General features: G+C 43.8%; 1 protein-coding gene, 1 long non-coding RNA gene and 1 pseudogene across 3 annotated transcripts; 1 reads left to right on the top strand and 2 right to left on the bottom strand.

The window, feature by feature from the left end:
- Positions 1-28,651: 28,651 nt before the first annotated feature.
- Positions 28,652-28,827, bottom strand: LOC127483589 (cytochrome c oxidase subunit 7C, mitochondrial pseudogene; annotated as a pseudogene).
- A 4,061-nt stretch (positions 28,828-32,888) lies between these two features.
- Positions 32,889-61,071, top strand: LOC103350891 (uncharacterized). Of its 2 annotated transcripts, none has more exons than XR_518733.4 (4): positions 32,889-33,024; positions 33,187-33,304; positions 57,355-57,460; positions 60,919-61,071. It is a non-coding gene; the product is annotated as an uncharacterized lncRNA (long non-coding RNA). The 2 variants fall into 2 exon arrangements; XR_011381581.1 differs by lacking the exon at positions 60,919-61,071 and adding an exon at positions 58,241-58,366.
- Positions 47,327-52,782, bottom strand: LOC138845010 (endogenous retrovirus group K member 25 Env polyprotein-like). Its single transcript, XM_070055770.1, has 2 exons — positions 51,850-52,782; positions 47,327-51,459 (listed from the first exon to the last, which is right to left on the bottom strand). The coding sequence occupies exon 2, from the start codon at positions 48,544-48,546 to the stop codon at positions 47,890-47,892; it is 657 nt and encodes a 218-aa protein (XP_069911871.1). The 5' UTR covers positions 48,547-51,459; positions 51,850-52,782; the 3' UTR covers positions 47,327-47,889.
- Positions 61,072-72,089: the final 11,018 nt, after the last annotated feature.

Raw genomic sequence — 72,089 nt, 5'->3', positions numbered from 1 at the left:
TTATTCTTGGGCCTTGAGTTGCCTTTGTACCAAGGACACAAATTGATCTCTAAGGCACAAAAACAACTAGACATCTTATTAATGTTTTATCCAACTGGGCTTCTCAAGAATGCACACACTTCTTCATGTTGAGCAACATTCCTCTTCACCTGCACTTGCTGGGGAAAGGGCATGGAGGGTACCCTGTTGTCCACCTAGCAGATCCATTCAGTGTAAAATCCTACCTTCTGCAACGCTATTATGAAGCTGTTGTGGAGTTACTGGGTCCAAGGTCTTGTCTCTGATGCAAGAAAGAATTCAAGGAAGAAATCAACAGAGAAGCAAAATTCACTTGCACACGAAAGTATATATTCAGGAAGGAACATAGGCATGCTCAATAGAGAGAGACTCTCAAGGAGGTTTAAGTCTATACTTTTCTACGATTGGAAGGCATACAAAGGCCAGCGCCGCGGCTCACTAGGCTAATCCTCCACCTTGCGGTGCCAGCACACCTGGTTCTAGTCCCAGTCGGGGCGCCGGATTCTGTCCCGGTTGCCCCTCTCCCAGGCCAGCTCTCTGCTGTGGCCAGGGAGTGCAGTGGAGGATGGCCCAAGTACTTGGGCCCTGCACCCCATGGGAGACCAGGAGAAGCACCTGGCTCCTGCCATCGGATCAGCGCGGTGCGCTGGCTGCAGCGCGCCGGCCGCGACGGCCATTGGAGGGTGAACCAACGGCAAAGGAAGACCTTTTTCTCTGTCTCTCTCTCTCTCCCTGTCCACTCTGCCTGTCAAAAAAAAAAAAAAAAAAAAAAAAAAAAAAAAAAAAAAAGGAAGGCATACAGGGAGGTATTGGGAGTGTAGCGAAACTGAATATGCATAACGGGTGGGTTTGCGTGGGGCTTGATTGCTGCCCCCCGCCCCTTTTTTTTTTAGAAATCTCAGAAGTGTCAAGCCATCAGGTGCATGACGTAAGCAGGAGTGCCCTCATGTTCATTTTATTATAATGACCTTATAATTAGACAAAGGCAATCACAGACACGCAGTTGACAGCCATGTCGGTCATTTTTGGCCAGCACTGATGCTAAGTGCAGGTTTCAAGGAGCTGCTCTTTGCCCCATACACAACAGAGGAGTTGGGTGCTGGGTGCCAGGCGGCTGCAGCACAGGCGGCGGGGAGGGGCTGGCAACCTCAACTCTTCCTTGCCAGCCACCACCCTACCTACATCAAAGTCTCCATCAGAGCCTCCTTTCCAGTGTGAGCTCAATGTGATTTCCTTCCTCACTTAACCTTGACCGCTGCAGACTTGTTCAGCAAAAGTGGTAAGTTTCAGTAAGTGGACGGAAAACCCTTGAAATTCCTGAACATGTAACCCAAATGGCCTGTGTGGCTTCCTGATCTTTAGTTTGAAGGAATTTCCTTTCCTGAAGCCCTTTAGTACATAAGAAAGTGAGACATATATGGATTTAAGACATGTCATTTCTCCAGGAACCAATTCCTACCCTGATAACTTGGGAAGAAATCTCACACACTGAAATAATTTTTACCATTGTCCCTTGAAGAGAAGGGTGTTCCAAAATGAGCTCAGGTCATTCAGATGGGCTGTCATTTATAATCACTTACTGTATTAACATAGTTGGTCTTTCCTGGGCTTTTTTCACCTGAATAATTCTTATCATTTACCCCATCTCTACATATTTTCTTTTTTTTAAAAAAGATTTATTTATTTATTTGAAAGTCAGAGTTACAGAGAGAGAGAGAGAGAGAGAGAGAGAGAGAATCTTCCATCTGCTGGTTCACTCCCCATAAGGCTGCAATGACCAGGCTGAGGCAGGCTGAAGCCAGGAGCGCATATTGGAATGCAGGTGTACAAAATGCTCATTCTCTGAATTTTAAGCAATTAGTGTGGTTGGGGCAGCAGCAATCTGGGTTGCAGCAACATAATTTTCAACACAATTCTACTTCCTAACTTTAGCACTTGCTGAAATGTGCAACTATATATTTTAACTGGTTGTCTACCTATTTTCTATACTTTGAGTATAATATGCCTGGGTGTAGACTTTTTTGGGGGAAGGGGAGTTGGCATTTGTCCCGTTTGGTGCTCTCTGAAGATCTGTGGTTTAATGCCCGACATCATTTTGGGGAAATTTTCTGTTATTGTTATTTCAAATGTTTCCTCCTTTTACATATTGTACTTTTGTAGTTGTCCAGAGTTTTTGGATACTCTGTTCTGTATATTTGCCATCTTTGTTCTCTGTTTTTCAGTTTTAGATGTTTCTATTGATATACCCTCAAGATCAAAGGCGGTCTTCATTCCTGTTCCAGTGCTCTTTTATTTCCATCTTTCTTTTTTGGAGTTTTCATCTTTCTGCTTACCATTGCCTGTCTCTTCCTGATGTCTACTCAGTCCACTACAGCCCTTAGCAAACATAATCACGGTTATTTTATACTCCTGCCCTGATAATTTAAACACCTGTGTCTCATCAAGATCTAATGCTTAGGGGCTGGCACTGTGGCACAGCAGGTTAAGCTGCCATCTGTAGAGCTAGCGTCCCAAATGGGGGCCGGTTCAATTCCTGGCTGTTCCACTTCTGATCCCGCTCCCTCCTAACGTGCCTGGGAAAGCAGTGGAAGATGGCCCAAGTGCTTGGGCCCCTGCACCCACGTGGGAGACCTGGAAGATGCTCCTGTTTTAAGCCTGGCTCAGACCTGGCCATTGCGGCCATTTGGGGAGTGGACAAGTGGATGGAATCTCTCTCTCTCTTTCTCTCCCTTTCTCTCTGTAATTCTGATTTATAAATAAATAAATCTTTAAAAAAAGGATGCTATTCCGTCTCTTTATATTACGGTTTCTTTTTTTTTTTTTTTTGACTTTTAGTATTAGTATGCCTGGTAATTTTTCTCGATACCTAGATACAATGTACTGGATAAAAGTAATTGCCGGCCGGCGCCATGGCTCAATAGGCTAATCCTCCACCTGCGGTTGCCGGCACACCGGGTTCTAGTCCTGGTCAGGGCGCCGGATTCTGTCCCGGTTGCCCCTCTTCCAGGCCAACTCTCTGCTGTGGCCAGGGAGTGCAGTGGAGGATGGCCCAAGTGCTTGGGCCCTGCACCTGCATGGGAGACCAGGAGAAGCACCTGGCTCCTGCCTTCAGATCAGCGCGGTGTGCCGGCTGCAGCGCGCCAGACATGGCAGCCATTGGAGGGTGAACCAACGGCAAAGGAAGACCTTTCTCTCTGTCTCTCTCTCTCACTATCCACTCTGCCTGTCAAAAAAATAATAATTGCCATAAATAGGCCTTTAGTACTGCACTGGTAAGGTGCCAGTGCAGGGGAAGCATTCTACAGTCCTATGATAAAGTGTCAAGCTTGGAGTGGACCTGTGACTCTGCATTGTGAGTTTCATAGCTGTTGTTCGGGGTTTCTTCCTCCCCCTGCGGTGGACAGGAGGGCTAGAGTGGTTCTGGAGTTTGTATTTCCACTCCCTAAATCAGTAGCTTCGGCTCTGAGTAACCAGCTTCTCCTGAGGGCAGGCCTGTAAGAGCAGAGTGCTCTCAAGTATTTCAAAATGTTCCTTCCTCCTGCCAGAAACCCAGGGGATTTTTCTGTCATATTATTGTGAGAATCTTTGAGCTCCTGGAGGTAAACCTGATATATGGGGGGAGGAGAGAGCTCCTGTGCTTGGGTCCTGCTGGGATTTTTAAGCTCAGAGCCTCCAGCAATTTGTCAATTACAGTTCATCTCTCCTGCCCAGGCACTGGCTCCCACAGGGGTTTTTGTTCATCAGTCTCTGCTCTGGTAAATTGTGACTGCCTGGATTTACCTGTCTGTCTCTCTAATTTTGGAGGCAGGAGCTTGCTCTGTGTCCTCTCCCTCTGTTACAAAAAAAGAAAAGTTGTCGCTCTTTCAGACTTTTCGGATACGGACTTGCTAGGACAGCGCGGTGACTTCGAACCAGAAACTGCAGTCCTTTATCCTTTTTGTTTGAAAATACTCTTCCAATTTTTATAAATTTGCATAGCTTGTATCATGTATCTATTTCATTATGAATTTCCCCCTGTTTTATATTCACCAAGCAATCTTGAAATCCATCTATATTATCACGATATCTGTATGTGTGTTACTGCATGGAGTGCAGCTGCCACATTTTTTCTAAGCACTCTTTCAATGACAACTACCCAGGTTCTTCAGTTTTGGTCAACACAAGCATCGTTCTGCAACAAATATATCCATATATGCCTCCTCTTTCATCTCTGTGTGAGAATTTATATATTATGCCCATGAATAGATTATGTGCGTATTTAATTTGAACAAATAATGCAAGACTTTCTCCAAAACAGCTACAAGAGTCTACCTCACACAAGAAAATCATGAGTTATTTATGTTCTTGTATCTCTACCAGCATTTGGCGTTAACCAATTCTGTGATTTTTGCCCAGCTAATACTCATAGATGAGACCTTATAATTTTATTTACACTTTGTGTATTTTCCTGTTGCCAATGATTTTGAGTATTGAATTGTGTTCTCATTAATTTTTTTTTAAAAAGATTTATTTATTTATTTAATTGAAAGTCAGAGTTACACAGAGAGAGGAGAGGCAAAGAGAGAGGTCTTCTGTCTGTTGGTTCAACTCCCCAATTGGCCACAACGGCCGGAGCTGCACCAATCCGAAGCCAGGAGCCAGGTGCTTCTTCCAGGTCTCCTGCATGGGTGCAGGGGCCCAAGGGCTTGGGCCATCCTCTACTGCTTTCCCAGGCCATAGCTGAGAGCTGGGATCATAAGAAGAGCATCTGGGACTAGAACCAGTACCCATATGGGATGCCAGCACTTCAGGCCAGGGCGTTAACCTGCTGCACCACAGCGCTGGCCCCCTCATTAGTTTTTGAATTTTCTTTTCTGCAAAACACCCATTCATCTTTCTTCCCATTTTCTTATTGAGTTGTAAAAAAAATTTAAATTTTTCTTAAGATTTTCTTTGACTATTCTAAATATAATCATTTTAATAATTTTTTTTTTTTAAATTTGAGAGGCAGAGGATGAGAGTGAGAGCAAGAGAGAGAGAAAACGAAAGACAAAAAGAGAGAGGACACTCCCATCTGCTTGCTCCCTTCTCAAGTTCCCACAATGGCTGGGCTGAACGTCTGAAGGAATCAAGCAATGGAGCCATCACTGCTGCCGCCCAGCGTCTGCGTTAGCAGGAAACTAGAGTCAGGAGTCAGAGCCAGGTATTAAACCCGGACGCGCTGATATGGGATGAAAGTGTCCTCTCACTTCTGCCAAATTCCCACCTCTGTAACCACTTTTAATTTTTGGAAATACGTATTCCATTCTGTCAAGGGGTCTGTTTGTCCATGATAACCTTTATTGAAAGTAAATCCTTAATTTGGGGATGATCAAGCTTATTAGACCTTTTGTCTTAAGATGTACTCTGATTTTCAAGAAGTCTTTCATCTTATGTCACAAAGATACTTTTCACATCTTCATCTACAGAATCTATATTTTATAAATCTTATTTTATATTTTAGTTATTTAATCTATCTAGAGTTTGAAGTTATTTATAATTTTACATAGTTAAGTGGCTATAGGAATGCCTCGCAGACTTCCAACTGCCAGGAGCCTATTTTTCTGATGCCTAATGAGTAGTCTGAGGACTGTCTATCAGCCTTGCCAAACTTTTCTTAGATTACAAAGCAGTCTAGGACGCCTCTACCCAACCTTCAGTGGGGTTCAGATTTGCCTTTAGTCTGGCAACTCTTCTTCACATGAATGGCACTGCAGCCTGGAACCCTCCAAGTCTGAACCAACCGTGTAATAATATCCGTGCACATTTCATCTCACTTTGGTATCTGCTTCTCAAAAGTCCCAAGAAAATACACTCTCTGTGTTTTCACTACACATTCATTAATTCAACAAATACTTAGTATATACTCAGTAAGTGTTATAAAGGTGAGCCAGTTCCCCAAAAGCGTCTAGTAATTAATCTACCCTTCCCTTTGTCATGATACCATTATTATTATTACTATGGTTTTGTGGTATACCTTTGTAACCAGTAGAGCAATTCTTCCTTTTTCCTCATCTATTTAAGACTGAGTTATCTGTTCTTGTACCCTTTAACAACCACATGTGTTTCTAAAATACTAGAATTTTGGATTGGATTTACAAATTTCACAATATTAAGTCATTTTATCTAAGATCAGGGAATGGATCCCCATTTGCTCAGACCATCTACATAGAAGTCTTATACATACTTGATTAACTTGATCAATGTGTATTTTGTATATTTGGGGCCACGGTGTGTATCTTGTTTTTATTTCATTTTCTAATAAGTTGTTGTTGGTTTACAGAGATGGACTTATACTGGCTGTGCTTGACCCTTCATCACTTCAAAGGTGTCTTTTTCAAACTGTTGAAAAATCTCAGGCCATTCTGCATCCCAGTTCTCCATATGTGACCAGTTCTTTCTCTCTAATCATCTTCGTTTCAATATTTTGAAATTTAACAGAGATAGACCCTGACAGCAGTCTATTTCCATCCAGTTTCTGGGCGTTGGGAGGGACTTTTGAATCGGTAGCGCCTCCCTCTTGGTTATATGGCTTTTTTTTCAGACTGTTTGTTGATTCCTTCTCTCTCTGTTCTCCCTTTCTGAAGACTCAGAATATTCAAATTAGGATTAATCATCTCATTTTAAATTGTTTTCTCTCCTTTTCTTTCACAACTCTGTCAATTTGTTCTATTTTCAGGGACGTTTTTCAACCCTTTACCAAATCTTTCAATGTCTGTCCAGTGCTTTCTAACTTCCAAAAGATGCTTTTCTGTTGTCAGTGTTGCTCCCTGCGAGCTCCTTTACTACATTCTGTTCTTTCCTGGGGAGCACGGGTGCCGTAGCTCATGTCTCTGAGAATACTAACTCCGGAGTTTTTTCTTATGAAGTTATTATTTCCTGGAATAGCCTCTGTTTCCTCTGTTTGTTTTTGACTCTGTTTTCCAATTCAGACAGTTCCTTCAGGTACCTAGTGACCCTTGGCTGTCTGCCCACAACTAACAGTTAACGATTAAAATGCTGACCAAAGCTCTGTACAGATGAGCAGGGCTTGTCAATTTGACCTTCACTTTAAGTTGATTTGGGTGGGCTAGCAGTTGGGGACTCCTTCATACTGGTGTTTTACAGTTTCCCTCAGTAATGATTGTCTACCCTCCTGTAGGGAGAGAGTGGGTTTGGTGCATAGCATTCTGGGAGCTCCCCATTATTAAGGGGTGGGGGTGTATTCAGCCACTGCATGCTAGCTTTGGTTACCCACACCATCAGTGATGCCTGCCATACACCAATACACTTGCTCTGCTTTACTCTTTCTCATATAGGACTCCCCAAGTCTTCTGGCTGGTTGATGAACAGCAGTTCCCCGGCCTTGTTGAGTGAACCCAGGGAACTCACTTCCCCAACAGCATTCACACTAGTCTACTTCATTTTGCCCTCTTTACCTGGCTTCCTGGGTACCTGCTGCCAGTTCCTGGGCCTTTTCACTGGTTTACCTAGAATTGGCTCTCCATAATTCTCAGTTGTCTTCAGATTCAACTTTCCTAGATCCACTGAGACAGTTTTCCAGTTCTTCACATGCTCTCCAGCATCTAAAACCTTTTGCTTTTGTCTTCACTTCAGTTTCCCTATCCATGTGGTTTTATATGTATTTTGTGTTTTAATTCTTTTATTCAGTTTGTTATCAGGGAGGAAAAACTAGCTGCTTGAGTTCAATCTGTTTTTTTTTTTAGTAGCTGTGTTTTAGATTTGTATATCTTTTTTTAAAGATTTATTTATTTTACTTAAAAGTCAGAATTACACAGAGAGAGGAGAGGCAGAGAGATAGAGAGAGAGAGAGAGAGAGAGAGAGAGAGAGAGGTCTTTCAACTGATGGTTCACTCCCCAGTTGGCCGCAATGGCCAGAGCTGTGCCAATCTGAAGCCAGGAGCCAGGAGCTTCCTCCAGGTCCCCCAAGTGGGTGCAGGGGCCCAAGGACTTGGGCCATCTTTCACTGCTTTCCCAGGCCATCAGCAGGGAGCTGGATCGGAATTGGAGCAGCCGGGACTCGAACTGGCGCCCATATGGGATGCCAGCACTGCAGGCAGCGGCCTTACCCACTACGCCATAGTACCAGCCCCGAGTTCAGTCTGTTTTAACCTGGAAATCTCCACCTATGCTTTTGATTCTCTTTGCTTCTTCCAGATCCTACTTCAACTATTTCCTCTCTGTTGTTTCTGATTTACTAATATGCTCAAGAGCTCTGTATCTTTTCCCTCTCAGTCTCTCCCATAACCCTCTTTGTTCTTCCTGACATTTATTTCCTATTCAACTAAGTCAACTGTAGAAACTAAAGTAAAAAGCCTGTAATTGGTCTATTTGCTTTTACTCTAGCACTTAATTAGCATCCCTATCTCTCCAAATCACCATTAGAAATTGTTCATCATTTGTCAATGGCAATTCTGTTTATAAGAAATAGACTGTCTATGCGAGTTGTGTGTTTTCACAATATCAATTATTAGTAATTAATCACACATTAATTTAGCTATGAGCTGTGTGGCTTCAATGAGTATGCAGTGACCTCAGGTTTTCTCGTTCCACTCAGTAGCAGATGGGCTGAATTGCTAAGGCACTCAGAGTCAGCAATCACTAAAGCATATCAGCTACATACATACTGGTAATTACGTATTACCGAGTATAGGTAACTTAACATAATATCACACAATAACAAGGAAGAAAATAAGGATAAGAAACTAGTGAGAGAAGGGGAGGAAAGTCCTCTTCATCTCGGAAGGAAGTCAGTGATGAGTTGGACAGAGCCTTGGTCACGGAAGCCTTGGTCTAGTGTTGTGACTTACCTGGAAGGTCAGTGGTTATGCCAGAATCGGTGTGTTGTTGTTTATGCTTCAGTTCCTAGGTTTCAAGTTTGCACCTTGGGATGTTATTATGTTATACCCTTGCAGATGTTGGTAAACATGATTTGAATTTTGTTTCTCTTGAAGACTTCCACGGTTTGTTTATGTCAGAGTTGGGTGTCTCTTAATACGGAGTCAGTCTTGCCCTGTACATGGTTGTCCCTCCTTTTGTTCTGCAGGAATTCCATACTCCTTAGCCTTTTCTTAACTGTACTTTATAATACCTATCACCTGCTTATCAGAATTTATCCCCTGCACACACGCTCTCCCCAGTTGTAATATTGGGACATAGATATTTGGTCTATATCCCTGTTTCCCAGCATACAACTCCTAAAATCCTTGCAATCTTCACAGTAGGAAGTGCCTTTTTTATGCTAATTGGTTAAGTGAGGGCTGGCAGCTCCTGGGCAGCTTCAAGATAGGAACTGGTTACTGGAAAGACTAGGACAGGGTTATTGGGTTGAGGGGACAGGGGCCAAAGGTTAACTTGATCACCGATGATTTAATCAATTCTGCCTATGTAATAAAGCCTTCATAAATCCCAAAAGGACAGGTTTCAGAGCCTCCTGATAGCAGAACATGTGCAGAATGCTTGAGGATGGTAGGAACTGAGTTTGCTCTTCCTGTAGTCTCAGAACAATAGACTATTTGCCACTCCTGGAGACTCATGCCAATGGCCTCTGCTAGTGCCAGTTTGTTCTCCAGTAACGTTCTCTCTTCCATCTATGTTTTTGATAATTCTTTCTATTCTTCATTTGGTTATCACTAAAATGATAACTCCTTCATGACATCTTCCAAGATTCTGTCTTGCCCTCTTTACTCCCATACATATCCCACTACCACTCCATCGCTCCCTCCACTGATATTTGCATCCCACTTACTGAATACTTATTATGAACACTCTCACATTAATTAACTAATTCTACACTTGCTTTATCATTCACACTGGCTAGGAAGATGCTAAAGGACAAGAACAGTCTCATTCATCTTGGCATACCCATTACCCCATAATATGCTTTGTAAGGTATTCATGCAAAGTTAAGGGAGAAGAACCATGATTTACATTCTATAGGCTAAACGAGGAAACGAAATCTTACACATAAAATCCCGAATGCAGCCAAAGTATTGCAGTGTTTTCTAGAGATGCATTTCAGTGTGTACAATTAACAGGCTCCTCTGAGCGTAATTAGCTCAGAGACCAGCTGGGGGATGTAGGAAAAATATCTGTGGATCCTACCTTCATAGCAACAGGTTGAAACTGCTGATTTATGACTCTTGGCAGAAGCAACTGGCCCCATGCCAGGGGATACCACAATGGCAGCCAAAGGGCCCACTGGTGATCCCACGGACCCACTCAACCCTCTCCTCTGTGACAGCAGTGCTCCAGGTCCCTCAGCTGCTCTGGATTCACTTAGAGGGAGAGAGTAAGAAACTCCAGAGAGTTAATATAAAGGTAAGGGTCGCCTCTTGGGAATGCCAGGCCGGCTCTGAGCTAAATCAACACTTCCAACGTTTTGCCTCTGAACCTTTGCTCCCCAGTCTCCTGCCCAGAGTAGCTTCCTGCCAAGTGTCTGGTACCTTCCTGCTGATCCCAGCTGTTTCTTCCTAGAGGCAGCCTGGCAACCATTCAACTCTCAAGTTCCTTTCTTTTAAAGACCACTGGGCCCCCTCTTTCCCATAAGGAAAGGGACTGGATACACATTCAGGCAGAAGGATTCCCATTCAGGAGTTTCTGGTTAAATGTATTCCTATACCAGGGACGTGTGCCATAAATCCTGGCTTCTGGGCACTGCCTTAATACAGAGAAATGAATCTTTAATGGGTATTTATTTTCTAGGAAGAATGGAGTGGAAGTAGGAGCTTTTAGCATCTTTTAAATTTTCATTAGGAGATAAACATTCTTTTATAGAGTATCGGGCCATTCTTGATAGCAAACTGAAATGTGTGCTGGGAGAAATGTAGAGGAACTCTTACAAAGCTAATGACCAGGACTGTGTGGACAGGAATAGGCTTGAGAGCAAACGGATCAGGCAAGGGAGAGAGGAGAGGTGTTTTAAAATGATACAAATAGTTACTGGCATAAGTCTTGTCCCAACTACTGGAGTATTCAAAAACTCTGTTTCTCTTCTAAAATCACACGTACTCTTAATGCTTTTAGGATAACTAATTTGAATAAGCATTTAAAAGTTTTAAAAATGCTTAATAGTGTTGAAAAGTTTCCTGTAGATTAAGTATATTCTTAAATTTCCATCAGCCACCTCTGCCAAGTAGAAAAATAATGAGTTTCAGGACAAACATATCCTTGTTTCTAGATAACCCTAATATTACTCACCATGATACAGTGGTCTGATTAAAAATAGTCTCCCATTAACATGGCTGATTACCTTTTGATAAGGTTTAATTTAGATTCATAAACCTGGAGCGTGTATTGTGCAGCAGATTAAGCTGCTGCTTGGTTCACCCACAGCCCAGTTTGAGTCCCAGCTACTGTGCTTCTGAGATAGCTTCCTGTAAAAGCACCTGTGAGGTAGCAGATAGTGACCTAAGTTTTTGTGTTCATGTAATCTACACAAGAGACCCAGGTAGAGCTCCAGCTTGGCTTAGTCCCAGCTCTTCCAGGCTCTTGGTAAAACAGCAGATGGCAGACCTCCCTCTGTCTCTCCCTCTCTCTGTGTGTCACTCTGCCTTTCAAATAGACCTTTAAAAACAAGAATCCTAAGCTATGTCTTTTTATATCTATCTATCTCATGGATGTGCCCTTACCATATGGATTTTTTCTTTATTAAAATGTATATATTGGTATCCAAGATGGCTGAATTAGGTATATCCACACTAACTTAAGCTGCTCTGGGAAGTGAAAAGAACAAAGGGAGGACTGCATTTCCAGCATTCTGATGGATGGAAATTCTTGGCAAAGCAGTGGGGGAAAAAAAAAGACTCTGTGGGACAAAAGGAGAGAAGACAGAGACGCCGCTGTAGCTTGCCACATGGTGCAGCCAGTTGCCAGCTGTGAGCCGCCATCTTACCCTGCCAAGGTGGGGAGAAATCACCATGCACCCCACTTCTCGTAGTTTCAGCTGTAAGGAAATTCCATAGTCATCCACTGACTTTTACTTCAGCCTAGAGAGCTGACTGGGGTCTGAGGAACTGCCGGGCTTGGAGCAGGGAAGCCGCCTTGCTTCTTTCCCTCTACCCCTCCTGCAGAGTGCCATACATGGTGGCAAAAAGTCACACAGCAACTTTCTGTTCTCCTACCAGCATCAGAGGCAGAGTCACGGCAACATGTGGGGCAGAGGACAGATCCCCTGAGATCCTGCAACTGGAGTATTAGCCTCAAAGCCATGCTTACACACTCTATGTGAGCAAGGGGGATTCGTTCTTAGCTTCTAGGGCTGACAGAAGCAGCCCAACAAAACATTGACTCCCACCCTGGGAGATCTGGGTAGTGACCCCACTATACCCTGCAACACCAGGACTGTAACAATTCCTTTTAAATTTCTTAGAGCCACTGGAATCTATGCAATGTACTAGGGCTGTTAGTATTACAAGCCACAGCACCGCTTGGACTCTCTTAGCAGGATCTGAATAAGGGTCCATTTGTATTACACAGTCCTAGAGCCATAGCAATTGGTCCTATAGCTCCACCATTACTCAGGTATGCCACTAGGACAAGGAAGAAGCTATCCTTGCCTCCCTCAGCACCAAGAACAAGGCCATGGCTATCACATTTGCAGGGAAACTAGCACTGAACTCTCTGTAGGCCAAAGATACACACCAAAGGAAACCTTATTCACCTCAAAGCCACACTGATATCTGTATGAACTGCAGCAGACTAGACACTGCATCACTTATAGACACTGCTGACATTGATTAAGACAAAAGAAATCACTCAGAGACTAGACTCCCGGGCTCACCCAGGACCAAAGCCAAAGCAACAAGCCAAGTGATACCCTGAGTACCACCTACACCATAAACTCTTCTACAATAAAACCTACTCCGAAAAGAAGGGATGAATAAACCAGATGGGCAGACGTCAACACAGGGACACAGAAGATGTGATGAAGCAAAGTAACATGACACCTCCAAAGGAACACAATACTCCTCCAGAATTAAATCCCTGACTGAAGGAAGTCTATGAAATGACAGATACAGAATTCAAAGTAATTATTGTAGGAAACTCAATGAGAAGCAAGATAATACAGATAGACAGATTTAAAACATGAGGAAATCAATGAGTGACATGAATGAAAATATTACTAAGGAGACAGAACTCATTAAGAAGAACCAAATAGAAATTCTGAAGATGAAATCTTCTATCAGTGAAATAAAACATACGATTAAGTGGTTTTTTTAAAGATTTATTTATTTATTTGAAAGTCAGAGTTGCACAGAGAGAGGAGAGACAGTGAGAGAGAGAGAGGTCTTCCATCTGATGGTTCACTCCCCAATTGGTCGCAACGGCTGGAGCTTCATCAATCCGAAGCCAGGAGCCAGGAGCTTCTTCAGGGTCTCCCACATGGGTTTAGAGGCCCAAGGACGTGGGCCATCTTCCACAGCTTTCCCAGGCTATAGCAGAGAGCTGGATTGGAAGTGAAGCTGCCGGGTCTCAAACCGGCGCCCATATGGAATGCCGGCGCTTCAGGCTAGGACATTAACCCACTGTGCCATAGTGCCAACCCCACGATTGAGTGTTTTAACAGCAGAATAGACTAAGTGGAAGAGAGTATTTCTGACCTCAAATGATAAGAATCTGACAAAGGACTATTATTCCAAATATACCAACAACTTTAAATATTCAACAACTAAAAAAATAACCAACCCAGTGGACTAATGGATAAAGGACTTCAATAAACAGTTCTCAGAAGAAGAAATACGAATGACCAACACATACATGATAAAATGCTCAACATTAGTAGCCATCAGGGAAATGCAAATCAAAACCACCATGAAATATTACCTCACCACCGTCAGAACGGCTAAAACACAAATCACAGAGAGTAACAAATGCTGGCAAGGATGTAGGCAAAGGGGAAAACTTATACACTGTTGGTGGGAATGTATATTAGTGCAGCCACCGTGGGAAATAGTGTACAGATTTCTAAAAAAATTAGAAATAGACTTGCCATATCATCTAGCAATCCCACAACTGGGTATATAACCGAAAGACTTGAACACAATGTATCAAAGAGATACCTGTACCATAATGTTTTATAGCAGCACTGTTCACAACAATCAAAATTTAGAATCGACCAATCAAATGAGTGGATACAGAAAATCTAGTATATATACACAATGGAGTATTATTCATCTATAAAAAATGAATGAAATTCTACCATTTGCAGCAAAATGAACACAACTGGGTGACATGTTGAGTGTCATAAGCTGGACCCAGAAAGACAAATATCACATGTTCTCCCTTATATGTGGGAGGTAAAATATTAAAAAGAGAAAGAGAGAGAGAGAGAGAAATGTCTGTGTGTATCAGTATTGCTGCAAATATAATTTTGTAAAACTTTGGTTTATACCTTTGTGAAACCAATGGTTAAGAATGTGATACCACAATATTTTTAATGATCTGTTATTACTTTAAAATTTACTGTATATGGGTGAAATGGCCACTTTCCATTTAATTATTATTTATAGTCATGTCTATACTGCCACTAAACTACGGTCTGTTTTTTACTTGTTATACTTCTTATCTGATGAAGTAGTAAGCTGTTTTACTGTAATGTGAATTTAAAATATGTTATCTCAAAAACCAAGAGGAAAGAAAGAAAGGGACAAGGAAGGAGAGTGGGAGGGAGAGAGGTAACGAAATAAAATAATTTTTAAAAGATGAAAAAAAAACCTTAAAATTAGAGACTGTCTTTTCTGACACTGGCTTTCCTTGGACCTCCCTGTGCTCCCTGACGGAACTGTTGGAGGCAACACACAGAAGTGCTGGGGAGAGAGCAGAGTGAGACGAGATGGGAAGTGGGGCTTCAGCTCTTGCCATAATCTCTCTCCTTACTCACCTTACATAAATGCAAAAAAAGTATATATTGTTTTATTACTTACATCATGCTGGTTTATTTCAGAAAACAGAGATAATAACCAGGAAAATGAAAGTCCTCCATAATTCCACCACCAGACTTCCCCCAGTATTTTTTATAATTATTTATGTATTTATTTAAATCAGCACTGCAATATATCTAGTATAAACTTTGTTTTTCATTTGGTGGAGTGTGAATATCATTTTATTTAATTTGAGAGAGAGACAGGGAGCTCCCGTTCACTAATTGACTACCAAATGCCTGCAACAGCCAAGAGCCCAAAGCCAGGAGCCAGAAACTCAATCCAAGTTCTGACATGGGTGGCAGGAATCCAACTACTTGAGCCATTACCTCTGCCTCTTAGGGTCCTCATTAGCAGGAAACTGGAGTCAAGAATTGAACCCAGATTCTCTAATGTGGGACATGAGATCTCAAGAATACCTCTTTATGTCATTAATTATTTCTCTATGTAATAGACCCCAAATTTGTCTCTGGAGACCCTACCTTTTCTCCTCCCCCATGGGTCCTGGAAGAGGAACTCTGTGATCGCAACTCAAGACCACTCTTCACTCACTCTGCCCCTCATGTCTGCCCTCCCACCCACCTAATTCAGCTGGGTCTGAATCTGACTCAAGCTGGGCCAATCGCATTCTCTTTCTTGGTAGTTTGAAATTGGGCTGTTGCCATGGAGTGGCACCTATTCCTTCAATGCGATGGTATTAGGAGTTGGGAGTCATTGGGAGGTGATAAGGTTGTGAGGGTGCTGCCTTCATGGTTAAGATTAGTCCCTCTTAAAAGAGGCTCCAGAGAGTTAATACACCCTTTCTAGTATGTGAAGACATGGTGAGAAGGTACAGCTTCCTGTAAGACACTAGATTAGCTGGTTTGTGTGTGGCCTTGCACTTTCTCCAGAATTGTGGGAAATATGTTTCTTTCATTAGCTGCCCATATATGGTGTTTTGTTACAGCAGCCAGAGCAGCCCAGTCACTCAGACAAAGATGGGGTGGGGAGCCTTTATAATGAGCAGTTGTTGTCTAGTCTGGCAGGGAAATTGACAAAATCTGAAGAATATGCCCCTTGCAAATGGAATTTGTGAGAAAGCAGAGGTATCAGAGGCGGCCAAGCGAGCTGATCTAAAACTAGGAGCAGGACAACAGGGAAGACCTGTAGAAAGAGGCAAGGACATGAGATCACAGGTCTGTGGTGATAAAGTAAATAGTCTTGGGACTCGATTCCCCTCCCAGCTCCCACGTGACCTGGTTGAACCTCAGGTCTTTAAGTGCTCTTGAGTTCACTTGCTTTGACCTTTCTTTTTTTTTTTTTATAGAAAGCTTTTATTTAATAAATATGAATTTCATAAGTACAACTTTTGGGTTATAACAGTTCTTCCCCCCATACCCACCCTCGCACCCCCAAATCATCCCATCTTCTACTCCCTCTCCCATCCCATTCTTCATTAAGATTCATTTTTAATTATCTTTATATACAAAGATCAACTCTATACTGAGTAAAGATTTCCACAGTTTGCACCCACACAGACACACAAAGTATAAAGTACTGTTTAAAGACTAGTTTTACTGTTAATTCACATAGTACAACACAGTAAGGACAGAGATCCTACATGGGGAACAGTACACAGTGACTCCTGTTGTTGATTTAACAATTGACACTCTTATTTATGATGTCAGTGATCACCCGAGGCTCTTGTTATGAGCTACCAAGGCTATGGAAGCCACTTGAGTCCACAAACTCTGACATTATTTAGACAAGGCCATAATCAAAGTGGAAGTTCTCTCCTCCCTTCAGAGAAAGGTACTTCCTTCTCTGATGGCCCGTTCTTTCTACCAGGATCTCCCTCACAGAGATCTTTCATGTAGGTCATTTTTTGCCACAGTGTCTTGGCTTTCCATGCTTGAAATACTCTCATGAGCTTTTTAGCCAGATCCAAATGCCTTAAGGGCTGATTCTAAGGCCAGAGTGCTGTTTAGGGCATTTGCTTTGACCTTTCAATAATGTGCCTTTGAACTCTTCTCATTTGAGAAGATTTCACCCGAAGAATATCAGCTAAGACAACCTATGATATCATTTTAAGCAGCCGCTAGTTTTCTGCTATTTATATATAACTCAATACATTAATACATTATTTGATTAGATATTGTTTTTATTTCTTAATGATTCTAAAAGAACACTAGAATAAATATCGTTGTAGCTAAATCTTTACAAATATTTCCTTAGGATGACCATTAAATGAGGAATTGTGAGTTTACAGAAATTAATATTACATATGCATTCGAATCCCAATAAGACATGTTGGAAAATTCCTGTTTTTCTACATCCTTACCAATATTGACAATTGAAAAAAGAAACAATTCTGCTAATTAATCTACCTAAAAATGTTGCCTCCCAGAATGTCTTTAATTCATGTAGTTGTACAACTTCCCTGTATTTATTGCTCAGTCCCTTTTCTTCCATTACAAAATGCTTGGTTCTGATTTTACTCATTTTCTTCTTAGTTTCTGTTCTCATTTGCATCTTCTTGATGGTGTGCTCTCCCTCTTTTTAAAATGAGGGCTGTTAAACTTTTGATTCCCAAATTTTAAAATGATCTTCTACATACCCATTTGCCAAGTAATTGTACTTGTAATTTTTAATACATCTGGGCAGTCCTGCCTAGAAATATTTTCCCTTATGATTTACTCTTTTGATGTCATAACTACAAAGGACTTCACCTACCTAAGACTGGATAACTGTATAGTTTCATTTTTTAAGTGAGCACTTTAAAAAACTGTGCAATTCTCAAGGCAATTAGAAATCAAAGACTTAAATGCCACAAAATGGAGACACAAAGCAATACATACTAAAACAAAGCCAAAATTCATCAGCAAACCCACTTGAAATTTTAGGCGTCTTCAAAGTTACCAATTATGAAGCCACTGGACCTACAGGAAGACAAAGCAGGAGTTTTGGAGCATATTTTAAACACCTTTTCATCCTGCCTCAGATTCGTATGATTTAAGCCATTAAGAATTACCAAGGGAAAGAAAAGCCAGGCAAATATTAAGTGATTGAGATAGCAGAGACTTTTAATTATTGTTCTCTTTCCTGAAGATAAAACCGCGCCGTGCAGTGATGAGAGAACAGTACTGCAGATGACCATGCTCTATTGTGTGGCGCAGACCAGCTGTCCTGTGGCTGTGAAACGCTGTCATCTAGTGGCTGGTGGCGCTCCCCCATTGACGTGGCTCCTGTGCAGAACGGTCCCTGGAGAGTCCGGAGTCCCAGGCTGTAGACCGCAGGCATCAGTGAATTCGTACCGGTTCTGCTTCCTCTTTTTTTTTTTTTTTTTTTTGCTTGTGACAGTGAGAGAAGCAAACACAATGCACTGAGGGTTGCAAGCATTGTTCAGCAATGAGATACAGTTCTTCAGAACACCCAGAATTAAAAAGATAAGTTTCTTTGGGGGCTTTGCACTTTCCCCTCCACCTCACAGTGCTTGCATGTAAATGCTCTGAGCAGCTCCAGCAGCTGACTTCTATTCAAATTCTTTGCGTGCTTTTCCTCCAAAATAAAAGCATTTCCAGGAGCACGAAGCATCTCTCTCTCTGTAGAACTCCTCTTGGTAGAGTGAACGCTGCTGATTAATAAATTACATGTAGCTGTGCAAAATAGATCAAGATCAGCAGATATGAGCCCACTTACTATGCCTCCCGTGTAACTGCCCTGAATTCTCAGCTCACAGCACACCTAGGCAGTTTTGGCCACTCTCTGATCCTAGCCTGTGTGCTGTCTTCCCCTTAGAAAAGAGGAAATGGGAGTCTTTGCTTTTGTAAATTACTGCATCCAAAGTGCAACTCGCTTCTTTTGTCTAATTTTCACTAATCCTTATTTGAAACAGGCCCATAGGCCTCCAAGGGAGTCCATTTTCATTGGGCAAGTGTTTCCCCTCTTTATTCTTTGCTTTTTTTTCCAACTGTGAGATGCAGACTGTTTCTGTTTGAGTAAGGTCTTTACAGAGCAAAAGGACATGCCTGTGACAATGGTCTTATCCTACATTCTGATTCTAGAATGCTGGAGAATGAATGTCACTCTCCCTAAGAGAGAGCTCCTAGAAAGGATTAATTCTTTGGCCTTGTGAACTAACTACTTCATGTGGATTCATTACTGGAAATACATACGTGTGTGTAAGTGTGTGTGTGTGTCCAGTGTGTTGAGTAGCGGTTTGGGATATTTGAATCATAACTAAAATACAACACACACACACACACACATACACAGGCACTCTCCTAGTGGTCATATTCTCTCTTTCAGTGAATGGAAGAAGAGAAAAGGGGAAGGGGAGGGAATTGGACTGGCACTGTGGCATAGAGGGCTAAGCTTCAGCCTATACGGGCGCTAGTATGAGTCCCAGCTGCTCCACTTCCCATCCAGCTCTCTGCTATGGGAAGTGAGGAGAATGAAGAGGCAGAGGGAAGGAGCAGGTGTCACGCAGCTCTGGTACCCAGAGCCCGTCTTGCAGCGCACATCCTCCTTCTTGCTGAGGTTCCATCCTTCTGGATTCCAGTCCATACTCTGAGACTTGGGGTGGTCAGTGGTGAGGGTCTGAGGGATGTGACCGCATTGTCTCATTTTGGGTGCCTTGAGGCGGAAAAGTGTAGTCCAAGGGCATTTCACTTTCACAATAAAATGTGAGAATTAGAAATGATCTCAACACAGATACAGATGAAGGGACTCCCTACCCCACCCCCTTCCCCCAGCCACTCTGCCATGGCTACCCCAACAGCTGACAAGTCCCAGAGCCAGGGTAAGAGAAGGCTGGTTTTGGATTCTAGTATTGTCCTTCCAACGCCATCCTGCTCAGTGACAGTGCACATCAGACACCCAGTCACACCTCAGCAGCTTCACCCTGGCTCTGGTGACACGCAGCACCCAAAGAGGAGAGCAACACCACCAGGTTTGCAGATACAACCAGTGTGGTTTACAAGCAGGAGTGAGTCTGACTACTGAAGGGATTTGTGGCGGTATCTAAAGATATTTTGATGGTCATAGTTCCGGCAAAGGAGTGTGCTACTGAAATCTAGCGGGTAGAGCCCGGGGAATGCTTGCTGCTCGCATCCTACAGTGAGCAGCAAAGCTCCCTGCAAAGATCTCCCCTAAGGTGGAGAAACTCTGCTCTTGAACATCCCAAGTGCTGACCCTGGCAGTAGCTTTAGCAGATTTGCAGGCTTGTAAGAATACCTGAGACTGCATGGCAGGGAGGCAGGAGAGAGAAGGGTTGTGGGTTGGAATCCTGGCTTTGCTTTTAACTAATCTATGTACTCAAGAAACCACTTCCGGTACTATCCTCACAGATCTCATTGGAGGATATTCACAGACTTGCATTTGTTCAGGTGCAGCCCATAGGAAATGTTTTGGCAAAATCTGAGCTAGGGTTGGCCAAGGGTGATCCTCCATGCTTGTCAGGTTGTTAGCTCTCCCTCCCCCGCGGCCAGAGCAAAGGCCCTGTGAGCAAAAACACCTGACCCTCCATCCACTCCTCAGCCACTCACTGTGCAACCCTGGCCCTGACTGGCAGAGATGCAGTCTGTGAGCTCCCCTTTACCCGCCCTTGGCTTTCCAATACTGCTCCTTGCTTCTGAACGTTTGCTTTATATTCATGGTTTTCTCAATCCCTCATCCGTCTTCATAATCCACATAAATAATGGGATGGGAGAGGGAGTGGGAGGTGGGACGGGAGTGAGGGTGGGAGGGCGGATATTGGGGGGGAAGAATCACTATATTCCTAAAACTGTACCTATGACGTTTGTATTCATTTAATAAAAGCTTTCTAAACACACACACACACACACGAACACTAAAGATTCATCCAAACCGCAGATTCTATGATAATAATTCCACAGGTCAATCTGTTCCACTACTTGAATTGTAGTAAATCCTCAAAACCATTATGGAAACATTCTGAGTGGCTCTGTCTCTAGAAGATGGCCCTGCTGTGTGCAGGATCACTGCTCCAGCTCAAGGCAGATCACTCCAGACACCTGAGCCACTTCATGTAGCTCATGCCTCATGTTTCCTTGACACACAGCTAAAAATAACTCTTCTTAGAAGACCCTTGAGTTTCTTTAAGAACTATAGTTCAAAACACTTATTAGCCATAATGAGTGTGTATAGTGTCTTATGCATAAAAGATCTGCTATCAGTATCTACTACCTCAATTTGCTCATCCTCAGGTCAGATTAATATCATGGCATCCTATTGCTTTAGGTTGTAATTGGTTCGTATAGCTCAATCGTGTAGCAGTGTTTTAATTTCCATTTCATTACTGCAGCAGAGAGAATTGTTCTTATTTTCTCTTAGCATTGCTAATTTCTCACCGTCTCCCCAGAAACCCACAGCAGAGACAAAAGAAGGAAGCACAACTCAGAAAGATAAAGAGATGAGATGGAACCCAATGAACCCTCAGCACTATTGTTGGCTCAAAATCTGAATTGTACAGAACATCTCTCTATTCCAAAGTCTTAAGTTAGTTTTTTCTTCACCGCTACGTATCCCTTGGGAACACTAAGTTAAAAATTACATAAAAAGGGAATTTGCTCGTCTTTTGCATAGTTTAAACTGTACCAACACAGATGCATTCTTTGGGAGTTTAAAGTCTTTTAATGCAAAGAATCAATTTCAGGATATTGCTGTAATTTGTGGCACGTTGTGAACAAGAGTCTGTTAAGTTGCAAAACCATACTTTTCCATCAGGTCTGCTCTTCCAACTGAACAATCCTCCTTAGCAGAAACCATGGCTATAAACTGTCACAAACAGAGAGCACCACTCTGTGAGCACTTGGTAGCTCAGAAGCTGTTATACCTCCGTTCTACAACGGCAGGTGCATTTACTCGCACTGTGCGTCAGTAAGATTTTCATGAATTGTGTGGGGCCCCAGGATGTGTTTTGGTTTTGCGAGCTGTTTTGCAGAGCCTGCCTTCCTGTTTTTCTGCCTCTGTGTGCTCTTACAGCACATACAGTTCAGAACACAAGTGGATGCGTTGTACGGTTCAAAACGGTTCAAAACCCGAAAAAAAGGAGAACGTTTTAAATTAGGTTGAAACTTGTATACGTAGCAACTCTCGGAAGATGTGGTCTTCTACTTCTTTTCTTTTGGAAGACTGCAATTTAAAAAAAAAACATTTACAAGAGAGTTCATTCCCACAAATCCCAAGGGGGAAGATATATAAACCCAATTATTTGGTAGTCAACTTTGCCCCTATGATAAATGAAACTGCAAAAGCTGTCTTTTACCAGATATCCAGGCACTGACAGAAAACTGCCCGACCACAGCTTCATATCCATTCCCTTGGGGGCACGATTTAAACCAGAAATCTCATGTCAGGCGGGAAGAGGAGACCAGCTCCAGGAATAACTGAAAAGTGATAGTGACGGGTTTTTGTCTCCCTTTCAACCCTGTAAAACTAAGTGAAACCGATTTCTGATTGATTATTAAACACTTTGCATTAAATGGCTGGGGGATATTCTGCTCATTAAATCTGCAATTTTTTAGGAGGGCTATTTCTGCCAGATTATATTGTTGGGTGCTGGGAGGGAGACACTGATAATGAGAAGGAAGTAGAAATGGCAAGTTGGCAAAACTCCTGAGGAAATGGAAAAGAAAAAAGTTTTGTCAGCAGCTTTGCCTGCTCAGGGCACGTGATTCTTTTAGAGACTAAGGAATCAGGAAAATACACACGAGCCATTTGCTATGGAATACAATTCCTCAACATGGTGAGTGCAAGAATGATGTGTATTGGAAGTCTTGTTTTCTATCTGCAAGGGGGTATTGCAGATAAGACAGAATTTCTCATTCATGTCACTAATTCTTTGCAGTATTAATGATAATAAAGGTTAACATATTTCTCTTTATGTCGGTTATGAATTATTAATTGTTTCTGGCATTGTTTATTTGTGCTTTGTAAATGATTTTGTATGCTGGTTCCTCACATCCTGGCACTTCACATAAATGCAGATTCCTTGGTCTTCACAGAGCAAGTCCTCAGTGGGACCGGGAGGTGTGAGAACAGGTGGTGTCATTGGGTCTCTATTAACTGGATGTGTTTTCTTTCCATTTTCATGGTTTTTATTTTTTCCCCCACTTCACTTGAAATAACATCGTCTTCTATCTATCTGGGGATAAAAGATGATTACTTTTTTGTTCAGAATGCACTAAACTAATACAGTTATTCTGTTTGTTGCTAAGCAACTGAGCTGGGTTACCCAGAAGCAGCGGACTCCGCTCTGTGTCCCTTGTTCCCTCTTTCATAATTGACTGAGGAGAGAGGGTTTGCCTGCTAGGGAGTAAGAGCTTGTAACCAAGACACTAGCAGAATAAAGAAACAAAAAAAACATTGTTACAAATTTTGTCCAAAACTTTTTTTCTCAAGGGCAAGCAATTTGCATAGTGGTTAAGATGCTATGTGGAATGCCTGTATCCCCTATCAAAGTGCCTGGTTTGAGTCCCTGTTCCTCCACTTTTCATCCAGCTCCCTACCAGTGCACACCATGAGAGGCAGCAGGTGACGGTGATTGGGCCCCTGCTACTCCTATGGGAGAACTGGATTACGTTCCCAGCTCCTGGTTTTGGCCTGGCCCAGTCAGAGGCATTGTGAGCATTTAGGGACTGAACCAGTGGATGGGAGATCTATATCTGTCTCTCTGTTTTTAAAATAAATTAAAAAATTAAAAAGGTTTTATCTTGGATAACCTCAGTCATGAAAGGAACAGCATACACTGTGGCACGGATGGCACTCAAATGTATTAGACAGCAGCCGGACATGAAAGAGTACATTCCACATATTTCATTTCATTTCTGTGAAACTCGTGGAAAAAAACGAGTCTGACCCGAAGCAGCGGAAAATGGGTGAGGATTGCCTGAGGCTGCTGAGTTGAGGTGGAGAGAACTTTGGGGCGATGGAAATGTCCAGTCGACTGTCAGGATTGTGATAGAGGTTGCACAGATGTCAATCACGTGCCATTTAAGTGGGCACATTTTGCTGTGTGTAAGTTACACCTCAGTACAGAAACCAAAATTTGGGGCTGGCGCTGTGACACAGCAGGTAAAAGCTGCCACCTGCAGTGCCGGCATCCCATGTGGACACTGATGCAAGTCCCAGTTGCTCCACTTCCGAACCAGCAGATGGAAGATCTCTGTCTCTCTCTGCCTCTGCCTCTCTGCAGCTCTGCCTTTCAAATGAATGAATAAATAAATAAATAAATCTTTAAAAGACACAAAACATTTTTAGAGTGCATCATAGTTTAGTTTTGACTTAATTCTGTTCCTTTTAGAGCTGGAGATATAATTTTCTGTTGTGAATCATCCTTTGATTTTTCATAAGGGAAGGAAATTCATGTCACATAAGTCAAACGCAACAACTTAGCAGTTTTAAAGCTTGTTTATTTTTAAGGGACATTTATTCGAGAAATAATGTGATATTTCTCACTTGGATGCTTCTTTCCTGTGATTCAAATTTTTATTAAAATTATACATGAAAATTGTTTAAACACTATCCTATTTCTTAGAAACAATTACTTAATCCCTTTTTAAATTTTTTTTTTAATTTTTTTGACAGGCAGAGTTCGTGAGAGAGAGAGAGAAAGGTCTTCCTTTTTCAGTTGGTTCACTCCCCAAGTGCCAGTGCGTTGCAGCCGGCACACTGTGCTGATCCGAAGCCAGGATCCAGGTGCTTCCTCCTGGTCTCCCATGCGGGTGCAGGGCCCAAGGACCTGGGCCATCCTCCACTGCACTCCTGGGCCACAGCAGAGAGCTGGACTGGAAGAGGGGTAACCGGGACAGAATCTGGCTCCCCAACCAGAACTAGAACCCTGTGTGCCGGCACCGCAGGTGGAGGATTAGCCTATTGAGCCACGGCACTGGCCCTTAATCCTCTTTTTAAAAAATGACTTATTTATTTATTTGAAAGGCTGTTACAGAGAGGCAGAGGCAAAGGCAGAGGCAGATGCAGATGCAGAGAGAGAGATGTCTTCCATCTGCTGGTTCACTCCCCAAATGGCCACAATGGCTGTAGCTGGGCTGATCCAAAGCCAGGAGCCAGGAGCAGAGAGTTGGATCAGAAGTGAAGCAGCTTGGACTTGAACCAGTGTCCATATGGGATGCTGACACTGCAGGCAGTGGCCTTACCCATTACGTCAAATTGATGGTCCCTTACTTAATCATTTTAGCACTTTATTTTGCAATTAGTTTCATCTTTCTGGGAAAATTTTTATGCTACTTTTTAAAAAGGATTTAAACAAATTTTCCTATTTATTTATTTATATTTGAAAGGCAGGGAGTGAGAGAGAGAAAGTGAGAGAGAGAGATATCTTCCATTTGCTGGTTCACTCCCCAAATGCCAGCATCAGCTGGGGCTGGACCAGGCCAAAGCCAGAAGAGGAGCACTCCATCTGGGTCTCCCACATGAGTGGCAGGGGCCCAAGTACATGAGCCATCACCTGTTACCTCCCAGGGTGAGCTCTTATCAGAAGTGAAACTGGTGTTTAGATATCCCAATATGGAATGTGGGCATCCCTAGGGACATATTAGCCTCTATGCCTAATAGTCATCCTCACTCCTTGATTTTTCAGAATTTGCTTTACTGTTTTCTTCCTCCAGAAACTTAATATGTAATTTCTCTTTCTCCCCCTAGCGCTCACTCTCTCTCTCTCTCCCTCTCTTTCTCTCTCACACACAAACACACACACACACACACACAAACTTACTAGTCTCCTGTCCTCTCAATAGAGTTGATAATAATTTTGTTGGATTTGGTGTTACCTTACTGCGACCAGGCAAATGCCATTCACTGCTATGACAAGTAATAAGCTCTGGTTGCTGTTCTTCCTCTCCATGCATTTTGCTTTCCCTGGAGTTCTGTAAGTGCTGGGGCTTGGTTTATTTCATGTTTGTTTGCATGCTTACGTTGCTCCCATCATGTCTTGATCTCTCCGATCCTACTGCGTGCCATCATCCTGGAAGCTCACTTTGTCTCATGCTGTGGATCCCTTCATCTCTCCCAGGACTCGTAGGCCTGTGTACAGATTCCCACGCTTAGTGTAACTGCCCTTACAGGGGTAAATGACAGATAAGCACACCCAGAAGCAGAGAGGGATGCTAAGAGCAGTAAGAAATCAGACAGAGATGATCATGAATTAAGAGGCTTGTGGGCTGATACTGCTGTTAAAATTGTGTCTTTGTTACAGAGCAGAGGAAAGAAACAGCAAAGAAATCTTTGGTGCAGTAGGCCTGAGCCACTAAACAGAAGCCCTGGCATTGCTGTGGGGTGACTGAATTAGGTTTTTGTCTCCAATGCAAGAAAGAATTCAAGGAGAAGATGTAGGTAAAAGATCAGCAGAGAAGCAGGATTTGTTTGCATGCAAAGTGGAAGCACACACTCAAGAGTGTGGTCAATCTCAAGAGAGAGCTTCACTCAATAAGGTTTGGGGCCTTCCTTTTATATGATCTGGAGGCATTGGGGGTAGTGTATGGATTGAGTTTAGTTGAATATTCATAATGGGTGGAGTTTGGGGCAGATTTGAGGTGCCACCCATTTCCTTACCCATTATTTTGGAAATCTCAGAAATGTTATGGTGCCAGGTGCATGATGGGAGTAGGAGTGTAAGCCATAATGATTTCATTATGATGACCCTACAATTAGTCAAAAGTCATCATGGGGATGCAGCCAGCAGCCATGTTGGTTATTTGGGGCTGACCGTGGTTCTAAGCAGGGGTTTTATGGAAGCTGCTGTTCTCTGCTGCATGGGAAGGAGCAGCTGTTTGGATTCTGTTGCATGTAAAGGAGTAGGTGTTTGGTCAGTGCAGGTGAGGCTGCAGCACTGGTGGGGCTGTGGGGAGGAACTAGTGACTTCATCTCCTCCTTTCTAGTTATCCCCTTGCCTACATCAGCACAAAGTTTCCACATTCCACAAAATGACTGAGCCTATGGCTTTCATGCAACTGGACTGTGCCCCGACATGTTTATCATTCCTGCTCCCCACATCTCTGCACATGCAGCCCAACGGGCCATGTTCTGTTGGCCACTGTAGAAGGTGAGATTCTGAGGGACCCAGAGCAGACAGGACATGGGAAAATCCTGGTACCTCTTGTGCATTGAAGAACCTCCTTGCTATCAGATAGTTTAGCCCAACACTACTTATAATAATGAACCACCAAGATCAATTAAGTGTCGAACAACGGAAGTGTGATTATTATTTTTTTGGCACCTCAGTTGCTTATTATCTGTCAAATCAGAACAAACATGCAAGGCAGTTATCTGCATTCCCCATTTAGAAATGAAGGAATTGGGGCTCAAAGCAGTGATACGATTTGCCCAAAGCCATTCAGTGAGGGAAGGATATAAATGTAATCTTAAAGCCAATACGTGTTCCCTTATATCATGCTAGAAGAAGGGCAAAGCATCCTCTTCAGACAACCTGTATTGAGAGTGCCTAAGACTCACTCAGCAGCCAGGGTTAAGTATTTCATTTTTGTTGTTGTTGCAATTCCAGAATCCAGAAATATGTTTCATGTGATTAAAATAATGCTTTATTTTTTAAAAGATTTATTGATTTTACTTGAAAGTTAAAGTTACACAGAGAGAGAAGGAGAGTCAGAGAGAGAGAGAGAGAGAGAGAGAGGTCTTCCATCCACTGGTTCACTCCCCAGTTGGCTGCAATGGCCAGAGCTGTGCCAATATGAAGCCAGGAGCCAGGAGCTTCCTCCAGGTCTCCCACGCATGTGCTGGGGCCCAAGGGCTTGGGCCATCTTCTACTGCCTTCCCAGGCCATAAAAGAGAGCTGGATTGGAACTGGAGCAGCCGGGACTCGAACTGGTACCCATATGGGATGCTAGCACTTCAGGCAGTGGCTTTACCTGTTATGCCACAGCGCCAGGCCCTAAAGTCATGCTTTAAAAATAATACAGTATCCTCTCACCAAAGTTCAGAGGTCAGATAGATTACCAGTGTGAAATCTGCTGTACGTTATTATTCTGCTCTATTCTAGTAGTGACCAGACTGTCAAAAATATTCGATTGCTAGTTACTTTCCCCTGCTTAAAACAAAACCCTAGGAACTAAACGTTTTTGAGTGGTAAGCAGAATTTCACTGTTTGTCACCTTTTAGTCCCTTCCTACTGTAGTCAAAGATGCAGAGTAAGTTTGGACTACTTTATTTTTTATTAAATCTAAAGAAGACTAATACTGGTCAGCAGTGCAATAATCAAGTCAAAAATGTCAGTTTCATGCCATAGGCCTAGAAAAAAGTGAAGCTTTTAAATACTTGACTGAAATGTATCTTTTCTCCCCCTTTAAATTCAAAAGAAATTATAAGACAACAGCTAACTTTGCCTTTGTCCTTTATATCCTGAATTTCCAACAATGTCTTAATCCAAAAAAAGGAAAAATTAAATAAAATCTCAAAATTGAAAATCATATAACAAGCTAAATCATACACATCTTGACTAAGGAATTAATACTGGAATATTATCCAAATAATAAAGTAGGCATATGCTCATATTATCACATTCCCTGCATCAGAAAAGAGGCATTATGCATCCATGTCTTAAGTTTATTTAGAAACATATCTAGTATGCTGTGAGTTCAAGAGTTTGATCCATTTTTCAGACAGATGGCACTTCTTGAAATGCTCTTTGTTATCTGTTAAGAGGATGACCTTAAACATCCTTATTTCTTAAGGAGTTGGTGCTGTACTATGGAGAAAGGTGCAGCAAATCCAGATCCAAAATACAAAGTCATCATAACTAGCAGCCTCCACTAATTCTTCCCTGGGCCCTCCTCATGGTGGCTCCTATGGGTTCACATCCTATGGTTGTGAACCTCTGGATGCTCTCTCCCAGCATAGCGATGTTGGAAGCTCTGTGTGAGGCACAGAGACAGACGGCGGAAGAAATGGTGGCACTACACCCAGCCTCGCTCCTTTCACGACCTTGTGTACAAGGTCCTTGTGTACAAGGACTGAATGAGCAGGACTAAGCATTTCAAATAGGCTAAGAGACAGATAAGGGGTAGAGGCAGAGGAAGAGGAAGAAAAGAGGAGAGAGAAGGAGAGAGGAGGGGAGAGAAGGGGAGGGGAGGGAAAGGAAGGGAAGGGCAGGGCAGGGCAGGGCAGGGCAGGGAAGGGAAGGGCAGGGAAGGGAAGGGAAGGGAAGAGAAGGGAAATGACAAGTGGAGAGGAGCAGAGAGGAGACGAGAGAAAACCAACAATGCCTGATGAACTGGTGACACCATCAAAGCTTCCATGGCTGTGAGTTAAAAAGGCAAACAACACAAATCTGTTGCAAACTGCCAAGGTCTTGTCTGACTGTGTGTCCTTGAACAATGGAAACCCTGAAAAATACCCCTTTAAGTATCTCTACTTTGAAAGTTGAGAGGACCACAGAAAAATTCAGATGGCTCTTTCCCAGGAGAATTTTCAAGACATCAAAGAAAATAATAGCAAGAGCTTAAATGTTGGGATTTTCCATTAAGAAGTACAGTAAGTAGGGGCTGGCATTATGGCACAGTGGTTTAAGCTGTGACCTGCAGTGTCACCATCTCATATGAGCACCATTTCAAGTGCCAGCTGCTCTACTTCCAATCCAGCTTCCTGCTAATGTGCCTAGGAAAGCCATGAACCTGGAAAGAGTTCCAGGCTCCTGGTTTTGTCCTGGACTACCCCTGGCCATTGCAGCCATTTGAGGAGTGAGCCAGTAGAAGGAAAAATCTCTCTCTTTGTCTCTCCCTCTCTCTCTGTCTCTCCCTCTCTCTGTGTAACTCTGCCTTTCAAATAAACAAAATAAATATTTTAAAGAAAAAAGCACAAGGGCTGGCATTGTGTGTAGCAGGTTAAGTCATCACCACCACTCCCATATGGGAGCCAGTTCGTGTCCTGGTTTGTGTCTTAACTATTACAGTTCTGATCCAGCTCCCTGCTAATGACTTGGGAAAAGCAGTGGAAGGTGGCCCAAGTGCTTGGCCCTGCACCAACATGGCAGACCCAGAAGAAGTTCAAGGCTCTTGGCTTTAGCCTGGACCAATGCTGGTCATCACAGCCATCTAGGGAGTGAACCAGAGATTTCTGTCTTTCCCTCTCTCTCTGTAATAACTCTTTCAAAAATCAATCTATCAAACAAGCTTTTTTTCTTAAAGTATAGCAAGTAGCAAATTGTTACACTTTAAAAAGTTTGTACTTTGGCTGCCAGTGCCATAATCTTGCTTACCAACTGAGCTCAGTGGAAGAGAATCATCTTCAAAGGTTGAATTGGAAATCAGTACACAGGAACCAAGACTACAGTCAGAGAAGATGTTGAGGACCTGTTGGTACTTACAGTTCACCATTTCCAAAGCAATTAGATTGGGAGGTGCTAGGCAAACCATCAAAGCATTGGTTAGAAGGAGCATCCACACTTTGTGAAAGATTAAAACAAACACACATGAAATAAGTAACTCTACTGCCTGCTCTTTGCAAATCTACCCACCTTACCAGTGGTAGGCTAACTGAAAGTCCTATGGCTTTACTTTTCATGATTCAAAAGTAATTCACACTAAAGTGGAAACTACTAAAAATGCTTTCACCTGTTGCCTGTCTTATGGACACATCTGGTGAAAATGGGAAAGAAATCCAGAAACCTGAAGCAAAGACATAACATTCTCACTGCATTTTACATAAATGCATAGGATGAGACCACAGCAGGCAAGAGAGGCCCTGAGAAATTGGCCGCTCCAGGTGCCTCACCTTGGGCCAGGTATAAGGAACTTGCTGGTGTTCCAACCTGGATGTGCAGGCTCATCAGTCCGGTTGTTTCTCATTGGCTGGATCATTGTTTTTTCTTGGGAAGAAGACTTGTGTTGGGACAGAGTGGTCTCTGGCACCATAGGACTGAGATGCATGGCCCCACATCTGCATAGACTATGCCCTAAAATTACCTGGGACATTGTAGGGCATGCTAGCTTCTGGCAGCACTCAGAGAAAGAGAGAGAGGGAGATAACAAATTTTTCCAAAGATGGCTGTATTCTATGCAGTACTACACAATGGTAGATGGGAGAGGCCAATCTAAAGTCATAGTTTGGCCTGAAAGACCTGTATGCGTGGGACATAAGAAAGCCACTTTGTGTGGGCTTAGTACTCTTAGTCATTTTGTTTCTAACAATAACAGAAAATAAACTCAAAGGATTAGTATAGAGATCATGTGAAGTGTAATTAAGTTCTCTAAGTTTAAAAACAGTTGGATGTGTCCAATTTCTTTTTTTTTTAATATTTTATTTATTTATTTGAAAATGAGAGTTTCAGAGAGGCAGCAAGAGAGAGAGCTTCACTGATCTGAAGCCAGGAACCAGGAGCTTCCTCCAGGTCTCCCATTTGAGTACAGGGGCCCAAGGACTTGGGCCACCCTCTACTGCTTTCCCAGACCATAACAGAGAGCTGGATCAGAAGTATAGTAGCTGGGATTCAAACCAGCACCTATATGGGATGGTGGCGCTGTAGGAGGTGGCTTTACCTGCTATGCCACAGTGCAGGCCCCATGTCCATTTTCTTCTTGGAAAAATTCAACCTACAGACCTGTTGGCAAAAATCTGAAGCTAATTCTATGCAGATAACCCCAATTATTGCCTGTCTTTTCCCTCCTTTTTTGTCTTTCTTTTTCTTTTATATTCCTTTTTCTTGTTCAGATAGATTCTATTAGTGTCTTGAATAACCAGCACCTATCAAATAATTATTGTGGTGGAGGATTCAGAATTTTTTGAAAAAGCAGCCAAAATAATTCATTTATTGCAGGAAGACATAATTTGAAATGTTATGGGGGAAAAAGTGTCAGCAATCTTATGTTGCCTGAAGCTTGAGTGGTTTAAAGCAGGGAAATGTTGTCATGGCAGCATTCAAGTAGGACTGGGTTTCTCCTTCTAACAACCAGACTGGATTCCAGAGAAAGAAGGAGTGGAAAGGTCTTGGCTTATAAACTCTGCTTGGGCACCATATGAGATACCCTTGCTTTGTGCTAAGGGGGCGTCCCCAATCTCTCACCCATGCATTTCTTTTTTTTTTTATCTTTTATTTAATGAATATAAATTTCCAAAGTACGACTCATGTCACCCATGCATTTCTTCATGTCCTAACCACAAGAAAGCAGAGCTCTGCTCAGCAGTGTTCCCCTACTCCTCCCACTAAGCAGCCAGCCCTCCCAGTGGTGAAAGAGAAGGCAGTACAGGGAGACCTCCAGGAAGATAAAGACTATCTTTTCTATTTGCAGTCTTGGCATGGACTCTGGTTAGCTGCCCATGTACCAATGCTGCCATTAAAATATTAAGACAATATTAAGCAGCTGAAATGTTCAGTCAACACCAATTCTGTTCTATCTATCTCTGCTTCTAAGAAGAAAGAGTGAGGAAGAGGAAAAGAGCAAGGTAGATGTTCACAAAACTTCCTGGGAGCCAGTGCTGTGGCATAGTAGGCTAAGCCTCTACCTCTGGCCCCAACAACCCACATGGACCCTGATTTCATGTCCTGGCTGCTCCTCTTCTGATCCAGCTCTCTGCTAGTTGCCTGGGAAAGCAGCAGAGGAGGGCCCAAGTGCCTGGGTTCCAGCACCCTCATGGGAGGCCTGGCAGAAGCTCCTGGCTCCTGGCTTCTAATTGGCACAATCCTTCCTGACATCCTTTGTCTTGTGTGGCCACCATGTGCCAAGAAAAAGATAAATAAGACCCAGCATTTCTAGAGTAATGTAACATGTGATAAGCTGGATTCTCTCACAATACATTGACCATGTTCCTGAGAACAGAGGGCATGACCACGCCTAACATTGGGCTCAGTGCACCGCGAGTGTTCTAGAATTGTGTATCTCCATTCAAAATCCAAAGGGCTAGGGTCTGTTGTGTTCTATTGAGGGAAAGTGGTTTCTGTGGAAGTGGGTGGTGGTGATTAATTTTATGTGTCATCTTGAGCGGGCCAGAAAGTGCCCAGGTTAAACATTGCTTGGGGATGTGTCTGAGAATGCCTGAAGGTGAAATCAGCACATGAAATCAGGGAATGAAGTAAAGCAGAGGGCACACTCCAAAGTCGGTAAGCCTCATGAAACCCACTGAAAGCCTAAACAGAACAGGGAGGCAGAAGCAGGACAAGTTTGGTCCCTTTTTTCTGCTTCACTGCTTGAGTCCAGACATCTCATTTCATCTTTTTCTGCCTTCAGATGAGGATTTACACCATGGTTCCCTTTGTTCTCAGGCCTTTGGACTTGGACTCAACTTCACCACCGGTTTTCCTGAGTCTTCACGTCATACATAGTTGATCGTAATACTTCCCAGTCTCCGTGATCACATGAGCAATATGGATATTCCCTATGGTAAACTGATCTAGCCACGTTTATCTGTCTGTCTGTCTATCTATCTATCTATCTATCTATCTATCTCAAACTATCTTGATCTCTATCTGTATCTATATGTACCACACGAGCAATATGGATATTGTTAATGGTAAATTGATCTAGCCACATTTACCTCTCTATATCTATATCTCTATCTCTCTATGTATCTATCTATCCATCATCTATCTACCTATTTAGTCTCTCTCACTCCCTCTCACTCTCTCTCCAGAAGCATGTGTCTGTCATCTAGCTAGCTAGTTAGCTTCTTTCTAACTATTTAGTCTTTCCTTCTACCAAATGTGTCTACCTATCTATCCCATTAGAAAACTATTGAAAGCTATTTGTCCTATGGGTGGAATAAGATTTGAAAGTTGGAGAGCAGCTGAAGATAGAAGGACAAAGAAGAGTAGGCAAGTCTTGTAGTAGAGACTTCCAGTTATTATTCAATGTCTACCATTCCCACTTTTAAAGACAAAATTTCTGTTTGGGCATGGGCACTAAATGTTACATTTCCCGGCATCCCTCACAGTTTAACACAGCTGGGATTGATGAGGTGTGCATTAAAATGTTGTGTGGGACTTTCAGGAAGTTTTCTTGAAAGGCATAGATTGCCGAGAAGAGTCCTTTTTTGCATTTCTGCTTTTCCTCTTTCTCTTTCTTTCCTTAATGCTGTGTTAGCTGGAGCCCAGAAGCTATTTTGGACCTTGTGAACTGAAGTCCTACCTGCCCTGAAAATGTCAAGTGGAAAGATCAGAATATGGGTCCCAGCCCGTACTGCCCATCTGCCAAGGCTTGTGACAGAGAACTAGACTCTTACCTTACTTGAACAACTGTTATTTTGTGGTGTTCTGTTGGGTGTGGCCCAACCTAATTTTAACTAACCAAGAAGTCTATTCTTTGACCCCCCAAGTAGATGTCAATGATGGCTTACCATTTACAGTCACTGACATGAAGATTGCAGACAACTTTTATGTTACAAAATGAGTAAGGGCAACTTTGCTTTAGGATTTAGCTGATAGAACTACTTATTTTTTTTAGTCATGCTCTTTGTGGTTTACCATTCAGATTTCCAAGAAAGGGAACTTAACCTGCTTTCTATGCACCTGTGATTTCCTCAGACCTCAAGAACACCAAAAAGGGGAACAGCACCCCCTTTCAATTCCTCCCTCAATAGCTCTGCAAGTCCCAAGAGGAGGGTCACATGAGTGCTCTGATGTCGCTTTCTTGCCTAATGACATTTCCCTTTCTTGCATTTTGACTATTTGGAAGCTGCCTAAGCAGGAGCAACTTCTGTCCCTGGTTATGTGTGTAGCCCAGGCTGCACCCCTAGACATCAATTCCCCAGGCTCCAGTTACCACTGTCTGGACACCAGCCACCACTGTCTGGACACCAGCCACACCTAGGATGTCTTGCTGCTTTCTGTGTCTTAAGTAGCTATATAGTAATTTTCTTGAAAGAATTCTTTAAATATTTATTTGCTTTTCCATCACAGACACTTTTCCCCAGAACCTAAGCTGCATTGAAAGGCCCCAAGACAGCAGTTTCTGTCTTATTGTTCTTTGCATCTCCAGCATTGAGCATAGAGTTTGACACCTAGAAAATGCCGATCCATTTTTGTTTTAATGAATGACAGTTCCAGTCTAACCTGAACAATCATCCTGGCACCAAACTGGTGTGCCCCGGCTTTCATCCTTCAGGTCTTTCCCAGACTCTCTTCTTTACCCCTGATTACCAAGGATTTATCTCAGGTTCTCACATTGTAGCTTCTCACCACATACAGCACTGAACATCTCAGAAGGGCTGGGAGAGATGAGAAGTCCTCAACCCACATGACCTTATACACTCCCTCATCCCACATCTCCATGCTTCCCCACCTGAAAGGAACAGCATTTAGCTTTGAAAAGCCAAGCCTAAAACATATAGAATCTTCTACTTCCACCATGTCTTTATCCCTTTGAGTATACTTGCACCATTCCTCTCCTGACTGAGACCAGGAAGAGGCACAGTAAAATATTAGCATCACGACACTCATTTGGGATCTATGGGATCTAGCAGAGATAGAAAAAGAAGACAGCTCTTAAGGGCTCGAGCTAGACTTTCTAATGCCACAACTTTCAGTTGATGCTGTGGAGCCTTCTGTCCCTTAGAGCCCCTTCGCTGGAGAGGTCAAGGCTCCTGAACCTGCACACAGGATGAGGAGGGAATTCCACCTGCCAGCCTCCTTGTCTGAAGAGTCCCTGTTCTGTCCACAATAGAACGGGCAGCAGTGTCAGAAAGCTGTTGAAAGTTCTCCCTAGGGAAGGTGAGAGGCAGTGGGTTGCTGAGCAGTAGATCCTTGGAGACCACAGCCATAGCTAGACAGTAGAAGCAATGGTAACAAGGGCAGTGGCTTAGCCAGAGCCCTTAACTCCACTCTCAGTGCCATTAAATCACACAGGGAAGAGGATTTGTCTTATGTCATCATTAAGTCTGGAACATTGTACAACATCTGGCATATGTTGGGAACCCAATAAATATTTGTTGGGCAAATAAATGAATGCACACCAATGAAATCACTGATCTGTAGCTTTGGCTTTAAAGAAACTCGCTGGGAACATTGCAAGCAGTTAATAAAGAGCAAAGGCAACATAGACAGCTTTGGTATTTATATAGCAGCATGCGCTTACTTACAAGGACTGAAGGATTTTGATACGACAAGGAAGAGATGTGTAATACAGCATTAACCTTTATGTTCCTGTTCAGCCAGAGATTGTAAAACTTGCTCAGGCTCAGGCACAGCCCCCGGAGACTTTCAGAAACTCTTCTATTTCCCTCCAACTTGGCTCCCTGTTCTAGGAAGTAGATTAGAAATCAAGATGCCCGGCTTCAGATCATGATTCTGATTGCGTTTTGTGCATATGGGTGAGTGAATGTGTGGGGTTGAATTTGGTCTAATGATTTAATCTCTGGACATCTCAGAGCTGTGGATAGTGAAGATAAAACTTCCTGTTCTACTGAATTAACAAGCATATGCAGTTATCAAATGGAGGAGTTCATTTGAAAAGCACTTTTAAAACCTCAAAGTCTAAAACTCTAAGGGGTGGCGTTGTAATATGGCAGGTTAAGCTGCTGTGTGGGATGCCTGCACACTGTGTTGGAGTACCTGGGATCAAGTTCTGCCTCTATTTCTGATCCAGCCTTCTGCTATTGCACACTCTGGGAGACAGCAAGCATTTGGGGCTCTGTCATCCACGTAAGAGACCAGTGTGGGGAGCAACCCGGACTGGACTGAGTTACTGGAATTAAGACTTATTCTATGCATCTGCTCTCCCACAATATGGCGCTGAGAAGGGAAACAGCTTCTACACAGCTGCCTCCAGTTCAACCAATAAACTGTAGGACCTGCTCCTGATTGGAGGAGAGCAGCGTACTCGGCGTGTGGGTAGCAGAGTTGGGATTGGTGAAGAGGACTATAAAGGAGGAGAGAGACAACATGCACCAGGAACATCTAAGGGGAACATCTGAGGGGAACATCTGAGGGAACACCTGTGCAGCCCCCGAGAGAGCTGGCCGGTGGTGTGCCGCTCCCCCGCGGAAGTGGGGAAAGTGGCCGGGGGAACCGCCCTTCCACGGAGGTGGAAGGGACGGTAGCCAACCCGGGAAGAACCAGCAGCAAACCCGGGGAGGGCCGAGCAGACGAAAGAACAGCGCAGGGTCCTGTGTCGTTCCTCCACGAAGAGGGGGAGCGACAGACCAGGATAGATTTCCTGGCTCCTGGCTTTGCCCTGGCTTCATCCTGGCCCAGCCCTGCTATTATAGGCACTTGGGGAGTGAATCAGCAGATGGAAGATATCTTTCTCTCTCTCTCTCTCTCTCTCTGTAGCTCTTTCTTTTTTTTTTTTTTAACTTTTATTTAATGAATATAAATTTCCAAAGTACAGCTTATGGATTACAATGGCTTCCCCCCCATAATGTCCCTCCCACCCGCAACCCTCCCCTTTCCCACTCCCTCTCCGCTTCCATTCACATCAAGATTCATTTTTGATTATCTTTATATACAGAAGATCAGCTTAGCATACATTAAGTAAAGATTTCAACAGTTTGCTCCCACACAGAAACATAAAGTGAAAAATACTGTTTGAGTACTAGTTATAACATTAAATCTCAATGTACAGCACACTAAGGACAGAGATCCTACATGAGGAATAAGTGCACAGTGACTCCTGTTGTTGACTTAACAAATTGACACTCTTGTTTATGGCATCAGTAATCACCCTAGGCTCTTGTCATGAACATCATGCTGAGTGCATTAAGCCAGTCCCAAAGGGACAAATATCATATGTTCTCCCTGATCGGTGACAACTAACTGAGCACCAAAGGGGAAACTTGTTGAAGTGAAATGGACACTATGAGAAATAGTGACTTGATCAGCTCTTGTCCTGATGGTTGATGTACAATGTAATACTTTATCCATTTTAGTATTTTTTTTTTGTTCTAGTACCATTGGTTGAACTCTGTAATTAACACACAATTATTCTCAGGTGTTTAAATTTAACTGAAAAGTGATCCCTGTTAGGAATTTGGAAAACATTATGCTGAGTGAAATAAGCCAATCCCAAAGGGACAAATACCACATGTTCTCCCTGATAGGTGACAACTAAATGAGCACCAAAAAGGAAACCTGTTAAAGTGAAATGAACACTATGAGAAACAGTGACTTGATCAGCCCTCGCCCTGACTGTTGATGAACAACTTAATATGTTATCCCTCTTAGTATTTTTGTTTGTTTGTTCTACTTAATACTTTTGGTTGAATACTGTAATCAATACACAGTTATTCTTAAGTACTGAAACTTAACTGAAAAGTGATCGCTGTTAAATATGAGTGGGAATAAGAGAGGGAAGAGATGTGCAATTCGGGACATGCTCAAGCTGACTTACCTCAAACAGTAGAGTTAGAAGCATACCAGGGGATTCCAATTCAATCCCATCAAGGTGGCATGTACCAATGCCATCTTACTAGTCCTAGTGATCAATTTCTGTTCACAATTGATGATAATGATAGGACTAAGAACCAAAGGGATCACATAAACAAGAATAGTGTCTGCAAATACTAGCTGATAGAATCAAAAAGGGAGAGAATGATCCAACATGGGAAATGAGATACACAGCAGACCCATAGAATGGCAGATGTCCTAAACAGCACTCTGGCCTCAGAATCAGCCCTTAAGGCATGCAGATCCGGCTGAAAAGCCCATGAGAGTATTTCAGACATGGAAAGCCAAGACACTCTGGGGAAAAAAAAAACCTAAATGAAAGATCTCCGTGAGTGAGATCCCAGTGGAAAGAACGGATCATCAAAGAAGGAGGTGCCTTTCTCTGAAGGGAGGAGAGAACTTCCACTTTGACCATGGCTCATGACAAGAGCTCTATCTTTCAAAATAAGTAAAATTAAATGCACTTTTCAAAATATGCTATGCATGCTTTCCATTTTCTAGCTTTTTTCTATTTCCCATTTCTTATTTTTTTTAAAGATTTACTTTATTTATTTGAAAGAGTTACAGAGAGAGAGAGAGAGAAAGAGAGAGAGAGAGAGATCTTCCATCTTCTGGTTCACTCCCCAAATGACCACAATGGCCAGAGCTGAGCTGATCTGAAGCCAGGAGCCAGGAGCTTCTTCCAGGTCTCCCATGCAGGTGCAGGGTCCAAGGGCTTGGGCCATCTTCTACTTCTTTCCCAGGCCACAGCAGAGAGCTGAATTGGAAGTGGAGCAGCTGGGGCTCAAACCGGCGCCCATATGGGATGCTGATGCTGCACGCTGGGGCTTTAGCCCACTGCGTCACAGCATTACCCCTTCTTATGTTTTTAACTCATATACATATATTTTTCTCTTCTACTTCTCTTTCTTTGTTATGATTGTATGGGTTGGTACACATTCTCAGAATACTGGAAAATCTTTTAACCCGTGAGCTCCATTTCTTCTTATCTTCCATAAAACAGAGCAAAGGGCAGGAGAGGGGAAGGAGCAGGTGTTTGGCCTGGTGGTTAAGACACTAGATATGAAGATTCTGTTCCAGAATTCATCAGAATGCCTGGATTTGGTTCCTGGCTCTGACTGCTGCAGGTGCAGACATTGGGAGGCAAGTGACTGGATTCCTGCTACCCACATGGGAAACTGGGATTGAGTTCTTGGCATCAGCCAATGGTGGGCTATGACATTCTCCAGAGTTCATGACTTGGAAAACAACTGTGGCCTTGACTCCCTTAGGAAGCTCCTAATGCCATGTATGGTTGTTTTACCTTCCCCATTCCTCTAACTTTCTCCTCAGATAGTCCTTGAGTGATGAAAGTTTACAATCTGTATGCAAACGTCTGTACAAAGAGAAAAGCAGTGGAAACTGCAGACTACAAACCCTGCCCAAAGTAGAACAGCATCAGCCCTGGGGCAGAGAAGGAAAGTGGCTTGAGTTTTCCCCTCAGGATGTGCAATATCATTTTAATTAAAGAGTGCACAATACTTTGGATTAGGAGAAGGCTTTATCTAGCTGAGCATCTCAGGGCAGTGTTAAGACTTACCCTTCAGAGGGAAGAGGGAAGAGGGAAGAGGCTGAGAAACTGCTCAGTGTTTCAGAGTCTTCGGAACAATGAAGACTAATTACCACCCCTAACATCCTATCATTTGACCAGGAAAGAAGCAGACTAAGCAGGGATTAAGAACGTGCAGAAGGTCACCAACCAGCAGTTGACAGAGTTGCAATTCTAACTAGGTTTTCTAGTCTCTTTTAAGGTTTCTTTGCAGTCGATTTATACATTTATTTTGGCCTTATAAATGTTTAAGTACCACAGGAATAGAAGTTAATGCTATTCACATGTCAGTAATAATTGAAATAATGTAAATCACAAATTTGAGAGTTTGTGTAAAGCTGCCTTGTTCAACTACACCAACGGTTGAAATACAGATGTTAAGAGACAATGACTCATGTCCCTTAGCACAGGACAAACTGAGACATTGGCTTGGTCAATACCATGCCCTTTGGGTATAAAATGTGACAATGTATGAACTGTTTAAGTCATGGAAAGTCAGGCTTTATAAATTATAAGGTTTGATGAAGTTGATAACAGAATGGGTTTAAACAGCTTGCTTCACAATCATAAATTTAATTTCCTAGAGAAAATTTAGAAAAGAAAGACTATAACAAAGAAATCTCCTTGAAACTGCTACAAACCACAGCTTACAGAATATTGGGAGGTTCCTGACCTAGCTCATTCAAGCCCTCTTTCCTAACCCCATACTGGTATTAAGCTTTGTATTCCAGAGAATGCTACATGTTTCACTTAATATTGTCTTGAATTTTCCTCCACAACACAAAAAATTATGTGAAAACATTTTTGCACCTTTCAATATTCCTTAAATTTTCACAATTTATTGAACTATCCCACCTGGCACCCAAGTAGTTGGAAATTCAGATTACTTCCTATTTTTAAAAAATGTCATAAACAAACATAACTTTGCTTCTTACACATTCACAAAAATGGTTGGAATAAGGGAGACATTTTTTAAAGGTTTATTTATTTACTTAAAAGTCAGAGTTACAGAGAGAGGGAGAGAGAGAGAGAGAGAAAGTGAAAGAGAGATCTACCATCGGTTGGTTCACTCCCTAGATGGCCTAATGGCCGGACCTGGGCCAGGCCAAAGCCAGGAGCCAGGAGCTTCTTCCAGGTCTCCCACATGAATGCAGGGACCAACCTTCTTCCACTGCTTTTCCCAGGCCATTAGCAGGGACCTGGATCAGAAGTGGAACAGCCAGGTCTCCAACCGGCACCCATATGGAATGCTAGCGTCACAGGCAGCAGCTTCATCTGCTATGCCACAACCTCAGCCCCTTTAAGAATTATAATGCAGTATGCTTTGGACTCTCTTCTAGATTTTCCCCAGTGTTTGGAGATTCACCTCTGTAGCTTTCGGTGAGATTACACGGTCCCCAGGGCATCCCAGGCCAACTTCCAAGATCATTTACCTGGTGCCTTCACCTCAGAGAGCCTGTTCTTGTCTGAATATGTGAAAGAACTGGAGAAGCATGTACTATGTCTTTCAAATCTCTGGGTCCCCAGCCTCTAACCACAGGCTTGGATGCTGCTGAGGCCTAGGAATTTCTCCCCATCTGACCCACTCTGGATCCCAGTGTCTCTGCCCCAACTCTGGGGCTTCCCCTCCCGCAAACCTGTCTCCCAAGCTGGTAGGTGCCAAGCCCTGTGTCCCCACTTCAAGGCTGCCACAAAGAGGCACCGATGGACCAATCTGGAGCCACCTGGCAAGTGCTCCTGGCTATGAGCCCCTTGAGCACCTTGATATATAGATAGAGAATTTCCATTTGCTATCCCCACCTGCAGAGTAGATCTGTTATTTAAAAAAATCTCGAAACAATAGAGAAATGATGGATTTAGGCTGTTTGCGACACTGTCTCCAAGTGTTTAGGGAGCTCTTGTTTCCAGTTTGAATGAGAATTAGGGAGGCTTTGGGGTGGTACTGTTGTGAGCAGTACGGGATGGATGGGAAGTACTACTTTGCTAGTTTGCCTTTGATGGAGTGAAGAATGAGCACCTGGAACTTGGCCACTTAAGACCCCAGCAGAGGGAAAGACGTATGAGGAAGCAGAGTCCTTGCCAAAGACCTTCAGTCCACCAGCTTGTTTGTGCTGTGAATGGAGGAGCTGATGTTGCCAGGAAGTTTTTCTACAAAGGCCCACAGACCCACGGTCCTTGGGTCAGTCCCAAATTGAGAGGGGTCATTTTCTTTTATAGATGAGCGCCTTCCAGCTAGACCAGAATGAATAGCTCTGATTGCGCTTCTTGTTGTGAGGGTTCGTATCTCTTGTTCTTACTCCTGTGATTTTCTAGGTCAACAATATTATTTCCCAAATTGTAACCAAAATCCAGCATTTTAAAAATAGGACTGAACACTACTGCTTCCCATGCACTGTTCTACTGGACTATGATTAAGTCCATCTGAGAGGGTCTCTTAGAACGAGAAGAGGGAGGTTAAGAAGTGATTTTTATTCTACAAAGGCCGAATATGTGGCAGATTATTGATCATACATAACTCAAATCCTTTCAAGACTAAGAGTAAGTTTGTCGTAACTTCTGAAATGGAAGGAAATCGCACAATGACTAGCAGTGAACTCTAACCTGTTGTTGCTTCAGAACAGGAGGGAGACGAAGCTGCCTTTCACCACGTTGAAAGCAGGGCCGGATAATGAGGACACAGCAGAGGCTATAAATACTGGGCTGACAGAGCAGCAGATGGCTGGGTTGGAAGTGGATGTCTGAGAGGGAAATTTGCTAAGTGGTATTGGCATATGTTTTTTCTCTCTCAAGTCTTTGACCTCCTACTTTCTCAGATTTTGTCAAAGGCTTAGAGAAATAGATTGGGAAGTTGTGACAGCAAAGGAAAATTTCAAAAGCAAAGAAGGAGGAAAAACAAGACTCACTGAGGCATGTCACCCTGTCTCTCCTTGTGTGATGGTTTTGCATGGTGAATAGTCATGTTTATCCTGAAAATACCAGGATACCTCCTCAAATTTTCCAAGCACTGTTCCCCTGGTTACCACTCTCAGTGACCCGGGGTTGCATATAGAAGACTGGATTGCAAGCTACTGGCTCTAGGTCTACGGGTACAGAGTGGGTTTGACCTCGTAAGAGCTTCCTGTTCACTCTTGTGTAGGGACTGAGCCCATCCACATGTGCGTGCCTTGTCCAGCTCTGTTGGCAATACCAACACCAGTGAACTCCTTATTTTGCACTGCTTATTAATTAAAGGGTGCGTTTCCAAAGTGGTGTATCAGTTTCACTCTCATGAGACCAACACTTAAGCTTCCGTTTTGTTGGATTCTTTTATTTTTTTGACTGAGAAGTTATCAATTGCCCTCACTTACCACTTGTCTTTGAGTTACTCTGTTGCGAACTCATCAAGAGCAGGACTATACCCTTACTAGCACCTAACATGGAGTCTCTAGCATAAGCAAGAAGTAGCCCATGCATCATCGAATTGCATCATTTGGAAATGTCTTACTAGATTACAAATTCATTGATGGCAGGAGTCACAGAGCCCCTTAATTGTTTAACACCCCAGAGCAGCCAGCACAGAATCTTGTACCTCTGGTCCTTATAAAATGCAGAAGACACTCTTATCTCCCCAGTGGAGGAAACCTCAAGGTTGGGAAATAGATTGTTGTTAATCTAACTGTACCTACAGGAAATGCATGTGAATCAGAGTACAGAGGACCAGACTTAAAAACCCATGTTTTGTCTAATACTTGGCATTCATGGAAAGAATGTAGATATAAGAGTCACCAACAAGGAATAAGCCTGGTGGCTGCCTGTGAGCAAAGTCAGAATCGCTGGATCCACAGTGGGTGAAGCTCTGGTGTGAAGAATGGAGTGGTAAAGCAGCTCTGGAGGGGCTCATACCCGCTTTTCTTTCTGCAGACATTTCTGGCCTCAAGCCTGTGGTGATCATTGGTCTCCTCCCTGGAGGTGCAGTCCTAGGCAGAGCTGTGCTTTCGGACTGGCCAATGATGCAGTGCCTCTTCCCAAACTGCACCTCTGCATCCTGAATGGCAACATCCAGCCTGCTTTGGACAACTGCTACTTTCCAGCTCTCCAGGGACCGTGGCATTGTGTGTCTGCCCTCTGGAAACTCAGGGTACAAATGTCTTCTGACCACTTCATGGCCATTGCCATCTTTATTCCATGGAAAGGCAACAATTTCCTCCCTCTCCCATCCTCTTGTCCACCAAGCTTGGTCATCTGTGGCCCAGCCTCAGTTCCTGAGGAATAAGCTGCATAATGTAATTGAAGGTGACACCAAGACATTGTAAACAACAGCCAGGACTTTGTCTTGAAAATAAGCCAGTCAGAGTGTTGGCTCTTGGTCCTGTCCAAAGCATGTGGGCGAACATTTTTAAATCCTGCTACTCTTTGCTCTAACCCCAAAGCTAGGGAACTTTTGCTGTATGAATTGTTTCCTTTTACGCTTGTGTATCAAACCCAGTGATGATGGAGGAGTGGCAAGGACCTTGGAGAGGTGCATCAGTAAAACCACACCAGAGAAATGTGCTTGAGCCGACAAGTAGAAAATGTAAGTGCAAATTATGTGCTTTATCTTCTTGCAAAGGCAGCTCAGCTCTCATCTGCTGTTAGACAACTATCTTTCACCCTTTATTGCCTGTGAATTCTGAACTTCTTTATTTCCATTGCATGTACTGTCCCTGGTTCCTGACACTGCAGCAATACAAACTTCAGATCCACTCTTGTTATGTTTATCCAAGTACCCCTTGTAACCACAACAGAACTTCCCCAAGGACATTAGTCCTCTGATGCCTCATGCTTCTGACTTGTAGTATACTCCCATGACTGACACGTAACCTACCCAGCACCATGCCTCCCCATTCTTAGACCAACCCCGAATCCCATCTTCCATACCCTTGCTAGGCCCAATGCACTCGGTAGGCTGTTCTCTTGCTGCAGAGTTTTCTTTCTAGTGGGAATTGTTGGAGACAGCAATTCCCCTGTAGCCTTAAAAAAGTTCCACAAGGAGCCACCATAGTGTAAGCCACTGCCTGTGATGTTGGCATTTCACATTGGAGCACCAGTTGGAATCCTGCATGCTGCACTTTTTTTTTGACAGAGTTATAGACAGCGAGAGAGACAGAGAGAAAGGTCTTCCTTCCATTGGTTCACTCCCCAAATGGCTGCTACGGCCAGCGCTGTGCCTATCCGAAGTCAGGAGCCAGGTGCTTCTTCCTGGTCTCCCATGCGGGTTCAGGGGCCCAAGCACTTGGGCCATTCTCCACTGCCTTCCAGAGAGCTGGACTGGAAGAGGAGCAGCCAGGACTAGAACCCGGCACCCATATGGGATGCCGGTGCCGCAGGTGGAGGATTAACCAAGTGAGCCATGTGCCGGCCCCGATGCTGCACTTCTGATCCAATTCTTTGCTAATGCTGCTGGGAAAGCAGTGCACATGGCCCAAGTACTTGAGCCTCTGTGACCCACGGAGGTAGACCGCGATGGTGTTCCTAGCTCCTGGCTTCCACCTGGTCCAGCCCTACCCGTTGTGGCCATTTGAGTAGTAAACCAGCAGCTGGAAGATGTGTGTGTGTGTGTGTGTGTGTGTGTGTGTGAGTCTCTCCCACTCTCTGTAACTGTCTTTCAAATAAATAAATAATGAAAAAAGAAGACACTTGGCCGGCGCCACGGCTCAATAGGCTAATCCTCTGCCTCCAGCACCAGCACCCCAGTTCTAGTACTGGTTGGGGCACCAGATTCTGTGCCAGTTGCCCCTCTTCCAGGCCAGCTCTCTGCTGTGGCCCGGGAGTGCAGTGGAGGATGGCCCAAGTGCTTAGACCCTGCACCCCATGGGAGACCAGGAGAAGCACCTGGCTCCTGGCTTCGGATCAGTGCCACCGCGCCAGCTGCAGCGGCCACTGAAGGGTGAACCAACAGCAAAGGAAGACCTTTCTCTCTGCTCTCTCACTGTCCACTCTGCCTATCAAAAACAAAAAGAAAGAAAGAAAGAAAATGAAGGGAAGGGAAGGGAAGGGAAGGGAAGGGAAGGGAAGGGAAGGGAAGGGAAGGGAAGGGAAGGGAGAGAAAGAAAGAAAGAAAGAAAGAAAGAAAGAAAGAAAGAAAGAAAGAAAGAAAGAAAGAAAGAAAGAAAGAAAGAAAGAAGACGCAGCAGCTTGTTTCTCCCTCATATAGTCTTCCCAAGGGTGAAAGGTTCAGATTCTTGAGGCGCCTCTGCTCCATGTGGTCATTCAGTGACCTGGTTTCATCCTTTTGGTTGCTCTGCCAGTTCTCTAGGACAGATGCTAGGAAGCTTCTGATATAAAAAGCCAGGTATCGAATGATTTCTGAATTTGTAGACCATTTGGTCTCTCTCACACTGACTACCCAACTTTGCCATTGTTATCACAAAAGCAGCCAGAGATGGCACACAAGCCTTATTTACAAAAGCAATCAAAGAGTCAACTTTGGCCTGTGAGCCATAGTGTGCCAACTCCTGACCTAGAGCATAGGACATAGCTATCTGTAAGCTCAGTATCTTTCAAGCTGGATCATAAGATGCTTGCATATTCTAGCTCTCAGCAAGGGAAGTGAATTTAGAGCTAATTGCATGCCCTGGCACCTAGCACAATGCCTGGCAGGAAGAAAGTGCTTAAATACTGGTTGAAAGATGCAAAGATGAAAAGCAAAATTGAGCTATATGAGAAATATTGGGCTCAGTTCACCCACTAGCCATGTGACTTGCTCCAGTACAACGGCCTTCCTGTTCAGACTACCCCCAAGTCAGGCCTCATTAAATGGAATTTAATGTTTGTCACACATGCTTTTGCTAATTCTAATCACTTGGTAATTCTGATAGTGTCAAAACTTTATTTTTTGGTAAACAATGATAAGGATATATTCACACACTAAGATTTGATCTTCACAGTCCTTTGTGTGGCAGGTAGAAGTTGAAGCAATTGATGCCCCGATTCAGAAAAGGAAGAACTAGAACTAACACTTAAAGAAAATGTTCTATGTTTTTCTACCACACTGTTGAAGAGTCTTTTTAACTTATTTGATGCAATTTCAGTCATTGACATTGTTTATAATTTAAAGACAGCTATATTGATGAATTCAGAAAATAAGTGAATTTTTCTCAGTGAGACATTTTTAGAATGTTTCAGCAAATACACTTCTTTTTTTTAAGCTTTGTTCATTTATTTATTTGAAAGTCAGAGTCACACACAGAGAGAAAGAGAAGTAGAGAGAGAGTCTTCTATGCACTGGTTCACTCCCCAATTGGCTGCAATGGCCAGAGCTGTGCTGATCTGAAGCCAGGAGCGAAGAGTTTCTTCTGGGTCTCCCACATGGGTGCCCAAGCACTTGGGCAATCCTCTACTGCTTTCCCAGGCCATAGCTGAGAACTGGATCAGAAGTGTGTCGCGTCCCTCGACCAGCAAGGAAGACACGACCCGAACTCTTCTTCAAGCAGTTTATTCAGGAACCTTGAACAAGCTTCTTCTTCCGCCTCCTTCCCTCTCCCATCCCTCTTATAGCCATCAGCACACCAATCAAAAGCAGCCAAGTGGCAAGGATTGATAGGTACAGCAATGCGGAAGCCGGAAGGGAGCTCAGCCATCTCCTTATTAGGAGTTGTTTGTTTCTCGCCAGTCCTTCCGGGAGAAAGGAGCCGGCGCCATCTTTAGGGCGCCGTGCAATGGCTCCCCACAGTTCCCTCTTTTTGTTTTAGAACCAGGCATCTAAGGATTACAGGAGAAGGTAGGGGTCTGTCCCCCACTGCCAGGCATCCACCTGGAACAGCATCCTTTTCGCGGGGGTGGGATCTGGGATGCCAACCCACATGCAGACAGACTTGCCTTCCAGAGAACGTAATGGCTCGTTCTCTCTGCAGTGCTTTGCCTCGCACCCTGCACCCATGCCTAGCATTCAAGGAAGGCCAGCCATGCTTGTGGTGATTGTCCAGCCTCAAGGGCATAAAAGGCTTGAGCTATCATGGCCAATTCCCGCCGATGAGCTGTCCTCATCCTGCACAAACACCACAGGCAAAATAACACAAGTAACAACAACCCGTCAAAGCTCCAAGTCCCACCCACTCCTTCAGGTTGGAGACGGCTGTGCAGATCCAGGATGACAATCCAGATGCGAAGGAGACATCCACACATGTGGAGTTGATGGTGACCACGGCAAGGCACAGTTGCTTCAAGGTGTAGTCAAATTCTGCGGACCAATTCTGCAAGAGCATCTGAGACAACTGTTTAGAGTAATTTGCTGCCTGAGTCATGTTATCGTACTGAACAGAGGTCACACACAACCCTGAAAATTTCCACTCACACCCTAGCTGAGCAAGCTGCCAGAGAGTATCCACCTGCTCCTGTACCAAATCCACACGCTGATTAACAATCATCAAGCCTCCCTTTATATGTACATTTAAGGATGTCTGAGTATCCAAAGCAGCAGCCACGGAGGCCGTCAAATTATTCAGGGTATTAGCAGTTTGAACTGTCCCTGTGAGCGCTATAGCAGCTGTTGTAGCGCCCACAGCTGCAATGGAAATGGCGGTTATAACGGCTGCAGTAACGATCCCAATCAGCAATGTTATAATGAAGATCGAGGGGCTGCTTTGTGACATTGTTTGCCGTACCAGTCGCTCAGGTAACCATCGAGAATATAGAAACATGTCCACGTCCCCATATTAAAACAGGGTCAGGTCCATACCATTGAGCAGTTAGAGGGTCTTTCCACTTCACATAGACTTGTTGTCTTTTGGTTTCAGGATGCAAGTGACGATCAGCTGCAGTTTTCCCTTGATTATCCAGTATTAGAAAATTTAAAATGAAAAGAGCATGTGATAGCCATTTTTGTGGGGAATATGCCATGGTCCCGTATTCCCCCTTTTTTATTTTTTGTAAATAATTTTTTAATGTGGCATGTGCTCGTTCCACAATACCTTGTCCCTGGGGATTATAAGGAATCCCGGTGATGAGATGTGGAAGTTAGTACAGAAGTGCTTAAAAGAGTTGGAAGTATACGCTGGGCCATTATCAGTTTTTATCTGTATAGGGGTTCCTAGAACAGCAAAGGCCTGAAGGCAATGAGAGATGTTTGGCAGCCTCGCCGCATTGTGGGGTGGCAAAAACAAAACCTGAACATGTATCTAAAGAAACATGTATGTATTTTAGTTTACCAAATTCAGAGAAATGGGTAACATCCATCTGCCAAAGCTTAAGGTTTGGACATTGAGGTGATGCAAATCATGACCATGGGATGCTTCTTAGACTTTGTCAGTCCCTCTTTAAAGGATCTGGCTTCTGAGCCAGAGACTGGAGCAGCTAGAAAGAAACATGTTTATAGCTGAAGTTTAGCATCATTTCACATCTTGGCACCACTTTTAATCTAAACAGCCCGATTGGTTATTATCTCTGCAAGATGAGAGATATCTCTTTTGACATCTCCAGGGGCCCTCTGGAGATACCAAAAGTTCAGAGAATTTAGAACTTTGATTTTCAGAAAGTCTGTTAAAGGTGCCAAGAGAACTTAGAGTATCTGGTCAAAATAGAATTCCTTAACATTTAGTCAGGGCGATTTTAACACTTTTAGACCAGATCTGATCATAATATTTAACATAACTTTTTAAGACTTAATACTTTTTATCAATCATAACTTAACAGACAGTAGAGTACACATTTACTTGGCAGAACATGAATTTTTAGGTAAACCAGAAATACAAAAACCTTGAACATAAGAGTTAGCACATGAAATTATCACATAACTCAGAACTATTTAACAGAGTTAAAAAGAGCTTACACGACCTAACTTTAGAAATGGCAGAGTAACTGATTAAGCAGACACTGTTAAAAAGCGACGTTACAGTTTTTGCAACAACAGATTTTAAGATTTACAATTGAGACCATTTCCAGATAATTACTAACATTAGTACACATTTTAAAAAATCCCATTGTTATAACAGAAGATCAGACTTCAACTTTAGGTTAGTGTAATTTTGGCATTAACATTTAACTTATAGAAAACTCTGTAAACAATGTTTTAAAATCGTAAACTTTTTACAACTTTTCATGACTTGCTCACACCTTCTGAAACTTTATACCTGTAGTTACTTTTACAGTCTTGAATTATCATGTATGGACAACCTATGAGAATACATGCTGGCAAACTTAAAAGTCTCTTATCAAATTTAAGATGTTAAAAGTACACATAATATGTTTTCCATATTTTACTTAGCACCGACGCCTGGATAACTTAAAACACTGAGCTATTAATGAATACCACACCATTATCTGAATTAAAAGTCAAAATTACATTTCCATGCTTTTAAGTAACATAAGGATAACACCACTTGGGCAGCAACAGTCACTAGTGCATATTTACAACTTTGAAAAGATCTTCATCCTTAAGAGAAACAAGTTTAAAGCATATCAAAGACATGTAAATGTAAAACTGAGCAAGTAAACCAAAGGGCGTTTGCATTAACCCAATTTTCTGAACCAATCTGTATTGGCTTACTTGAGTTAACAACATAAAGGCTTGTATACACAGAATTTACTCTCATTTTTATAAGACTACTTTAGCTGAAAAGCAAAAACATGAATACAACATAGATTTGACATCATTTACTACATTTTAATACACTTTGTATAATTTGAATTGACTCAAACAGCTGTTACTTTAACAAATTTAGAGTCCCACCCTTTGAGAGTTCCAGGGATCCGACTGGAAGCCCCAAAGTTGAAAGACTCGGTTTAGAATTTAAACTATCAGAGAGTCAAACCATTTTAGTCAAAAATTAGTACGTTTAACCAAGGCTGTGGACTAGATCTGATCAAAGTTAGGTACTCACTTAAACATTAAAGATATAACGTAAACAGCTTCATGGTGCAGTTTTTCCAATCAAGACTCATACTGGCAATAGAAAAATGCGAAACCTTCAAGACACATGAAAACTCTCATTAGATAAGTTAGCTACAGCAGCACAGAAAAGAATTGATTATTAGCGTATGAGCCCATTGCTTAAGTTTTTATTAACTGTAAAGAGAAAAACCCATCAAGTTGGAAAGGGTTATCGAATTAAGACTTTTCTCTAGGTCAAGATACCTGTGGAATTTTTCCTCTCTCTTTCTCCTGGCCTGTCGCGTCCCCCTTTTTGTTTTAAAAGATATTCTTTCAGTGTGCGGTGTGCTCGCTCAATTATGCCCTGGCCCTGAGGATTGTATGGCAATCCATGGACAAGTTGAACCTCCATTTTTTGGCAATAGGTGGTAAAGGTTTGAGATGTATAGGCCAGGCCATTATCAGTTTTTAGCACCTGGGGTCTCCCCCAGGCGGCCCATGCATCCAGACAATGAGCAATCACCTGACATTAGGGATACAATTGGGCTAGAAGGTTTAATCAGTCCTGCGGTTTCCAATATCTTTAATGCGTTCACCACATATAAGGAATCTGACAACAAGTTAAAGGCAAAAGAGCACTGCTTAAGGACTTCAATAACTATTTTTAATTCCACAACTTGAGGTGAGCCTGGCTGAAACTGATGAAATACCGGGTCATTAGCCTCTACCATATAAACCCCACAGCCTGTTTTTATTTATTTATTTATTTATTTATTTATTTTTTTTATTTTTTGACAGGCAGAGTGGACAGTGAGAGAGAGAGAGACAGAGAGAAAGGTCTTCCTTTGCCGTTGGTTCACCCTCCAATGGCCGCCGCGGCCGGTGTGCTGCGGCCGGCGCACCGCGCTGATCCGATGGCAGGAGCCAGGAGCCAGGTGCTTTTCCTGGTCTCCCATGCGGTGCAGGGCCCAAGCACCTGGGCCATCCTCCACTGCACTCCCTGGCCACAGCAGAGAGCTGGCCTGGAAGAGGGGCAACCGGGACAGAATCTGGCGCCCCGACCGGGACTAGAACCCGGTGTGCCGGCGCCGCTAGGCGGAGGATTAGCCTAGTGAGCCGCGGCGCCGGCCACAGCCTGTTTTTGACCCATCCGTAAATATATTTGGAGCACCTGGTAATGGCTCAGCGGCTGTAATTTTTGGAAATCCTCATTTGCCGATTCAATTCCCGTACTTGCTTTATACCAGACTCTTTGTTATCACCACACTCTTCAGACTCACTGCTGCTTTCTGAGCTACTTTCTGCACTAGTACTACTTACTAAGGAGGGGCTGCGCAACTCGGAAAGATCGGGGTACAGTTTTTTCCTAGTTCTTTTCTGACTCTCCTTCAAAGTTTTCCCTTTTTCACTGGCAGCTCTCTCGGAGCGCTCTTCCTGAAGCTCCTCCAAGGCAGCTTGACCGCTCAGAATAGTTTCACTACACTGCTCATCCTCAAGGCATGCTCGCACTAACTTCCATATTGGTCTCACTCCCCTTTCGAGATTACCCTGTTCAAATGCAAAATCCAAATCCCTGCCTAGTTTGTCCCATGAAGGGATAGTAAGGCTTCCCGAAACCCCATACCAGGGTGCAATGGTATCGCAGTTACGTAAAAACCTATGCAATGTACTAGGCTTAAGTTTCAAACTGTTTTCTCAAAGCAGCGCATTCAGCGCCAGAAAAATTGGATGGGACTGTGAATTACCCACCGTCAAATATTGTACTCTTTCCCTGGCCACGGGTCAGAGCTCCTTCTGCTTTTGTCGCAGAACTTCCTCTGCTTTAATCGCAGAGCTATCCTCCCGCTATTGTCGCAGGACTGCCCGCTGTTATCGCGGATCCCCACCTTATTTTCCTGGGGGACTTACCAGCGCTGCCCTGACTGCAGGAAGTTCTGAGTTCGCGTTTGAGATGGTTCCCCGTACTGGCCACCAGTTGTCGCGTCCCTCGACCAGCAAGGAAGACACGACCCGAACTCTTCTTCAAGCAGTTTATTCAGGAACCTTGAACAAGCTTCTTCTTCCGCCTCCTTCCCTCTCCCATCCCTCTTATAGCCATCAGCACACCAATCAAAAGCAGCCAAGTGGCAAGGATTGATAGGTACAGCAATGCGGAAGCCGGAAGGGAGCTCAGCCATCTCCTTATTAGGAGATGTTTGTTTCTCGCCAGTCCTTCCGGGAGAAAGGAGCCGGCGCCATCTTTAGGGCGCCGTGCAATGGCTCCCCACAGAAGTGGAGCAGCCGAGACTTGAATTGGCACCTATATGGGATGATGGCACTGTAGGCGGGGGCTTTACCTGCTGGCCAAAGCGCCAGCCCCCAGCAAATATATTTCTTGATAAGATTTCATCAACAAATAAAAATTATCTTGCACATCAGGCTTTGTGGTAATAAACTGAATGCCAAATGACCCATTTTGGACAGATTATAAGATTTTTCTATAAAAGCCATCCCAGGATATGACTGCTTGAAAGAGTACCATGTAGTGTAATTAGAAGTTATTAGACAATATACCTAATGGTAAAGTGATCAAAACTTCATATATTCTTAAAATTTCATGTACTAACAGTCCATTGGAAAATGCCAATTTCAAAATAGTTTACCTTTATGTTTTGATAAGCTGTGCTTTCAGACACAATATGGCAGAGGGAGTTTGGATTAGTAGTAGGAGCAGCTGGGGATGGGGGAAGAGAAGGGAAATGGAAGAAACATGAACGTAGACTCTCACAATCATAGGGCAGAGACAGCACCCAGGACCACCCTCGGGAAACCCTTACAGGGATTCCAAAAGTCAGAGAACAGCCCTGAGAGCAAACATGGAACCCACGCTCTCCAGAGCTGGTCCTTTGGGTCTGAAGCTCCTTACTAAGACGCCCATCCTGCACGTCAAGAAGAAAAGTCACAGCGGGCGTCCCTGCTGGATTTGCAGATGGAAGCCATGGCTCTCTTTTCAATGTGTTTATACCAGTTCTTTTTAGTTTTTCTGTCACTCCCACCCTTACCTATGGTAAGCAAATGTGCTGAAACGACACCAGGGGAATGGTTTCAGTAAATTACATTTCCCAGGAAATTACCAACACACTATTTCTTCCTCTTCTCTCCTCCTCCCCATCTCCTCTTTTTTTTCCTTCTCCTCCTCTTCTTCTTTTACATTTTTTTTGCCCTGAGAATACGTTACTCAAGGAAAGTGGGCTCTATCTCTCCAGGGTAGACAGAGCATGTGGCACCCTGTTTGCTACGCTTGCCTGGATGGAAGAGATTGATTATCATCTTTGCTTTTTAGATACTGTCTTTCTTCTCTTCTGTCTTCCCTCCTGCCCCCACTTTCTGTACCTGATACCCAGGTTAAATCACCACAGGGCTGTATTCATTCGCATGATTAGACATCACTCCTCCTCTGTTCACCCCAAATAAGGTCCTCTTTCCCTTGGGCTGTTCATCAAAGTGTCAGGCAGTTGCCAACCATCATGGGATGGGTGGGTCCAGGTTTGTGTCTCCAATGCAAGAAAGAATTTGAGGATGAGACATGGGAACAAAATGTATTTGCATTCAAAGCAAAAGCACATGCTGGAGGGGAAGTACAGGCATACCCAAGAATGAGCTGCACTCAGATGGGTTGGGAGCCATCCTTTTATATGATCTGGAGACACTGGGAGTGGTATCTGGGCTGGGGTTTAACTGAATATTCATAGAGGTTGGGGTTTAGGGACAGAATTTGCACACTACCCATTTCCCTGTCATTTTTTTGGAACTTTGTGAAGTGCCATGGTGTCAGGGACATGATGGGAGTAGGAGTGTCAGCCATGGAAATTTTATTATAATTATATTATAATTAGCTAAAGGTCATCAGAGGGAAGCAACTGGTAGCCATGTTGATTATACTGTGGTTTTCCTCTGCATGGGATGGGGCAGAGGTTGGTCCGAGCAGGTGGAGCTGCAGAAAGGGGCTGGTGACCTCAGCTCCTTGCTAGCTACCTCTTGCCTACATCAAAACCATGGAAGACAGTTTAAATCCCCCAGGAGAATGAGCCTGTGAGAAGTTTTAGCATCCCTGAAGTTATGGGGGGAGGAAGTTAGGCTTATGTTTCTGTAAGCAGATTTATCATCAAATTTTTCTTCTCATGATATGGTTTCATATAATGTATCCTGGAGAAAGAAGTCTTTGTTCAGCAATATTTTCTTCCACTACCAAAGGCTTACTTGTACACTCACTAGTGATAGGCTTCTTGGTATATAACAAATACTTGGCAAAAAAAAAAAAAAAGTATAACACTCTTGATCATTGTAAACTCAATTTTGTTTTATTCTATCATTTTTTATGAAGTATAATACATATGCCTGAAACTGCACAAAACATAAATGGACAACTTAATGAAATATTATAAAGCAAATTTCCATTTAGCCCCCATCAAAGCCAAACGCTAGAATTTGACAACAATGTGTAAGTCCCACCATCCCATGGCACCTTTCCTGTCTTCTCCAGAGGGAACATTCAACCTGACTTTCTTTATTTGTGGATGCTTTCCTAACTCATATTTTGCATAATTTTTTTTCCATTTGAGAGGCAAAGACAGAGAGAGACAGAGCAAGCACTCCCATTCACTAGTTTACTTCCCCAAGTGCTAAGGGCCGAGTTGAAGCTGGGAGCTAGAAACTCAATCCAGGCCTCCCATATGAGTGGCAAAGACTTAATTACTTGAGCTGTCATCTCCCGCTGCCTCCCAGGGTGTGCATTAGCAAGAAGCTGGAATGTACAGTGGAACCTGGACTGGAGCCCAGGAACTCTGATATGGGATACAGGCACCTTTACAGGTGCCTTAATCGCTAGGCAAATGCCTGCTCAGGGGCAGGAAGCACAGGCAGAGAGTGAAGCTTCGCCAGGTGATAATATGAGAAAGGAAAAGAGAGCAGAAGGGAGGGCCAAGAGCGATAGACAACAGAATCCATGCTGGAGATTTTTAACAATAATGCAGAGAAGTTCAATAAGAAAAGAAAGAGTAAGTAAAGGTCTTAACAGGTTGCAAGGAAGGTAAAGGACTGGCGTAGCCCATGAAAACACATGCAATAAAATTAAAACAAAGAGACAAAGAAATCAGAAAAAGAGAAACGAGGAGAGGTTGGTGATGTGATGGCAGGTTGAAAAACTGCTGGCTTGGACACTCTGGCAAAAAAAAAAAAAAAAAAAAAAAAAAAGGACCTAAATGAAAGATCTCTGTGAGTGAGATCCCAGTGGAAAGAACAGGTCTTCAAAGAAGGAGGTACCTTTCTCTGAAGGGAGGAGAGAACTTCCACTTTGACTATGACCTTGTCTAAATAAGATGAGAGTCGGAGAACTCAAAAGGCTTCCATAGCCTTGGAAACTCATGACTGGAGCATAGGGAGATTACTGATGCCATAAACAGGAGTGTCAGTTTGTAAAGTCAACAACAGGAGTCACTGTGCACTTACTCCTCATGTAGGATCTCTGTCCTTAATGTGCTGTACATTGAGATTTAATGCTATAACGAGTACTCAAACAGTATTTTTCACTTTGTGTTTCTATGTGGGTGCAAACTGTTGAAATCTTTACTTAATGTATGCTAAACTGATCTTCTGTATATATAGAAAATTGAAAATGAATCTTGATATGAATGGAAGGGGAGAGAGAGCGGGAAAGGGGAGGGTTGCGGGTGGGAGGGAAGTCATCGGGGGAGGGGGGGAGCCAATGTAGTCCATAAGCTGTACTTTGGAAATCTATATTCATTACATAAAAGTTAAAAAAAAAAGAAAGAAAAACTGCTGGCTTGTTATGCCAGCATCCGTGCCGGTTTGAATCCAAGCTACTCTACTTCCTATCTAAAGTGTCTGATGTATCTGGGAAGGCAACAGATGATGACCGAAGTGCTTGGATCTCTGCCACCCACCTGGTAGACCAGGGTGGACTTCCAGACTCCTGGCATTGGCCTAGCCTAGACCTGCCTGTTGGAGGGAGTATATCAGTGGATGGAAGATCGATCTCTCTGTGTATCTTTCCCTCTGTCACTCTGCCTCTCAAATAAGTGAAAATAAATAAATAAACCCTTAAAAAGATCCACTGTTGGTGCTGTACATCCCATGTCTTTGGGCAAATCCATAATGGCCTGTATTCATCACTGTGGTATCACATAGAGTAGTCTCACTACACTAGAAGTCCTCTGTGTTTGCCTGTTCATTCCTCCTCCCCCTGGGGCTTCTAACAACCCCTGGTCCTTATTATAGCCTCCATATTTTCCCTCTCTACTTGATGAGATCACGCAGCAAGATTCAGACTGGCTTTTTTCACTGAAAGAATTTCAGATCCTTCCATGTGTTTTCATTGCTTGAGAGCTCATTTCTTTCTCACGCTAAATGATATTCCATTGTCTGTGCCTCCCACAACTGATGTATCCACTCACCTACTGAAGCAGCTCTTGGTTGCTTTCAAGTGTTAGCAAGCATGAATAAAACTACAATGAACATTCACATGCAAGTTTTTGTGGACTCAAAGTTTCCACTCCTTTGGGTAAATACGAAGCAGTGCCATTGCTGACTTGTAGAGTACACGTGTGTTCAGCTGTGTAGGAAGCTGCAAACTGTTTTCCAGAGAGGCTGCGCATGTTGCATTCCAGGAGTCAATGCGAGTTCCTGTTGCCCACATGTTCGCCAGCCGCTAATGCTGCCAAGGCTCTGGACTGTGGCCACTTTAACACGTGAGTAATGACATCTTGTTGCTTTAATCTGTCATTCCCTGATGACACACGATATTGGGAATCCTTTCATGTGGTTCTCTGCCATCCATGTATCCTATTTGGGGAGGGGCCTGCAAAGATCTTTGGCTCATTTTTAAATCAAATGGTTTGTTTTCTTTTATTAAGCTATAAGAATTCTCTGTGTATTTTGGAAACTGTGTTTATCAGATATGTCTTTTGCAAATATTTTCTCCTGGTACCTAGCTTGCTTTTTCATTCTCTTGGCAGTATCTTTCTCAAAACAGAGTTTTAATTTATCAAAGACCAGCTTGTCAATTATTTCCTTCATAGATAATGCCTTTGGCATTGTATCTAAAAACTCAGGCCAAAATCAAGGTCACATAGGTTTTCTCCTGGCCATTTGGGGAATGTACCCGTGAACAGTATCTCTGCTCCCTCTCTCTCTCTCTCCTTCTCAAAGAAAATTAAATAAAATTTAAAAAGAAGTTTGTAGAAAATGGAACTTAAGACAGGTTATTATACGTAAAATTTTGAAATTCATGCACAGTTTTTCCATAATATGTGCCTGTGATGAACCTTTGGAAGACTCTTCATGTATATGTGTGTCTGTGTGTGTCTGTATAGTAGGAAAGAGCTCATCTCCCAGCTAGTTCATGTTTTCCTTTTCTCTAGGGATGATTTACAGATTGGCACGATTGTCAAAGTGAAATATATTAACATTTAGATATTATCTTAATAGGTATGGCTAAGGCTTAATTCATGCTAAAATCTAATCTATAGGGGCCGGCAGTGTGGCAAAGCGGGTTAACACCCTGGCCAGAAGCGCCGGCATCCCATATGGGCGCCGGTTCAGGTCCCAGCTGCTCCTCTTCCGATCCAGATCTCTGCTATGGCCTGGGAGAGCAGTGGAAGATGGCCCAAGTCCTTGGGCCCCTGAACCCGCATGGGAGACCTGGAGGAAGCTCCTGGCTCCTGCTTTTGGATCAGTGCAGCTCCAGCCATTGCAGCCAATTGGGAAGTGAACCATCGGATGGAAGACCTCTCTCTCTCTCTCTCTGCCTCTCCTCTCTCTGTGTAACTCTGGCTTTCAAATAAATAAATAAATCTTAAAAAAAAAAGAAATCTAATCTCCATTGGGAGGTATTAAGAGGATAGGAACTTAATCCAACCATGATGTTTGGAAGAGGGACCTGTGTGAGGTAGTGAAGATTAAATGAGACTTTGAGGCTGGGATACTAATTCAGTGGCACCATGGCTTCACAAGACAAGGAGCAGAGACCCAAGCTACTGGGCTCCTCTCAATGTGCTGCCCTACAGAGAGTCCCCACACCAACAAGGGACCTGACCCAATGCAACTGCCTGATCTTGAACTTTCCAGAACTCAGAACTGTGACCCATGTAACCTTTATATTCTTTACAAATCTCTCAGTCTGTGGAATTCAGTAACAGCAACAGAAAACAAATCAAGACAGATACCACTCACTCATTCACAATCATTTGGATTCCATGAGCTTGGAATAGGATTGTAAAGAAAACTCAAATGGACCTCATTCTCAAGACCTTTCTCTGCAAAGGATGCTGCTCTCTTAAAAACGGCATTTAAAATAATGAATAAATACTACATCAAAAGAAAGCCATTTATCTACTCAGAAAGCATGTGTATCAATTTTTCCAAAGGCACGTGTCCCACCCTGCGGTGTTTTTCTCCCTCCTAGCCTGTGCAGCATTGTTTGTGTGGTGTTAAGCAGATCGCCCAGCTATTCAGCAGGGGCCCTGCTTGGTATAATGTCTTGTTTTCTATGTGCAGATAAATGTAATGCTTTTAAACAACATGCTGTTGCAGCCGCAGAGATTTCCAGCTTTAACAATCTAAGTTGTTGTTTTTTTTTTCCCCCCCTTGTAGCCAGGAACTGGATCAATAAAGTAAAAGTATAATGACTTTCCCTGCTTTATTTTAGTAGGTTATCTGACACTATTTGCTTGTTTAGTCTTAGTCAATATTGGTGTCTCCAGGGAGGTGGAGCTGATAACCTTCCCTAAACCTGCTTCTCCACAATCTGAAATAAAAAGCCAAGCCAAGACAAAAGGACACACGGATGGGGCTAGGGATTCTGAAACTGTCTCTCAAGCAAAATGAGGATGCATGCTAATTTTTATTAGCCTGACCCTTGCTATTACTGAGAGCTGTGGCCGCTGCACTTTCATCTGGGGGTTTTGGTTGTGTCCATAATTAGTTCTCAGCTTTGAGGATGAGTAATACTGGGTCTGTTTTGCAAAGGGGCCAGGCAACCACATGGCTCAGCTGTGGCCCCCTGGCTCATGGCTGTCGGTGCAGGAACGGATTGGAAAGCTCAGACACAATGAATTCTGCTGCGTTTCTCAAACATGAGGAAAATAGGAAAGTCTTCTGTGCATATCCTTATTCTTGGGCCCTGACAAGTGTGCTAGGTGGTGAGGTGGTCGTACACCTCCCTTCCTCCTTTCCTGTAACGTTCCACTCCTTTTTTTCCCTCTCTCCCCTGATTCCTAGAAATGCTCACTTCACAGGATTAAGATCCTTAAAAAATTGCTGGAGCTGCTTGGTATGATTGAGAAAATAAGATTCTGCCTAGAATAATCACTACCCACCTCCACCCTATCCTGTTTCCTCCAGCTTCTGGCTTAATCCAGACAGCCAGTATTCGTGGGTGCTGTTTCCTCCGCATTGGACTTTTCACTATAACCATGACAATGGTTATAAGGATGGTTATAAAGATGTGGAATGATTTCTTGTCAAGAATTAAACATTGCATTTCTTCTCAGGAAGCATCAGCAATATCCTTGCATGAAGAAACCTCACCCTATGACTGTGGTCATTGTCTTGATTCTTGTGTTGTTTTTTTTTTTTTTTTTAAGATTCACTTATTTGAAATGCAGGGTGACACACAAGAGTTCGTCCATCCATTGGTTCACTCCCTCAAACACCTGCAACAGCCAGGGCTGGGCCAGGCAAAAGCCAGGAGCCATGAGCTTCATCTCTCTGAGTCTCCTACGTGGGAGGCAGGGACCCAAGTGCTTGGACCATCATCTGCTGCCTCCCAGCTGCATTTACAGAAAGCTGGATTTTAGAAACTTAGGCAGGATCTGATGCCAGGCACTCTAATCAAGTGTGTCCCAAGAGGTGGCTTAACCCGCTGTGTTGCAATGATTGCCCCACAAAAAAAAAAATGTTGCAAGCTGTAAACTTGGTACCAAGAATTCACTGTGGTTGACATTACTTTGGACCACATGGAACATATCTGTGACATAATAGAGAAAATGGAAGCCGCACCAATTTGAATCCTGGCTCTGACCTTGAGTAGCTGTGTGACCTTGAGCAAGTCATACTACGTCTCTCTCTACTTCTATAAAAAAGAAGTTGAATTAGGTCAGGCTTTGTAGTGTGAAAATGTTCTGATTTCTAGTTTTCTCTCCCACAGGACAATGGCAGAAACCTACGTACAACTGGCAATATGTATGTACAATGGAACAAAATATTCTCAAAACATTATAATTCGCAATTGAGGAAAATATGAGTAGATTTATAAGGAAAATATATAGGAGCTGCCAACAAAATAAACCTTTTAACGCTTTTCCCTCATCTCATCATCTCTCATGGCATTCCACTTAGGAAGTCTCACCCTTCCTTACATGTTTTGTAGAAAAGAAATGAGAGGCCGGCACCGCAGCTCACTAGGCTAATCCTCTGCCTGCGGCGCTGGTACTCTGGGTTCTAGTCCCGGTTGGGATGCCGGTTCTGTCCCGGTTGCTCCTCTTCCAGGCCAGCTCTCTGCTGTGGCCAGGGAGTGCAGTGGAGGATGGCGCAAGTGCTTGGGCCCTGCACCCCATGGGAGACCAGGAGGAAGCACCTGGCTCCTGGCTTCAGGTCGGTGCAGCACCAGCCATAGTGGCCTTTTGGGGGATGAACCAACAGAAAAGGGAGAACTTTCTCTCTGTCTCTCTCTCTCTAACTGTCTAACTCTGCCTGTCAAAAAAAGAAAGAAAGAGAGAAAGAGAAAGAGAACGAACGAACGAAAGAACGAAAGAACGAATGAACGAACGAAAGGAAGGAAGAAAGAAAGAAAGAAATGAAATGAGGGAGAAACCAGGTAATTTTCTGAGGCCAGTTTCTATCACGAGTGCTTTCAATATATTAATCTGCTATTTCAAGCACATTATACATAAAGTCTTTGGAGAAGCTTTTATTTTTATGTTTGTTTTGCTGTGCTTCAAAAATCAAATTGTTTTAGGCACCCAAAGATAGGCATTCAATACACGAGTCCTAGAATAAATTAAATTAAATTAATTTTGTTTTAAATAAATCTTCCCCCTCCATATTTGTGCTCCATTCCTGTTGATTTTTACAAATATTTATTTATTTAAAAAGGTAGAGAGACAGAAACAGACAGAAAGGCTCAAAGAGAAATCTCTGCCCTGTTGATTCAATCCCCAAGTGCTCATAACAGTTGGGCCTGGGTCAGACCAAAGCCAGGAGCCAGGAACTCAAACTGAGTCTCCCATGTGGATGTCAGGGAGCCAACTGCTTGAGCTAGGGTCTGGGTCTGATGCCTTCTAAGGTGTGCCTTAGCAGGAAGCTGAAACTAGACTCCGAGCCAGGACTCAAACCCAGGCACCCCAACAGGGGATGTGGGCATCCCAAGCGGCACCAAAGTCCCACTCCAAGCCCTGGCAATCTTTAAACAACAGACTGAAATATGAATTTATTTACTAGCTTCTTTCTAGGTATTTCTAGACTAACATCTCTTAGCCTGAGTTTATAGTCTACAACTAAGGAGCTTACCATCCCTCTGAATGTAAAATAGGTTTTGAATCCTTTGAATAAAGTTAAAGATGTGTGTCCACAACTGTACAGTTTTTTTCCTGAGTAGACATTTCACTTCTTTTTTCAGAAATTTTAAGATGTCTTATTCTTAAAGGAAACAATGACTCCTAAAAGGATAAGAATTACTGTTCTAGGTATTAATTTAAACTTACTAAACTTACTGATAATGTAAGATTTATTTTTTTAATACATGAAACTTGTATTAAAATTAAATAAAATTTAAATAAACATTATTTAATTTAAAATTTATATTAAAATAAAATATTTAAAGCTCAAATAAAATTTTAAAAATCTGACAAGAACATTTATATTTTCCTACTGTCTTAGCTAAATTACTTGAACTAAGTTCTGCATTTGAACTGCTTGATGCATACGTGTAAAGAGCACCCCAAATTCTGAAATGTCTGCTGTATAGGTTAGAACTCTGACACCAGTGCCAAGGAATTCTATGTGTTTTTTCACGACATTTCTCTTGTGGTTAAAAGTTTACAGGCTACATGTATTGGTCTTAAGAAAAATCCTTTTGACTTTGTGGCGTGATCTTGAAGGTCAGTGGTCACCCTGGAGTTAGTGGGAGGGTAGTGGGCAGGATGATGCAGAAGATGAAAATAGCCTTGATTACAGGACTAGTGCGGGTGGACCATCTGCAAAACGGCCAAAGCCATCGTCATAACAGTAGCTTTCACAAAATTTTAAAAACTGCTACTCTATCCTCATTATTATTGACATATTAAGGAAGACTTTGCTATTCTTTGGAAAGGTATTTATTTTGCTTCCCAGGACAATTCCGAAGAAAGATGAAATAAGTATTTGGAAATGAAGTTTGTTTTCTCAAGTAAGAAATAAAATTCAGGCCGTGAAAATGACACAGACTACTAAATTCACACTGTGGAAACGTAGTACAATATTCAATAATACATACAATCCTCGAAGTTGGCAAGTGCATTTTTATTTTCTCTTTTTAAAACAACTGTTAAATTGTGATGTCAATGCCTTTTAGCTTCTGTTAAAAGAAATCCATGCCATGAGTCATGGCGGCAACATTTCAAGGAACTGACAAGCACCAAATGGTGAAAACGGGACGGTAGATGGAGGAATGTCAATTCTTTATAAGTAGCAGGGAGTTAAAGGAATAGAACCTGACGGGAAGGAAGAGTGCTTGACACAGACCTGTGGGAATCCTGAATTCACACTTAGGAAGCCTGTAAAAACACCCAGAGATGACGCCAGTGAAAGGAAAGGGACTGCTCTTCTGCCTGTGTCTTAAGAGGGCCAGCTGGCGTGTGTGCTTGTGCTGTCCTATGCTCCACGTACAACTACAAGGCCTTAAGTAAACAATCTGTGTTGACAATAACTTGGATGTTTCCTCTCCTCCTGTAGCCATATTTTGTTTTTCTTTGAGAAGAGATTATTGAATTCTTTGAAAAATATATATTCCAGGGGCCGGCGCTGTGGTGTAGTGGGTAAAGCTGCTGCCTGCAGTGCCGGCATCCCATATGGATGCCAGTTCAAGTCCCAGCTGCTCCACTTCCGATCCAGCTCTCTGCTATGGCCTGGGAAAGTGGTAGAAGATGGCCCATTGGCCGGAGCTGCAGCTTACTAGGCTAATCCTCCGCCTTGCGGCACCAGCACACCAGGTTCTAGTCCCGGTTGGGGCGCCAGATTCTGTCCCGGTTGCCCCTTTTCCAGGCCAGCTCTCTGCTGTGGCCAGGGAGTGCAGTGGAGGATGGCCCAAGTGCTTGGGCCCTGCACCCCATGGGAGACCAGGAGAAGTACCTGGCTCCTGCCATAGGATCAGCACAGTGCGCCAGCCAAAGTGCACTGGCCGTGGCAGCCATTGGAGGGTGAACCAACGGTAAAGGAAGACCTTTTTCTCTGTCTCTCTCTCTCTCCCTGTCCACTCTGCCTGTAAAAAAAAAAAAAAAAAAAAAAAATGGCCCAAGTCCTTGGGCCCCTGCACCCACGTGGGAGACCCGAAAGAAGCTCCTGGCTCTTGGCTCCTGGCTTCAGATCAGCGCAGCTCCAGCCATTATGTCCCTGTACCATGTTGGGAGACCTGGAGGAAGCTCCTGGCTCCTGGCTTTGGATCAGCACAGCTCCAGCTGTTGTAGTCAACTGGGAAGTGAACCAAAGGATGGAAGACCTCTCTCTCTCTTCCTCTCCTTCTTTCTCTGTGTAAATAAATAAATAAATCTTTAAAATATATATATATATATATATATATATATTCCAGGGCTGGCACTGTGGTGTAGCAGGTTAAGTCTCTGCCTGCAGTGCCAGCATCCCATATGGGAGCTGGTTCGAGACCTAGCTGCTCCACTTCCGATCCAGCTCTCTGCTATGGCCTGGGAAAGCAGTGGAAGATGGTCCAAGTCCTTGGGCCCCTGCACCCACATGGGAGACCCGGAAGAATCTCCTGGCTCCTGGCTCCTGGCTTTGGATTGGCGCAGCTCCAGCCATTATGGCCAATTGGGAGTGAACCAGCGGATGGAAGACCTTTCTCTCTCTCTCTCTCTGTCTCTCCTTCTCTCTCTGTGTAGCTCTGACTTTCAAATAAATAAGTAAATCTTTAAAATATATATACATATATATTTCAAAAATGTTTAAAAAGTTCTTTTGTGAAATAAATTTTATTAGACTGTGGGCATCCAAAGGCTGTCAACCTGTCCCATCCTCGCTGCTGCAATGGCTGTGAAACACAGAGGGTGAAAAGGAGGCTCTCAGCAAGGAGGAGCTCCCAGAATACCCGTTGCCAACCGAATCGAGCAGGGGCCACAGCACCAAGGACTGCTGAAGACTTGGGTGGGGACACAGGTTGGTGGGGGGTGGTAAAGAGAGAGAAAGGATTAGAAGATGATGGAGGACTGAGAGGAGGAAGGACAGAGTCCTGGCCCAACCAGCTCAGCAGATGCCCTATTAAGTAGTTAATTATTTCCCTTTGATGCTGGCTTTTTAAAAAAATCTTTTATACAACAGTTTTACTGTCTCTGATAATTACCCTGTCTCAGATAACTCTTTTAAATCTAATGAGGCGTGGCAAGCTCTGCTTAACAAGGCAACACATCATTAACTTCTTGCCTCTTTATTTGTCATCTGATCACACTCAATTACTGTATCTCCAGCCAGATAGGCAGCCTGTCACTGGCCGCTGGCAGAACAGGGTGAGGTGACCTCCTGTCAGGGCCCTTAGCCATGGTGCTTAGTAAACACTCATCCTTCCCACAGCCCAGGCGTGCGGGGCCTCCTGTATTGCTGGGTTTTGCACTTACCTCGTAACAAGATCCCTAGGCAAGGACGCCTTCTCCCTCAATCCCTGCTCTCAAGACCTTGCAATGTTTTGTCTCTAAAGACCCTGGTAGGGGTTGGTGCTGTGGTGCAGTAGGCTGAGCCTCTGCCTGTGGCACTGGCATCCCATATGGGCACTGGTTCATGTCCCGGCTGCTCTTCTTCCAAACCAACTCACTGCTTATGGCCTGGGAAAGCAGTGGAAGATGGCCCAAGTGCTTGGGCCTCAGCACCCATGTTGGAGAACTGGAAGAAGCTCCTGGCTCTTGGCTTCGGATCTGCTCAGCTCCAGCCATTGTGGTCATTCGGGGAATGAACCAGTATATGGAAGATCTCTCTCTCTCTCTCTCTCTCTCTGCCTCTCTCTGTCTGTAACTCTATCTCTTAAATAAATAAATAAATCCTTAAAAAATAATAATTAAAGTCCCTGATAGAGAAATAGTGAAAGGGACTCTCATGCCCACTGGGTTTAGCTCAAAGATTTTGGGTCTAGCTAAATTTTTACTACTTGTGTGATGCTTTAGACAAACTACCTACCCTCTCTGAACCCGTTGATACAAAACAATAACATGATATTTCTGAGAGTTGTCTAGAGGTTGTAATGAGGTCATTGTTATCTACGTTACCCAAGTCACATAACCCTGGGAAAAAAAGTAAATAGGAAAATTCCTTCTTGTCTACTTTTGGAATGAGTCATGGTATAAATAAATGGAGATTCAAGACACTACCAATCAGAGGGACATTTTTAGGGCAGTGGTTAAGATACCTCTGAGGGACAATTGCATCCTGTACTACAGTGCCTGACTTAAGTTCCAGTTTCCTCCACTTCCAACCTAGCTCCCTGCTAATGCACACCCTGGGAGTCAGCAGGTGATGGTTCAAGGACTTGAGCCTCTGCCACCCATGTGGGAGGCCCATATAGTGTTCTGGACGCCTGGCTTCAGCCTGGCCCAGCCCTACCAGTTGTGGAAATTTAAGGACTGGACCAACAGGTGGAAGATCTCTCTCAACTTCTCTCTCTCTCTCTCTCTCATCTCTCTGCCTTTCAAATAAAATGAAGATAAGGAAATTAAAATTTTAAAAACCACTTTGTCAAGAATCTGTTTCTTTAGATCTCCTCTCTCAGTACAACCCAATGACCTCCTGGTGTAGCTTTGGGGAATCTCTTTGGGATTTACTTTTCGGCATCTTGCCAAGTTGCAGGCCGTGTGCTGCATGGCCTTTGTGAGAAGGGTGGTCTCCGACTTGGGCAGCTCATCTTCTGATATATGACACTTGGGGAATTGCAAGGGCCCATTGGAGATGTTAGCCTGGCTTTTGTCACTTCCTTGGCCTGTGGGCCCCAGAGGAATTACTTATAACGGAAGTGGAGGTTTTGCAGTGAACTTCGCTCTGTCTGAATGTGGCAGAGAGCTGGGATTTCACGCACAGAACCATCTCTGTCTATCGTCGCTTCATACCCCTCTTCTTGCTTTGTCACAGTCCTAGAGTTGTCTGTTTCTGCAAGTGAGCTTCAGGAGCGAGGTCACAGAGAAAGCTCTCCATTTTCTCAGGAGGACTGCAGGCCTTTGAAATCCATCTCAAACATATTTCTTTTCTGGGTCAGTTTTGAGCATGTATTTAGGGGCGCTACAAGGTCAAGGTTGAGCCACTTGTCACCTGTTCCCCATGTCACCATGCTGTGAATCTGTTCAGTTTACAATAAACACTGACAAACTACACTTCCACGCCTCATAATCTGGGAAGACCACTGGACTCTGACTATTCACACTCCCTTCCTTGGTGCAGAGTAGAGGACAACGGGGAGAAGAAAATGTATGGGGTTCGTTTATAAAAACGTCAGAAACAACAGGAGTTCTCTACGGGGTTGGACGACCCCTGGAAAACCACACCTTTCTCCCTCACTGCTGCTTTAAGGTACCCAAGGGTCACGACCTGGGTGCTTCTTTCTTGTCAGTTCCCTATGATCTAGAAGTTTCTTTTTCTCATGGACTGTAACAAAGCTCCTCTACTTTGCTCACAGCTTTATGTGGGAACTGCAGAGCTGTGACTCGGTCATCTTCATTAGTTCATGACTTTGTCATTAAAAAGTGACACTTCCAGTGAGAGCTGGGCCCACACTGACGGCTGTCACCTCGGGAGATCCCTGAGAATCCAGTCTGCCTTCCACGGGAGGTTCCTCGGGGGTGGAGGCACTTTCTGTCCCATTCTCCTGTGCACCCACACTGCTGAGTTCAGTATCTTGAGCAAAGTAACAAGCAGCAAGCACTTCGGGGGTGAATGGATGAAGTCCTCCAGGCTGCACGATCTATAGTTTGCTGAGGAATGAGTGAGGCCCATCTCCTAAGCTACATGGTTTCAGTGGCTAACATGGCGACCTCAACATGTCCAATCATTGTTCTTATTACCACAAGTACATATTCATTCATTTCTTTTTTTTTTAAATTTTTTTAAAGACAGAGTGGACAGTGAGAGAGAGAGACAGTGAGAAAGGTCTTCCTTTGCCATTGGTTCACCCTCCAATGGCCCCCACGGCCGGCGTGCTGCGGCCGGCGCACTGTGCTGATCCGATGGCAGGAGCCAGGTACTTCTGCTGGTCTCCCATGGGGTGCAGGGCCCAAGCACTTGGGCCATCCTCCACTGCACTCCCTGGCCACAGCAGAGAGCTGGCCTGGAAGAGGAGCAACCGGGACAGAATCCGGTGCCCTGACTGGGACTAGAACCTGGCGCTGCAAGGCAGAGGATTAGCCTAGTGAGCCACGGTGCTGGCCCCATTCATTTCTTTCAACCTGGTTAATCAAGCACTTACCCTGTACCAGCACTGCTCTCAAAAAAAAAAAAAAAAAAAAAGTACTACATTTATAAGATTCAACTTTCTGATCCATAAGAAGGTATAAACTGAGACGTTTCCCCAATGCTAGCCATGGCAATGAGATTGAATGAAGCATCAGACTCAACTCTCTCTCTCACAGTCATCCTTATTTTAGTGTGTTTTGTGCTGGGATACAGAACACCAGAGACAGGGCAAGTTAGAATGAACACCCACACGTTAGGCTCCTAGTTCTGGTGGCTGCAAGTCCCAGAGGGAGAGCTGCCTCCACTTGAGGCTGCACCATCCCGGGGGGCAAGGGCAGGAAGACAAGAGGGCAAAGTGTGAGGGACGAGGCTCGCTTTGTAGCAACCTGCTCTCCTGAGAACGGCCTGAATCTGTGAGGGCAGAGCCTTCCGAGCTACCCACCTGTTGAATGTGTACTTACAGTGAAGGCTATTTTTCTTTAAGATTTATTTATTTGAAAGGCAGAGTTACAGAGAGGCAGAGGCAGAGGCAAAGGCAGAGAGAGAGAGAGAGAGAGAGAGAGAGATCTGCAACGAGCAGAGCTGGGCCAATCTGAAGCCAGGAGCTTCTTCCAAGTCTCCCACACAGGTGCAGGGGCCCAAGCACCTGGGCCATCTTCTGCTTTCCCCGGCCACAGCAGAGAGCTGGATTGGAAGTGGAGCAACTGGGTCTCGAGCCGGCACCCATATGGGATGCCAGCACTGCAGGCAGCGGCCCTACCGGCTATACCACAGTGTAATTTTCAACATGAGCTTCAGAGAGGACAAACTTTAACCCATACCTAGTTCCCTCTAGGTTGTAAAATGTCTGCATTTTTCACGATGGAGGAGAAACCTAGTCTCTTCCTTTACTCAGCAACGGGAAATAACTGGTGCCATTGAGTCAACAGGTGAAGTCTAATCACACCACCAGCGAGCAAGCCAATGTCCATTGGCAACTAAGCTGCTTGCTTCTGCTCCCTCGCCATGCATTCTGACAGCCACAGGCCTTCAAGTCGTCCATGTGCCTGCTGCTGCCATAGATTAGCTGCCCTAACTAATTCTGGCCCATGTCAGAAGTACATGCCCTTTCTACAATCTCCAGTCTCCCGGTAGGAAAGATTAAGAAGATGCGCATCTGCTGTTTGTAATCCTGTAAGCTGAATGAGCGACAATGGGCAGGACTCTTTGGGAAGTAAATGTAGCCGATGCAGCAGAAAATAGTTCTACTACAAATAAGTGCAATGGAGGTTTACTAGGAAATGGAAAAAAAAATCCACTAATGTTATCTCAGGACATCCAATAGTCCTCCTTTCCTTTCTTTTTCTTTCTCTCTTTTTTTTTTTTCAACATTATTTATTTGAAAGGCAGAGTCACAGAGAGGCAGAGGCAGAGGCAGAGAGGTCGTCTGTCTTCCATCTGCTGGTTTACTCCCCAGATGGCTGCAACAGCCCAAGGGGAGCCAGGAGCCAGGTGCTTCCTCCAGGTCTCCCACGCGGGTGCAGGGGCCCAAGGAGTTGGGCCGTCTTTCACTGCTTTCCCAGGCCACAGCAGAGAGCTGGATCGGAAGTGGAGCACCTGAAACTAGAGTCCGCCTCCATTTGGGATGCCAGCCCCGCAGAGCAAGGATTAACCTACTACTGGGGTACAGCGCCAGAACCGCGCCCCACCTCTTCCTCCGCCCCCACTTTTTTTTTTTTTTAAGAAAAAGATTCTGCGTCGCTAGGGTGTCATACGACAATTACCCACTAGATGGTGGCATTCATCCGTTTATGTGACACTGTGCGAGTCTTCCACTAAGCTGAATTCAATATTGAGATGTGAAAGCTAGGGGGCAAGATTTCCTTAGAAATAACATCAATTTAAAAAAATTCTTTTCATCCCTTTCAGGAGAAAATTTCTATAAGGTCTCAATCTAACCTAATTGCAAAACTCAGCTTGTAGCAAGGAGACAGTGGATGTGAAGGAATTTGGCGACATATGGGCAATAATGTTCTAGAGGTGAGCAGCGGAAATACCCAGAAAAGAACATAAATCTCCATGGAAAAGCCTCCAGAATTTTCCAGAAGTTTTGCCACTGCCGGGGAAAGGTCTTGGATCCGTGTGCTTACGTCTCCTTCGAACGTCTTCTTTGATATTCGAGGATCCGTGTAAGGGATCCTCCACCGTGGGCGAGAGAGGGAAAAGACAGCCACCCCCACGGGGCCAGGGAAGACTCCGCTCGCCATCTGGAAGCCATAAAAGCCACGCTCGGAAACATTCGATGGCGTGTCTTGGGAACGGTGGTCATGTGTCAGGCCTGTCCTGGGGCGGGAGCTGGCACCGCGATGCGGGAGATTCCGCCTGTAGGTGTCTCGGCAGTGGTGACTGCAGAGGAAAAAGAAAAGGAAACCCCCTCCACGCTGGCCGCCGGCCTGGTCCATCCCTTCCCCCAGCTCTTCCTTTGCTTTATCATCTTCATGTTTAGCCTTTTCACATTTTCCTGCAAAATTTTAATGAATAGTCATTAGTGTGTGTGCACGCGGGTGTCGGCTGGCATGTAGGGGGGATGGGTGTTTCCGATTCAGAGAACTCTGGTTGATTTTCCAGGCTTCCGTGCCTGTGACCACGTCTGAAACCCAAGGTGGGGGGCAGAGGGAGGTCGCCGAGGCCGGCCAAGGGGGCGCTCCCTTGTGCTCTGTCACCAGGCTGACGAGATGCAGATGACCACTGCCTTTCAGACCACCCCATGGGCGTCCAGTTTCATTAATGTCAACCTTATGAGGCCGATGACTCCTCGCTGCCCTGGAAGGGGATGGGAACATGCTGCTGAGAGCAATTCAGGCCAACCTACCAGTCAACCGGTGCTTGTGTGGCCTCCACAAATGTGAAGTGTGTCAGATGCCACCAGCCCAGCTCTATGTCTTTACCACGCTTGTTGTATGCCTAGGGAAGAATTCGTTGCTTAACCAAGGTGGCTAAGAGCCCTCATTTGGGTTGCCTTCCACAACTGGCTTTATTAGTTTGCTTTTTAATTAAAGACAAGGAAGGGTGTAGGGAGCAGGACTGAGTGTCCGCAGTCTCTGGAAATGTCTGGTGGCGTTTTCCATCCTAAGTCTCTGAAAGAGATGATGGGGTGTGTCCGTTCTATGTGACAACCCAAAGGATGGGTAGCAGGATGGTTAAGAAGATGTTGGATGGGTGCATAGACACTCATATGTGGTGGAGAGTTGAACTTCATACTCTGGTCTATTTTTCATAATCATAAAGGGAATTCAGAGGAATGCAAAATAATTTATCAATTCAATTCATAGAGAAATCCCACTAAAAAAAAAAAGAGCTGTTTGCACATTTTTGGGTAAAATGAGCTAGCTGGAGCTATGCCAGTCAGGTGCTGCAGGAATGTGGGGGGAAGGCTGGGTCTGGCCATGGGTGCAGGCTATGGAAGAAGCAGGCAGCTCTGTGAGGGGAACAGGGCTTCCCTGTCCCTCCAAAGCAGAGTAGAAATTCTGAGCCAAAACAATCAAGACCGCGATTATTTCTTCTTGAAGTGCTACAGTCGGTCTTATAAGACCTCCATGGAACCCTGTGTGCGTCTCCATTTCAAGGGGACCCTTGAGGGACAAGGTTAGCATCATTGTGACTTGAAGAGACCCTTTGAGAATCGTTTGACCCAAGCGCACTCTGCTG

Source organism: Oryctolagus cuniculus, chromosome 13 (genome assembly GCF_964237555.1).
Source record: "Oryctolagus cuniculus chromosome 13, mOryCun1.1, whole genome shotgun sequence".
In the NCBI taxonomy this organism is placed as follows: Eukaryota; Metazoa; Chordata; class Mammalia; order Lagomorpha; family Leporidae; genus Oryctolagus; species Oryctolagus cuniculus.
The sequence above is the reverse complement of the archived record's forward strand: the minus strand, read 5'-3'. Positions and strand labels throughout refer to the sequence as shown.

Bases quoted from the DNA above. Each gene is read 5' to 3' on its own strand.
- LOC138845010 (XM_070055770.1), bottom strand. From the start codon at position 48,546: ATGTTTCTATATTCTCGATGGTTACCTGAGCGACTGGTACGGCAAACA.